General features: G+C 40.6%; 3 protein-coding genes across 14 annotated transcripts in view; all 3 read left to right on the forward strand.

The window, feature by feature from the left end:
- Positions 1 to 13,699: 13,699 nt before the first annotated feature.
- On the forward strand, positions 13,700 to 27,202 carry lrrn1 (leucine rich repeat neuronal 1). 2 transcript variants are annotated; one of them, XM_040003371.1, is made up of 2 exons: positions 13,700 to 14,157; positions 24,575 to 27,202. In XM_040003371.1, exon 2 carries the CDS (start codon positions 24,722 to 24,724, stop codon positions 26,873 to 26,875), a length of 2,154 nt encoding a protein of 717 aa, XP_039859305.1. In that variant the 5' UTR covers positions 13,700 to 14,157; positions 24,575 to 24,721; the 3' UTR covers positions 26,876 to 27,202. The 2 variants fall into 2 exon arrangements, with proteins under 2 accessions (XP_039859305.1, XP_039859306.1); XM_040003372.1 differs by lacking the exon at positions 13,700 to 14,157 and adding an exon at positions 14,164 to 14,888.
- A 13,366-nt stretch (positions 27,203 to 40,568) lies between these two features.
- setmar (SET domain and mariner transposase fusion gene) lies at positions 40,569 to 46,277 on the forward strand. Its single transcript, XM_040002949.1, has 3 exons — positions 40,569 to 40,639; positions 41,009 to 41,183; positions 43,225 to 46,277. Exons 1-3 carry the CDS (start codon positions 40,569 to 40,571, stop codon positions 44,014 to 44,016), a joined length of 1,038 nt encoding a protein of 345 aa, XP_039858883.1. The 3' UTR covers positions 44,017 to 46,277.
- Positions 46,278 to 53,927: 7,650 nt separating this feature from the next.
- Positions 53,928 to 72,089, forward strand: part of itpr1b (inositol 1,4,5-trisphosphate receptor, type 1b) — an 80,042-nt gene continuing 61,880 nt past the window's right edge. For all 11 annotated transcript variants that reach the window (XM_040003351.1, XM_040003354.1, XM_040003353.1 and 8 more), the window contains exons 1-7: positions 53,928 to 54,132; positions 55,166 to 55,279; positions 61,417 to 61,487; positions 68,923 to 69,038; positions 69,163 to 69,249; positions 69,725 to 69,883; positions 72,050 to 72,089. The exon at positions 72,050 to 72,089 is cut by the window's right edge and continues 59 nt beyond it. In XM_040003351.1, coding sequence (XP_039859285.1) covers positions 55,188 to 55,279; positions 61,417 to 61,487; positions 68,923 to 69,038; positions 69,163 to 69,249; positions 69,725 to 69,883; positions 72,050 to 72,089 — 565 coding nt within the window. In that variant the 5' untranslated portion in view covers positions 53,928 to 54,132; positions 55,166 to 55,187. The remainder of the gene's footprint in view (positions 54,133 to 55,165; positions 55,280 to 61,416; positions 61,488 to 68,922; positions 69,039 to 69,162; positions 69,250 to 69,724; positions 69,884 to 72,049) is intronic.

The following is a 72,089-nucleotide window of genomic DNA, read 5'->3' on the forward strand; positions in this document are numbered from 1 at the left end:
ACTAATATGACACGTCAGCACAGTTTATCTTACAGATCTTTACATTAATCCGATTTCAGCTGGCTTCATGTAAGATAAGTAAGGCCCTTGGTCTCTTTTCTTATTATTCTAATGTCACTAAATCAGACCAAGAAACATTTATGTATCACTGACGTTATTATAGTTAACTAAAACTAAACTAAAACAAAAAATAAAATAAAAACTAATAAGAGATAAAACCTCCCTTTGCTCTTGTGCCTCTGAGAACCTTAACCTGGTTATATACCTGGTAAGTTGTCTAAGGAGCTTGGAAAGAAAAGTGTCTGGACTTCTTTGAGTTGCTTAAAGACGTTTCACTTCTCATCCGAGAAGCCTCTTCAATGTTAAGGTCAAATGGTGGGGAGTCCCAGATTTAAGTCCTAGGGGGAGTGTCCCCCAAGAGGGTCATGAACCCCCTGTTTGTCCTCTACCTAATCACAGGTGTAGGTCACAATCAGCCAAGGTTTCGGGTGAACCTGCTGTGAAACCTAGCCCCACCCTATCATGTGATATCCTGAGGTCAAATGGCCCAGGATGTGAGTGGTCGTTAAGACGTCTGGGATCTCAAAACTGGATTATAGATGGCAGACAGTTGGTAGGGTAAACCACCGCCTCTGTTCAAAGATGGTCGTTCACAGTGGACATCGATGGCTTCTTTCACTCCTCTTTCAAACCGTCTGTCTTCTCTGTCCAAAATGTGAACGTTGGCATCCTCATCCAAAGGAATGACCTATGTCCTTAAATGCAGATGGGCTGCCGAGTCTTGTCCTGTCAAGGTAGCTGTTCTATGCTGTGCCTCGCGTTTATGAAGTGGCTGTTTGGTCTCTCCAATATGGAGGTCTGGTTTAGACCTCTAGGACTTAAATCTGGGACTCTCCACCATTTGACCTTAACACTGAAGAAGCTTCTCAGATGAGAGGTGAAACGTCTTCAAGCAAGTCAGAGAAGTCCCGACGCTTTTCTTTCAAAGCTCCTTAGACTACGATGACCTGGATGACTGAGAACCTTCACAGACATACCTGATAAGTTACACTCACTAATTAAGTTCTTCTTAAAGTCATTCTGTCTGTGGTTCAGTGTACTCCTTCTAATATACCAACATGTTACTGTCTCTTCATGTTGGAAGTGTAAATTCATTCCCCATGTCCCCCTGCTCTCGCCTCATGTGTGTAAGGCTGCACATGTACAGCTCTGCTAGTCTGAGTCACCACACAATTAGCAGTTAGCGTTTGGAGATATGTAACGAAAACATGTGCAACATTAAATTGTACCACGAAACTACGTGCTGCGCAGCAGGTGCTGCACATTTGTTGGCTGAACTCTTTGACGCCTCACACAGCATCATAACCCAGCTTGTATTTGCTGTCTCTTTATTCTGCTTACTTCAGCAACATTTTCAAGGAGACACACTCTGGTTCTCTCTCTCTCTCTCCAGAGAACTTCTCCCCTATACTCGCTGCCATGCAAACAGTCTCATTTTGGCGTGCATGCCCTCGTTTCCCCAACCAGCTCTCCTCTGCAGGAGGATTTCCGAGCAGAAATACTCTCTTCCTCCACATGGGAATCCCTCTGTTACAGTGACAAATGTGTTGTCAGTGTCTGAGCTGGGAATACTGACAAATAGGTGTGCTCAAAATAGTGATATACTGCAGCGGTTAAATAAAGTTAAGTGTATGAATCGGACGGGGAGCTTCTATGCTTTATGTTGCATCACTCTGAGGTAAGTTATAGGTCTTCATTAATCACCACAGAGCTCTGTAGTGATATAAGGAATATGTATAATCCTGATGGATAAGCAGGTTCATTGTGTGCTTATTTACCTTTTGCTGAGAGATACAGGTCTGGATTGGTCTAGGTAGTAAATCCTGGTTTCTCTTCATAATTTAAAACTTTACCCAGCTGCAAATTTACACAACATGAAATTTAGCCGGATGCAGTCACACAGGGACTGCAGCGACCAGCAGCTCTTTAATAATCCTGTAACTGTTGGGTAGCTAGCATATTTTCTATTCTGAATTCAAAACAAAAAGGCAAAATTAAATGGAAATTCAAACAAAATGAAAAAACAAAACAAAAACCACCGTGTGGAAGTGTCTGCCTTCCTTTTAATGACAAGCTTTCTTTCACGTTAATAATAGACCATTGAGTACATTTTGTGAATTGTAATAGTAACAAAGAAAGCTCATATGCTCGTAGGGCTAATGACTTGCCAATCACAAATCTGTCGCCTCTATGAGCGAGTGCTTTCACAGAGACGCCCCCCCTCCCTTCATAAAATCCAGTTTCAGCACAAAGATGGCATCGAGACAGTTATGACATTACAGTGGCTTCATTTAGTGAATAACTTGACGCTGAGTTGGAAGAAAGATGAACACAATTCATGTCGCGACACCAGGTGCGTCAGTTCCATGTTTCCGGGATGTTAATGTTTTGTCATCAGCTGACACGTTTCGATAGATATCATTAATTTCTCTGGCGTGTCGTTACAAAATGGCATGTCATTGTGTTTCCATCTGTTTTTTTATGCAAAGGTCACCTACATTGGCATTCTGAGGCAGAATTAAATTCCCATCACTGAGAGAGAGAAATCAGTTTTCGCACAAGGGACCAAACAGGGCCAAGACGGCCCTGTGAAAAGTTCATTTAAATTATGGATTGCAGTCATTCCTGTAGCATTTTTCAACATAATTGTTTTGAGTTTCCCTGGAACAGAGTAAAGGTTAATTGTATAATTAAATAGCTGTTACTGCCATTGCTATTGTCAGTATACCAAATGGGAAAGCACTGCATCGGTGTTCGATTTCAAATAAATGATGATGGAAGAGATATGAACCTACATCACATTTTTCCACCTATTAAAATATTTGCAGTTACATTTGGACGAACTTGTCGGTTTAACAATTATTGGGGACTTCTAGGGACATCCTTTTGAGAAAAGCCAAAAAAAGTGTTGTTGTTTTTTTTGTTTTTTCCCCAGCGTTCACCCCTCTCTGAAAGCCGTTCTCTTTTCCAAGGCATCTGCCTGAGATACAGAAGTGTCTTTGTGACATTTTCACATGTCTCCTCCTCCCATACATCATTTACTAACATTGCATGCACCAAGGCAGGTGTTGGGGAGAGGATAGGCATTCCTTCATAGGCTCAGGCCCAGCCTGGAATACTGGAGTCACTTTTCCCACCCAAGGAATAAAGCCTTGCCATCGCAGCTCAGACTGGTCCCATTCTCTTCCATTGAGTCTCAAGGTCACAATCCCATAGCAAGGGGTCAAGGTGATAGGCTGGCAGCCGTATGCCTCATGCATATGGATGGCAGATGCTCCATCTGCTCTGCTGGAGAATGCAAATTTGCAAGCCTCTTTCTCTGCTCTCTTTTTCTGCCTCAAAGGGCAACCCTGCCAGACCTTACATGGCATCAGTTCCACTTGTTGGTCGCAGAGTGACGATTTATGCAAAACTGTAATAGAAATGCAAGTCATCGCCCCACACCAAGTCCTCCAACCCTCCCACTATAGCTCCTTCGCAGGCAACTCTTATTCATTTCTTCCCGACAGTGTGTATTGTCGCTTCAGAAAATTAAATCTAGGTTCTTTTATTCTATTGCTGCACTTATTCTGGGGGAAAAGAAAAGACTGTTGTTCAGTAACAGTCATCTGATATTGATTTGTAGTCTGGGCATGAATCAGACATATTAGAAAGAATAATGTTTCTCTTTGCCTTGACATATTCTAGCAAGGAACATTAATCACAGCGTTTGACCCTGGTGTGCTAGATCTGTTCTTCTTTGTGTTTTAAAGAATGAGATGGAGAATTAGAACAAGCACCCTTTGTCAGGAATACTCTGCTGTTTACACTTTCACATTTAGAAACTCCCAAGGTCAAAAGTACTTTTCTCTGGTTTCTACCTCATACCTAAACTGGACTAGTTAGAGGTTAAGTGGCTTCCTCTCTGATGAAACTGTGGCTGCTTACGGGGAACTCTGAACAAGTATCTGCTGAAGAACATAAAGAAATAAAATGCAGAAAAAGCAGCATCATGTTTTGTGCAGTCAGGTTATTTCTAAAACAATCCATAGCAGCACTTTTGAGCTCCAGATGGGAATGAGCATGCTCAGAGCTGAGCTTTGTGGGCACAGTGTTCTGTGGCTTTGTCACTAAAGCAGCTGATTGGTGCACCATTTGACCGATTGTCTTCAAGGCGTCAATACTGTGATTATTTCCATGCAAAGCTCATTGCGGACTATGGGCACAGGGCAGCGGTTCAAAGGTGATATCTAGAGGTCACTGCGTGTTGAGGCCTTTGTTCAGGCTGCCCTCGTGCCACACGAGCGCTCGTGGACAAAAACGTCACAAGAAGTGGGGCGTGTGTCTTTAAAATGCAATACGTCAATAACCAAGATGGGCTTCAGTGGTGAGATGTCATGGTGTTAGCCAAGCTGCCACTTGGTCCACGGATTCTTGATCCCCATGTGGTTTGTCTTTAAGCTCCTTCTTACTGGGTGGATAGGGAGGGGGCGTGCTGAGGATTGGCTGGTGAGCATCGGCTCAATCCTCTTTTGCAGTTGTCACCCTGATGTGTTTAAGAGGACTGCATTGTCTCATTCCTACCAAAGGACAGCTGGTGTAGGCTTTTGTGAAGCATTTTCAGCAGAGCTTTGCTATTAATCTAATACAACATCCAAACTGAGACTTTCATGAATGCCTCCCTGTCTGCGTGTCTTCATAAAAGTTCGAGCAAGTAAATGCGTCTTCTGGTTTTTGTTTTCTTGTTCTGCTGGCTGTTGACGGGGAGGAGTCACGGGTAGGGATTTTATAAACAATCCCATCTTGTCTTTTCCAGAAACCCTCTCATCCAAGCTGATGTTCTGCGATGGCTGAGTGTACAAGCAAAATGTTCACTGGAGGGGAAAATGACAATAAAGATGACATGTTGACTCTAAATGAAAGTCATCTGCAGTCAGGTGATAATAATAGGCTCAGGACAGTGAGATCCAGGCCCTGCGAAGGACAAAAATCCCTGGAGTGAGGGTAGATAAAGGCAGATGAGAAGATAAAACGTCCTTTTCCCTTTGGTTTAGTAAGTGTTATTGAATATGTGAATATGCATGATCTTGAGAACATCTCAATATCACTTTGTAACTTTAGCCTGCTGAGGCAAAGTTGGTCAATTTCATGATGCAGACTATGTGTGCTACAGTGTGGCTAACACTCTGTTTTATCCCTCAGTCCTTTACTGTGGAGGCTCCATGCAATACTAAGGCCTTTTTAGTATCATACACTAATTTATATCATAAAGAGGTCTGACGGGGAGGTTCCTGGGTGGGCTTGAATCTTGCTGTGGAGAGTTTGCATGCTTTCCCTGTGCTTGTGTGGACCCTCACCAGGTAATCCGACAACCTCAAACAGTACAAGATGCACATTTGCGAATCTAAACTGATCATGGATGTGAGGTAGGTCAAGTGTTTGAAGTGTATAGAATAAAATACTGCATGAGGGTGTAGTTAAAATGTAACTTGTAGTTTAAAGCTCTTTGACAATAAAGACAACCAAAGAAAAAAAAGTGAGTACATTGATCTATTTATCTCGCCTACCTCACACTTAGTATGTCCACCAGTGAAAATGTGTCTGCAGAGGACTATTTCCTGTTGTTGGCCACGTTCGGTGAATGTCCTGTGTTAAAGTTGCTGTGTAGAATCCAATTTTTCCAGGGTCAATAGTCTAATATCTAAACCTAATATCTTTTGAGTGAGGCATATACCCCCACAATCTGAGTACAGAAGATAACAATTTCTGCCATTAGAGGTTCAACATACACATCTGTGGATTATGCATCAAATGTTTCTCTCTGTCTGTTTTAGCTCTGACAACCAATCCAGGCGCACCTTATGACAGTGGGATAGACTCCAGAATACCCATGACCTTTAAGTCATAAGCAACAAAGAAGATGGACGGACAGACGGAGAGAGGGATGGAGGGATGGAGGAGGGATGATTATAGCAGATACTTCACTCTTGATCGAATAATTTACATGAGTACAGGAGATTCAATACATATTATTGAGCACTAAAGCTGAAATAGATTAGACTTGAATTCACCTTTAAACTTTGACTTTGCTGAATCATATTTTCATTAACTACCCTGTTTTTTCTTTTAAAACAGCCACAGGTAGATGAATAATACAGTATGTGCACACAATAACAGCACATGACTCTGCCAGAAGTTATAACATGCACTAACATCAAACAAAGCAACACTTACAACTGGAGTCTCGAGAGAAGCTGATGAGATTATGTGGATTAAGGGCATGCTGGTGGGACATTTGTATGCAAACACTATGACTGAAGCATGTATAAACACTGAAGACTATTTTTGCCTGAGAATCCATCTAGGGGTTTTTTTTTCTCCCAGAAAGAACCCCAAGAGAATAAAATGTGAGAAGTTTGAGAGTCAGAAAGAAAGATGGCTGTCATGTCTAGCATGAAGGTTACACAGGCAAGCTGTTTTGAGTGGGAACACTTTTCAAGCTGGGAAGAGTTCCTCATGGATTTTTTATTTTTTTTGTCTCTAAACCAGCAACTGAAATCACCTCCGAGCTCTCGGGCTGCTGGAACCTGATTATGAATCTTCACAGTGATTCCCGGCAGAGTGTCCCAGGAAATGAATCCATCCATTCGCAAATCAGTTTCACTCCCAGCTTTACCCTGCAGGTGCTCAGTGGCCACAGGAGGTTATCCACCACTGTACTTACCAAGAAATGGCAGAGAAGGCGAGAGCAGATTTTTGATCCGTCTTTGATGTCGCCCTACCCACATCCCCAAACTCTCCACCTCTCAGTGTTCCCGCCATAAATCCTTCCATTTGACTGAACGGCTGACCTCTCTCTCAAACTTGGGCAAAAGCTGCAGAGGATTCCACGGAGAGCTCATGCTTGGTTACTAGGCAGATATCATTAATATTTAAAGACTGTGTTCTTGTGCATGTTGTGGTGTAAATTCATTTCTTTAGTGGTGCAAAAGCTACACGCTCTCTTGGGATAAAATAGGGAGACTCCTCGGGATGTGAGATTGCTCCGCTGAAATTGTCACACACAGCTGACAGAATACAGAGGAACCCACTTACTCTGTGTTTGCTTATTCATATCCTGAAGCCAAAAACCTTTGAGCACATACACAAAGACACTCTGCAGCCTGTGGAAGGAATGTTTCTCAGCTGTTGTATGTGTGCTAGAAGTCTGAATTTAGTGCATACAGGTAGACTTAAAAAAGGCTGATAGGCATGTGTCCTATTGTTGGGATGCATGACTGAAGACGGTGAAGGAAGAGCGAGCGTAATGAAACACCTCTTAAATCTGTTACATTGGAAGAAGGCAGCTAGACGGGGAGAGAAGGAGGTGGAAAAAAGAAAAAGAACATGTGAGAAAGTGATCAGGGTGTGTGAGCAAGAAAATGCTGCCAAATCTGCCCAGCAACCACTTTTAGTTTAGCAACCACCAGCTGACTGACTAAGAGCTTTGTTGCTCCATTTGACCTTTTCAACCTGTAATGTCAGTGTTGCTGGTAAAAGCTGAGCTGCTGCATTAGCTCCAGGAGCTGACTGTAGACTGTCATGTCTCACACACACACACACACACACACACACACACACACAAATATATGTATATCTCTATGTAAATATACACGCACACTGTCATAACAGGCTGTCAGAAGGAAGAAAGCGTCAAAGGAGCACTGAATGATGAGCAATTACTGTCACTGTAGTAAGAGAGAAAACTACACTACAGCATCAGACTGTACATTGCTACACTGCCTGACAGGACAGGGAAAACAAAAAGGGAATATATATTTTCCTTATAATTTGAGATCTGGAATAATATTCCACCTGTAATGAAAAACTCCATTGATGAAAAGTAGCCTTTTTGGCTAATTACGCAGCCATGGATTGTTTTGTCTTCTGCTCTTAAACAAAGATTTCCCCATATTTAGCTACTCTGCAGATTAGTTTTCTATAATCTGTTTCTTGTTTTTTGGCCACTAACTTGGGCTACACCCGTGTCTAATAGCCAAAAATGAAGCTTTATTAAAGTTTCTTCTGTGTTATCAACGGGAGATGAAAGTAAAACTGATTTGCAGCAGCACCACAGCCCTCAGGTGACATGTTAGAAGACAGATTGGTCCCTGCATCCTTTAGTGGCTCAGCCTTCTTGTGCTGGACAATGCTCCCTCACTCAAACAAATGGATAGTTCGCTTTGTGGGAGGAAAGAGGGACGTGAGATCTGAGACTAACAGGAAATAAACAAAAGTAGGGAAGGAGGAAGGGCAGGGCAGACTGCGTGAAAGGCGGGGCAAAAGATGGAGAACCCGTCCTCTAGAGGCAGATGGTTTATAAAAAGAATTCAGTTCTGGGAGCACGATTTGGCAAAAGGTTTGATGCAGCGCTGAACTGTGCTGGAAAAAACACACCTTGGATTAAAAACCTCACCTTTTTGCTTTATCAGCTGGGTGCAAAGTGGGCTTACGAATCTGTTTTCTTCATCATAGCAGGCGACTCGCACTTTAACGAGAGTTGGGAGTTTGGTTCGCAGTGGCTCTGGCCAGCCAGCGCCTCGGCCTGCTCCCCGCAGCATCACTTGGCTCGTGCTCAGCTGACTGTCAGTTGTCCTGACAGCCTGACCTCCCGGAGGCTCACACAGCCAAATGCCACATCACACCAGGCTCGGCTCCGGCCCTCAATCATTTTCACACACACACTCCCCCAACCCCTGCTATTGACAATACCTGGAAATGAGAGCTATTTGATTGTTTATCTCTGTTTCTGCAGTGTACAGAGAGTAGAAAGAATAAAATGTTATCATTACACACACTGCCTCCACCGGGAGATCATAAGTATTTGTTCTATAAATCTAAAGCACTCCTACAGCTGCACATTCCTATGACAAGAGCTAATTTCAGTGATGCTTACTTGTCTCTAATTCTCTGTACAACTGATCTGTCATTTGATTACACCTGGCAGTCTTCAGAGCAAAACTTTTTTTTGTTCCGTCCAGCTGCTGAGACATTAAAGTTTGGGTTTGTTGCTTTACCTCGCAGCCTGTTTTGAAGCTGGTTATGTTATCTAGAGCTCAGCAGACGCAGTGTTTCATTCTGTGATGAGATGAAAAGCCCTGATAAACTGCAGTGTTTACTGCACAAGTTAACAGAGCCAATCAATAGCAGCACTCGATACCTTGAATACAGAACGGCTGAAGTAAGAGTATATCATCACCTGGGGTAATGAGAAGAAACGGAGGTCTTTATAGAATACATTATTATGATAAACAAGAAAAAAAGAAAGAAAACAAAGGCTTTTCATTAAACTTTTTTTCTCCATCAAGTGCTATGATCTTAATAGGTTACTACTGGAATCAGACCAGGAGCACAAATGATACAAAAAGAGGGACAAGGACATGAAGGCAGGACATGATGTGGTAAAAAAAAAACACACAATAAGGAAAAAAGCATGAACAGAAGCATCAACTAGTTCAGGCCATCAACCCAAGGTAAATTGTATCACACAGAGGTGACATGCCTCAGTCACCTCAAGTCATGTGCAAACACACGTTCACAATTTGGAGATCTATTTAAGCAACAAAACCTCTCATCTCTTCCTCTAACATGCCAGCACAGCTGCTGCCCAGGACCCTCAGCCCACCTGCAGGCTCTGGGGAGATATTTACTCACACTTACCCTTCCATAGTTTTATATGCAATATATTTGGTGAGAATGAAGGATAGTTCACCGCTCTATCACATTGCTAATGTGGAAAAGCAGAGAGTTCCCAGGGCATAAAACATGAGGTATCCAAAAACAAAACAAAAAAACAACTGCCAATGCCAAAGTGGAGATTTGATTTTGGATAATAGCGAAATGTGATGGACATCTATATGTTTTTATACTATTTCTATCATGTACTTTCTATTTTGAATATAATAACCATTCTATTATTTTGAAGTGCACTTTACACAGCGTCCCAGCTGTTTTTTTGCCACAGACAAAAATAAGCGCAGACAGATGTGGCACAGACAGAATGTGTTTTTTTGCTGCTGCACTTGGAACCCTTCACACCTCTGTCATGATATAAGTGTGGATTCCAGCACAACCTTTTGGGGGCTTAATGGAGTCGAGTGCATTAGGTACAAGTGCAGTATCAAGGCTTCTAAAAAACTTGGGCCAGTGCAGGAGGACTTTTTGGCACTCTGGAGTTGCAATATGAGCACTTGAGGAGCAGATCAAACATGAGGAGGAGTGAGAAAAGATGAAGCAGTGTTTGGTGGACTTCCAGGATGCAGGCCTTGGAGTCTGTGTACTGTAGCCTGGATGCAGCGTTTGATAGAGCTGATTAGCATGAATTTAAGAAAGCAGAGTGAAATATTTTCCAATGAGTGAATTATTCTCTTGTCACGGTAAATCCAAACAAACATGTCACTTTAAGCATGCCAGTGCTTTCAGTATATCTGTCTCATCTTTGGCTCTTGGCCCATAAGAGGGAAATCAAATTCTTTACAAGCCGGTCCTGTTTTTGTTTTGATTTTTTAAAGCTAGATGTGTCGTTTTTATCAAGCGGGAGAAATGAGGCATCTATATTTAACTTTGGAGAGCTATTGAGCAGGATGGTGCATGCGGGACTGACTCAAAATAAACTAGAATGACTGTGTTTGTGCCAGAGGAGGAACGTGTCACACTGTGCAACAGTATTTCTCATTAATGCGTTTTTAATAGCTTTTGGAAACAATGCACTTTTGCTTCCAAAAGCCACAATGTGGGAGGATTCCAGGCTGCAGTGGTCACATTTTTCAACACATTGTTTTACATATGCAAACCGAAGCTTTACAGAGAGACATAAACAAAGGCTACGCACTCATCGGATTAACCATGATTTTAAAAAAAGGTGAGGGATTTCATTGTAAGTCTACTGTTGGAGAGCCACTGTCTGTGAGCTCTCTGTGGCACTGAAGTCACTGCTGCTCAATAAAGAAACTTTGATCTGTAGATACTTGGAGGTCCTGGTTTCATTTAGGACCTAACACACGTTTAAACAACTATTTATTTATTTAGTTATATATTTATTTTAAATGGTAGAGTGGTACATTGAGCCTTTTAGAAGTGCAGAGGTTTTCTTTGGCTGCAATGACCTGACTCATGAAGATAACTTAAATCAGATGATCTGACGCCTTAGAGTAGAAAGTATCAAAAACCCACTTTTTCTTGTGCGCATCCAATATGCAGACATCCTTGTATTTCCCTCCTCCTTCATTAAGCGACTTGGAGTGTGTAGGTCCAGCAACACAACCCATCTGTCTCCATCTGTCTATGAGGACCAGAAAAGACATATAGACCTGCAGATAAGCCCTCTTCTTCCTACCTGCCTATCTACCTCCTAATTTTCTCTTCATGTCACCAAAGGTGGCTTTGATGATAGACGCTCCTGCTCAGCCTGCAGCACAGTATGAGTCCTGGTAGACATCTACAGCTGCTTTGAAAATCAAACTAACAAGGTGCTTGTGCAGCTCCTTATGTGCTTTGCGCTCATGTGATTTCTACCTTGTTGGAAATTAGCATTTGGCTAATGTGTCGTGTAATGTATGAACAGATCTCACGTTTTCTTGCCTTTATCGCCACATAAGTCACATCTAGAATAAGTGTAAAAATTAGTGCCTAGCATGAGTGCTTGCACTTGCCTCCCAGGCACCCTGCTCTCTCGTGTGAAGCCCTGCATTAAGATGTTGGCGCTTCAAAGTGAAGGACACTCGTGGAGCAAATTGATTTTAGAGTACAGTGCTCGAAGCCTTCCAACAAAGACTTTTCCAACTAGTGAAAGCAAGCAATCGCTAGGAATGTGCTTTGAACGCACATGTTTAGGGCATATTTAATCGCAGATTGCGACACTATTGCGGTGGATTTAAGGGAAACTTGAGGTGTTACCACTCTATGCGCGAAGCCTTGTGGAAAGTAACCATTTTTCATTTAGGGTCTCCTCTTCAACCCCTTTACATCTCTCTCTGGTTTTTTTTTCTTTGATGCAGTTGCCATGCACTCTGAGACGTGACAACAGGCCTGAGAAGGAGCGGGAGCAGCACGCTGAGCTGCTGCGCGTAACGTTGGCTACATAATCTCCTTGTCTTGCTGCAACCGTGAGCAAATGGATTCTGGAAATGCTAATGCTTCATCATACACGGTCGCACAGATGCTAATGGAGCCAATGTGCTTTCCAGCCTGCAAGCCAGTTTAATGATTCTGCATCCAGCTAAATTTATATTTAAAGGTCGCAGCATGAGATTACTCCTGCCCTGTGCACATTCTTCCTGTGTGTTCTCGATGTCATTATTTCACATGGGTGATGTAGGGTCGGTTTGGAATATTGCATCAATTAGGCCCCAGTGACCGGTAATTGTTAAAGAAGAGCATGGTGCCAGTGTGGTGATATTTGGTGATTTTGTTTTCAGTTTTCTCTTATCTTGTACTTTTAGAGCACTGGCTGGAACTGATTGTCTTATAGAATTCTCTTAATGGAGGTGTGGAAAGCTTGGAAGAAGAGCAAGTGTCAACGTTATTAAGAGTCTGAAAGGGAAAACTGGCAAAGTACTGTCAAAGCAAGCAAGAGAAGCAGACCCATCTGCTTCTGAACAAGTTATCTACCTGATAACTATGACCAAAACCTTTAATGCTAAGAGTACTACAGGGTCCGGTGGCTGTAATAAGATGCTATTATCAGCTGTGTAAATGCACCAATGACAGGACAATTACAAAGACAGGTTCATCTCTAAAGCCAGAAAAAGACCATGAGTGACTTTCAGTGCTGCGTGCTCCTTACTGAAACTATTGGACCATTCCTTTTTCTTACGATCATGCATTTCATCCACAAAAACTTGTTTTGTTTTGTTTTTTGTTTTAATGAAGGGATAGTGGGTTATATATAATTGATACATGATTGTAACAATGGAAACATCCATTGCATTTGGGTTACTACCTCCCTATAACCAAGCCTGTATGACGTCCACTTGTGCCAAGAGAGTAGTGCAGATTATAGTGAGGTTAAAGCAAACCAGTTGGCATCATGTGTGCTTCATTGTTTAGTTGTTTAGGTTTTTTTTATGGTATCATGGATTGCCCAATTTGCTTATTCTTCGTGGAACTCTTTCATTGCCATCTTACTATCTCAGAATGAACAAAAATAGTTTTATCAGCACTGTTTGTCTATATCACAGTATGCTTTACAGTATGTTTTGCAAGCCACGACGACATTTTTTATGATGACGAGGCTCCCATCTTAATTTCTTCCATCCACTAAAATTGAAATATTCCTGAGTTTTCATTAATATCTGTATCATAACTTATTTTAGGAACTTTAGAATCCTTTTTAGAATCGAACATTCAACTCAGGAGTCGATGTTCGGATTTAGAACATAATAATAATAATAATAATAATAATAATAATAATTCTCCCGTGTCCAGTAACACATTATATTGTCTTCGAGGTTTGCATCTAAAGGAGGCTAAAAGGGGAAGTTGTAGGTCCACCACTTCACCCCCAAACCCCCAACCCACACACATCCTCCCCCCATGCCCCACGCCCCATGCTCCGCCACCCCGCCGCCCTCTCCTGCCTTTGTTCTCATCACAAGCCCGGAGCAGATGGTGCTCTGCTTTGCTTTGGCCGGCGGTGACAGACAGGCGCTCTCAGCCAATAGCCTGCTGGGTAATCAGCTGAGCGGTCTGGACAGCGCCAGGTGTTTTTATAATTTTTCTTCTCCCATCCGTAGGAGGAGGAGGTGCAGGCTGTGGCGGTGGTGATAGTGGTTGTGGCAGAGCGGAGGAATATCGGAGCGACAACGCAGTCGGTGGCGGGTTGCAGCAGGTTCAAGATCTCTGTGCAGACCACACCATGCCTCTCTCCGAGGCGCCCTGGGACTGATCGGATACTCGGAGCGACAAATCGCTGTAAACAGCCGCCAGCTGAACCCACCGGGATACCGGAATATGTGTTAGGACGCTGTTTGATGAGCCCCGTTCACTTGGCACCGGTGGCGTTTATTGTTGTGTGCTGACGCGTGTGTCTGGATAAAGGACCCCGTGCGCTCGGGAACATCAGACTGGAATGCCAACAAGGTGAGACCCGACAGGAGGAGGGGAAGGAGAGCTTCCCTCTGCTTTATCGCGTTAGTTTCCTCTCATGAACTGTAATTTCTATAAGAAAGAAATGAAAACGAAGATGCCAGAAAGAGATTAGTGATGTTTGATGTGTGTAGTGATTCACAGAGTGTGGATATCCGTCTCCCCCTGCAAGAGACACGCAACGAGTTTGGGTATATTTAGGATGCAGACGCACTCAAGGGCATTTTTTTATGCATGCAGTCTGGTTTCAGCCCATCAGTTCAGGTTTGCAGTCTTCTCTGAACACACGTGAGAGCGTTTAACCTTACAGTGCACGACACGTTTCGACTCTTATTACGCCTCGAATCTTATTCCACCGAAAACAAACTTTGATCTCGTTGCGGCACTTGCCGTGCCAGCGGGGGCTACGTGCGGCGTGCTCGGCGATGCGCGTGGATGTGATTTGCATATTAATGTTAAAGTGTATCGGCAGATGTCTCGATCCCTCCGGTTTAAGCGAGAAAAAAAATAGTCGCCAGAGTCTCCTTATGAGGGAGGGGAGGGGGCCCACTGCGAAAGATGCTGTGCTGAGAATGGGGTTGCATTAGCGGGGGGTCCATTGTGGCTCACAAACGCTGCTTGTGTCGCTGCAGCTGTTGCGCTTTTGTGACGGGAGACTGCTGCCGCTTCCTTGCATCACTCAACGAAACTTCAGGCAGACGTGGGGTTCGCTGTAGAGAGTTCAGGTTTGTTTTTGAGTGTTTTAATGCGTGGAGTCTTGCGTAATCGCCTCACTTTTTCTTTATTTTTATTATTATTTATATTTCTGCTGTCTATGGCCTCTTCCCGAACCCAAAGCGCCCAGAGTCGTGTTTCCTCGCAGAGAGCTGTGGGTCAAATTAAAGTGCCGCCTCAGCAATTTAACATTAGAGGCTTCTCTGTGCAGTTTTTTTAGTAGAGTTAATAGTGTTTAAAGGTTGGACATTCGCTTGGCCATCTTCAGTTGATTCTTTCACTCAGATTTGCAAAGCAAACAGAAGGTCAAATCGTTCATCACAACCGAGTGAGCTGGATGAGGCAGGATCACCTGATTGATTTTCTTTTTCATGCCAAGGGAGCATCTGGTCTCACATGGACAAAGTGCGCACACACCACCAGGCTCTCTTTTTCACACACACACACACACACACACACACACACACACACACACACACACACACACACACACACACACACACACACACACACTCTCTCTGTCTCCTACTGTGCATATGTTGCAGGTGTCTTTCTCTACATCTATCTCTGTGTAGGGTTTTTAGGAGACATCAGAACTCATGGGAGGGAGGTTAAAGGCCCCACCACCACCACCACCACCACCGACAGTTAGGTCCCGAGGGTATAAATCAGGGTGGAGAGGAGGGAGCTGGGTTACTCACTATTATTCCTGTAAGAAGGGCTGAGGCGTTGAAGCTTTGTCTTCCACAGACACTTTGGTAAAGACATTAGTATACAGGCTGCGTGCATAGTATGGTGGGAGGGCTTAAGTGCTAGGTGGTAGTGTGTTATTAAAGTCCCAGTGTGGAGAACAGACGAGTGATAACAGAAGTTGGTTGGAGTGAATGGAAACTGAGTGCTAATCACAGTGAAAATCTGCGACAGCTGTTTTTGGTCTTCAGTGTCTCTCTTTCTTTTTTTAAACTTGTTTTGTCCTGTTGTTGTTCCTTTTCTTCCAGCACTCCTCTCCGACCCGTCAGGGGCTTGACAGGAAAGAGTCTATTTGCTTACATAACACACTTAACTGTCATTCAACTAACATCATCTTTTGAAATAATTTAACTCCAAGTGCTGCAGGTTAGGTGTCACAGGTGCAGTTTAAGCTTTTAACTAGGCAGATTTACCAGCTTGGTGAAAGTAGGATCGTCATAGCAGGAAGCTCTGGGATTGCTTTCCAAATTCTAAAATAGCTTTGCTGGAGAGCTTCTGTAAAATTAACAAAAGCATAAAAGGTTGTATTTACTAGAATATCTGCCTTGCACCCAGTGCAGTTAAGGGAATTGGTGTAAAAAATGATGGCAGAAAATGACTCTTCTGTTGACCTTCAGTCTCAGTTTCATGTGAATCAGCGCTTAAACCACAGCATCCTGCTTTTCCCAGAATGTAGCTTGAGATCAGGGATTTTTTTGTGTATGTAAGTGTTCAAAAGCATGTTTCAGAGTTACAAAATATATTGTTTGCCACATTTCCCCAGCTAAGTAAAGCTTTTTGTGTCCATAAACTGAAGTCCATGTGTAAAATTTATGGTGCGCACCTTTAATCAGCTTTGTAACTATAAAACATATTTTATATTTGCACGCTTTGATCATTTATGCTCTTATCACTTCCTCTTTGACCAGATAAATGTATTTATGTATTCCCACATGTAAGAGTTTAATAAAACATTTGTGCATCTGGTGTGATCACAGTTGAAGAAGAAGTCTTTAGGATCATAGAGGAAGACCTGAAAAAAAAAAGCTTTGACAAAACAAAGTATGAAAAAGGTAAAAAAAAAAAAAAAAAAGAGAGAAAAAGTTCTTCTCCCCCCAAAAAACCCTGGAATTTTTCAGGACAGTCAGGCTTTGATGTTATCCACTGATTTCCTTTATAAAACGTAGAACACAGCAGTAAGCAGCCCGCAACAGACGTGTGTAGTTTTGGCAAAGTTGACAGGAGTTGCCAGGCTAGAGCGTGCAGAAGGCAGCAATCCAACATCACACAGTCTTCGTACCAGGGACTTGGCTGATTAAAAGCTGATCCAACAGCACTGGACACTGTGTTCTCTCATACACCTGTCGGGTGATATTTAGAACATTTGTAGGAAGGTGTGTCACTGTGACTTTTGTGGAAATTAAATGAAAAGTACAGTCCTTTTTGACTTTTTTCAGTCAGCACTTTGAGATCTTTAACAAACACATTGCTGCTGCTGCAGTAGCTTATAGGAACATCATCCAGTTATAACAGGTCATCAGTCATTGGTGAATTGCTTTTAGTCTTCCCATAAATAGATACATATGTAGAGGTGAGAAAAAAGTAGACAAAAGTGACATCAGTAACTGAACAAAGATCATCATTAAAAATAATTATCAGCACTAATGTCCTTGCAGCTTTACTGTCACTCTTTACTGCTTCAAAGTTGATATCTGTCATTCTCTTTGCTATTAAAAAGCCCATAAACAGGCTCAAGTTTAATTCGGTCCATGGAGACGTTTTATTTTAAAAAAATTTCTTCCCTATTATTTTTCTCATCGGCTGTTTTAAAAGTCAGGGGAAAAGCTGGTTTAAAAAGTGGCAATTATCGTTTTCCATCCTCAGAGGTGACATTGCTGATAATCCCATTTTCAGAAGACACTCCAAAACCCAAATATATTCAGTTAGCTAAGATTTAAATCATCACTTTGGAGACAGTTTCTGGTTAATTTTCTTTTGATTGACTATTCATTTGACTGTTTAGTCGTTTCAGCTTTTGTCTGGGTAATTTATCCTGTACTGGGGTTTTTTTTGGGGGGGGGGGGTTCAGTGGCAAGTTCAAATGGCCTGTTTTGTGCCATTTCAACGTCTGCATGTCCCGCTTACTGTAAGATCTCACTCACTGTTGTTCCTCCGAGACTCTGTTGTGTAATTCAGACTTGCAGTATGCATCAAATGCACTAAATGCAGATTTCTACACACTGGAAATCGTGGGCTTTCTGGCTGAAGGTGAAACAATTTTAAGAAGTGCAGAAATGAAGCTGTTGTAAAATAAATAATGCGTACATTCCTGGTGATGAAGTAGCCCTGTCATTTCCAGCCAGGGAAACCCTAAAGTGAGTCATCTGCTATGAAATCACTTGAGCCTTCACACTTGCTCATATGTTAATATATGGCAGAAATCCAGCATGGTGACTAATTTGTCACAGTGCTCTCCAAAAATACATGAACGTGTACGTAACACCGGCTATTTGAGACCCTGCAAGGAAGGCAAGTGAAAAGTGCGGATGACCTCATCATCCTAATAATAATAATAATAATAATAATAATAATAATAATAATAAAAAGTTTACATTGCAAGAGCCGCCGAGGAAGGTTTAACCATTATTATTATTACATTATAGAATATTATTATAATATATAATTATCATTATTTTGTTAACTGACATTTAGGTAGATTATATTTTTCACTTCGATCTCTTGTTGTGTTATTTGTAGAACATATCGCTTCCCGTCACTCAGGTTCTCTCATCTAATTCAGGAGTGTTTTTGTCACCTCACTTTGGTTCCCTTTGTGTCATGATGTGTTTATAGCCACCCTGGAGTTGTTTATCTCACCTGCTCCGCCTGTAATTTGTTTTCCCTCATTTCTGTTTTATCTGTTTTTTTGTTTTGTTTTGTCTTTTTAATCCGTGCACACTAATAAAGTAAAACTTAAAAGGTGAACCTGGACCAGAAGGGAGAGTTCTATTTCAGGCTCCCGAGAGAGCCCTAATGCAAAACTCTTGTTATCCGTTTATTAAATCTCCTTTTCATATTTCGCATGTTACGCTCAGTTGATGTTACATTTAAGGGGAAAAATGCAATCAGACAGACATCATAATTTAGAAGCTTGAACGTTTTCAGAGAGAGACCTTTTGTACTTTATGACAGCGGTCCCCAAACCCCGGGCCTCGGACCGGTACCGGTCCGTGAGTCATTTGGTACCGGGCCGCGAGAGTTGAGGCTCAGGTGTGAAACGTATGGTTTTCAGGGTTTTTATCGGTTTTCAGCGTTATTTTGTTATCGTTTTTATCGTTAACTCGGTTTTCCTGGGTCTTTTCTCGTGTGTTATGAATAAATCTTCTTTTTTTCGGTACCGGTACTAGTTTTATTTTGTTGTATTTATCCGCGACACCTTAAAGGCCGGTCCGTGAAAATAATGTCGGGCATAAACCGGTCCATGGCGCAAAAAAGGTTGGGGACCGCTGGTTTATGACATATTCCACTGCACACACAGGAACCACGATTAAGTGCTCATCACAGACATGTTCTACAGATATTGATGCAGGGAAACTGGATGCATTATCAAACACAGTATTAGCATATTAGCCAGGTCATGACCTGTGGCTCACCAGTTCCTGCAGACAAATGTGATATTTTTAGGGATATGTGAGGTCAGATGTAAATGCCATGTGTCCCGGTTCCCATTAGAGTGTGAAATTTCAGTATTGCATCAAAAGTTTCTAAACTGACCGGGGTCGGCTTTTACAGCATGACAGACTCTGTTGTACTGACAGACTCTGTACCTGCCGCTATCCATGCTAAGTGGATGAGCTTCGAAGTTAGCCAAATAAATGGGACCCATCATAATAACAATGGGGAAATTACTTGTTAAAATATTTTTGAGTTAGAACATATGAAAAAATTAAGTGCACATTTGTATTTACTTTTTTCCTTTTGCCCCTCTCTCATCCCTTTTCAAAAAATTAATAAATTGCCTGTTGGTTTCAGCTTTTCTTTTGTATGTTTTTTTTAATCTTTGAGAGCTTTTATTGAAGCACACATGTGCAGCTGGTGAAAACGAGCTGTAAGTGTTTTTTTCTTTCTTTTTTCAGATTTATTTTTGTCTTTTGCCTTTATTAAAAAGTGACAAGACAGGAAAGAAGACAGGAAGGTGAGGAAACAGAGTTACAAAAAAGCATGATTTGGCGCCTGCGTGTACTTATTAATTTAATTATGCATGTAACAATTTGAACAAATGTTATAAAAGCCTCTTTTTTCACATTCTATGTAATCTACATGTGAGCTATGCGCCTTGTTGTGATGCTTGAGTATCCACTGAGGTATCAGTGGATTGAGGGCTAACTAAACGGCGGGGTCAGCTCACTCTTTTTGAAAGGAGGATGCTGAGTAACCGTGAGATACTGTGATGCAAAAGATGGATGTGCTTTGCATTAGACACAGCTTAAATAACCAACAAATGCCTAAATTTCATCTTAATAATGTCTTGTCTTTGTGATGTGTCTCACCAGAGCATTGCACAGCAGAAATCAAGTCTTCCATAGATAATGTGCAGCTGTTTTCACAGGTGTCCGTTTGTGCCCACCCGGGGTAATTAAGTTAATTTCTTTTGGCACTATGAAAAAGTTCTGCCCTACCACGAGATGAGCTTAATGCATTTTGTCAAATCCCAGGAAATGAATCATTAAAGGACACTGCCAAGATCTGAAATTTAGAAAGCAAGCCACAATCCCCCATTAGCGTTAATAGGTGCATCTGGCTTCACTCTAAGGGCTGCTGTGATTACCATAAGATCACTTTGCTAACTGCGTAGATATTGTATTAATAGACTTAACCCACTAATGATGAAGGTGGCAGAGAAAATCATTCAGTTTCCTGTGGAAGGAATTGTGAAACTGATCTTTTCTTTCTTTTTTGCAGTCATTGCATTGAAACCTATCTGAAGTGTGCCTGTGTGGGTAAAATGTGTAATTATACAGTAAAGGTAGTCATGAGAGCTGAAATGAAAAAGAGTCAAGCAGACTAATGAAAAATAAATGTGTGTCTGTCGAAGAGTTGAGAAGTTTTGCAGTTCAGGTTACCGATGCATTTCTGTGAGCTGTGATGTTAAAACACCTACCCATCGGTGTGATGAGAAGGTGACACAAAACACTTCATAACAAACTGCTATTAATGTCTGAGGTGACAGAGCTGAAATCTCAAGCTGTGGCGTTTGGTTCAAGTGTCCCATTCACAGGTTCAGAGGTACCTGCGGTTAAAACCTGGTTTTTCCTCTTTCCTGCCTTTGCTGTTGTGTTGTTGATTTTTCCTCCACCTCCTGGGTTCTTTAAGCTTTCCTGTGTATTTGTGCTCACAATTGACTTGTGCAACCTTTATCAGTTTTGGCCCCAGACATCTTTCACCCTGTGTTTGGGGAAAAAAAATCAGGATTCTGATATTTATGTAATTTTCACCTTTTACGTGGTTGTAGATATATCAAAACAGCATTTAAAGTATGAGTTGTGTTTTATGTACAGTACCAAAAGGGATAATAAACTTCTTAATCTTACATTGTATAAAGAGGACAAAGCTGACAAAGTTGTCAGCATTCAGCAGGCGGGGAGAATTTAAGATTATCTCCATTTGTGTTAAATACAGGAGGGCAGACAATAATATATTCCTACATCTGCCTTATAATGTTGATGTGTGGCATATTTTAAACATGTTTTGCAGTCGTATGTCGTGGATATGGATTTAAACACTGCTTTGAAACACGTCATTTCATTAGGATGACACTGATCTAACAGTGTCAGAATGGACCTTTATCATTAATTGTGCTCTTTTATGCAAAATAATTTCAATATTTACAGAACAAGTTTAAAAAGTTTACATATACTGTCATCATCTTTATCCATGTTTCTGAAGATATTCCCATGAACTCAGCTAAATCATTTTAAATACTGTATAACAACAGAACATTTAGTCATTGACCAAGTGACAAACAAGCACTTAAACAATTGTTTCTGTAACGAGATTATCCGTGCATTAACGCTGCTCTCGCGCTCTCTAGTCTTAGATTCCACTGATGTTCTGCTATTAATTAAAGTGCCAAGTGACCTGTTTCTCTCCTCTGGGTCTGATTCCAGTACACTACACCCAGCTAATCTGCACTTCATCATCTCCATCTGCCAAACCCCGACTGCGTACGCAGCAATCGTCACAAAATACCAGCCTTTAGCTTAAAAACAAGATCTGTCTCACCAATGCTCCGCCCTGTCCAAGGGGAATCCCTGGTATAGGCGGAACAGAGTCGCGTTGCTGTCTCCTTGGTGCTGTTGCCAGGCAGTTTGCATTCAGATGTATTACTCAGCTTTCTTGCTCGAAAGCCTCTTAAGCGGTATCTTCTTAAGCTGGTGTTGACCACAAAGAAGGTGGAACCATTGTGAAGGCTGCTGTGTGGCTCTACACTGGGTGGGTGGAGTCCTAAATAGACCTAATTAACTGAGGGGATAGCTTAAGTGTCTCTGTGGTTTACTGAAAAGCCACTGAGGACAACCTAATATTACTAATTAGCATTAGTAAAGATACAGCAGTGACAATAGTTATTAAGTGGGAGAAATGCATGTGTGCTGTAAAGATGTAAACAAATCGAAAATAGAAGAAAGGATGTTGAATGTAAAGCTGCGCAGCATCGCTTTAAGCCAAGTGCTAAAGTTAATGTGCTTACATTAATAACAGAGACAATGATAATGTAGTATTATCATAGCTATCATATTGGTAAGCCTTCCCATATCTTAGTTTAGCTTTTAAGTATGTTAGCATTTGCTAACAGGCAGTAAGCACAGCTGAAGCTGATGGGAATTTCTTTACCTTTGTATCTGATTTTGAGAGAAAATACTCGACAAATAAATGAATAAAAAACAGCGTTGGATTTTAAAAAGTTTTGGCTCCACAAAAAATCTTACATTTCATCTCCAGAGGCAAAAGGGCAAGTTAGATATATTTTATTGGCAGTGCATCCAATGATTATTGAGACAATTCACTCAAAACAGCAACCGTGGGTGCACTAAAAGAACTGCCTGGAGCATCACCAACATAATCTGAATTCATCCAGTGGAAAAGTCAAGGAGTCAGAGTAAAGTTTCTGTACGGTAGCTACAATATTGAAGTCCACACCAAAGTCAGCATTATCAGTCCTAGATAAAAATGTAATGACTGTATTTCACTTGCTGTCATACACAATGAGGGGTCTAAAACGTGGCAGTGCTTTCAAGTAAAAGCTGCCAGATTTAATGCTCTATCTTCCAACTCCGTGAAGTAGGTGTTACTGCCATATGGGCTAGCAGATGCCCATCACACCACTTAAAGCTCCTACTCCTTAAACAAAGTGACTGCATGGCCAGATCAAGGTTTCTCTTCTTCTCACAACTAACAACCCACTCCTTGAACTTGTAGTCTTAAGCCTTGTTAGAGCTGAACAAATAAACTTTTGACATTCTTCTTTCTATATTCAGCTATTTGTGAAAAAAAAAAAAATCCTAGGCCCGCTGAAATCTTTTTTTTTCATGTTTGCCCCAAATTCTGAATGCTGAAGACACTGCATTAAAAATTAAGCAGTGCATCTTTTTTTTTGTTTTCTTTGAGGCTTGGCATGTACCAATATCTCACAGGGTGTAATGATGTTCGGAGAAGCTAATGATCGAGTCCTTATGGGCCTGTTGGAGAGATGAAAGCCCTCGATGGAATATGAGCTGTTTCCAAGTTCAGAGCAGTGTTTTGTGCATGCATTGTAATGAGCTGAAATTGCATTTTCTCAAAACTGTTGATGCTGCACATAACGACAAGTCTCACAAGGATAGTGGAGAGGCAGTTGTTCTTACTTAATCTTCTGTCTTGTGTAATTGCTGCATTTACGAGAGACATTAACGATTTTTGATATTTCATTAATTCCTACAGATAACAAGATTAAGCAGAGGATACATCCATGTCGGGGTAACTGTGAGGTGTACTGTGACACAGTAGCGCTTTGACCTAAATGCTAATATCAGCATACTAACACGCCCACGGCAGCAACAATACTGATCTTTAGCGGGTATAATCTTTACCATGTACCATGTTATAATATAGACTCACTTAAGTTTTAACATAAATTTCTGTATCATGTTTCATCCAATAGTGAGTGAGATATACAAAAAGAACAGTCAGAGAGGCACAAAAGTCATTAAGGATATACTAGGCTGGTCTCAGTTGCACCTGTACCTTGCCCAAGCACAATTGCTACCCCCTCCTCCCATCCCCCCACTGGTAAGTGCTCACACTGCACCTAATGATTCTGGCCTGAGCACACTTCATGTTATCTCAGCATTTCAACCCATTCTCTCCCACGCACATTCACGCTTTTGAGAAGTGCTCTTGCAGAGCTTAAGGAAGTTTCTGATTTTCTTATAACATTTTGTGGCTTAATTGAGTCCATATTTGGAAGCAGTGACACACTGTCCTCTCACATGCCTTATAGATTTGTTAATTACTTCATTTTTACAAGGGCAGCTGTCATTGAGGAAGGATTTAGGTTCTGTGTTTGGTTGCTCAGTAATCACACTACGTGTATACTATGCTCAAGTCCAACTGAGCATCATCTGGGCCAACATCTTCAAGAACTCTGAAGTGCAGTACAAAGATCAGAGGTGCTCGGACACAGTATCCATAGTGGGGATACACCCTAAGATCCATTTTCGGGGCAACAAAGATATTTGTAAAGCTTGAATTAGCACCAGTGTCTGGATATGGAAATAGTTGCTATTCCAGTCTGGACAACAAACCGGTACTGGTATCAAATCTTAGGGCCAAGATAACAAGCTAGCTAAAAACTATCAACCCTTTATATTCTAAAAATGAGATGGAGATTATTTTCAGTATAATGACATACATGTTTTCTTCTTCTTTTCAGGTTATCCTGAAACTCAAAGATCCTGCTGTGAATTTCCTGAGCATTTGATTTCATGGACTTAAGGACATAATCTGTGGAAAGTCTGGTTGATGACTGTAACACACTGTTTTCCCAAGTCATTGGACCCACCTGCTGTCCCTCTCCATCATGGCTAGATGGAGGTTAGACTGCCTTTTTCTGGGCCAGGTGTTTATTGGCCTGATCCTGGTATCAGCAGGGTTATCTTTTGTCCAAAGCAATGAGTGCCCCCAGCTGTGCGTGTGTGAGATCCGACCCTGGTTTACCCCCCAGTCCACGTACAGAGAAGCCATCACGGTAGACTGCAATGATCTTCGTCTGACACGCATTCCAGGAAATCTTTCCAGTGACACTCAGGTTCTCCTCTTACAGAGCAACTATATTGCCAGGACCAGTGAGGAGCTAGAGCAGCTGTTTAACCTAACTGAGTTGGACCTATCCCAGAACAATTTCAGTAGCATTCGAGATGTTGGTCTTACCAATATGTCCCAGCTCACCACACTTCACCTGGAGGAGAACCAGATCACTGAAATGCCCGATTACTGTCTGCAGGATCTCAGCAACCTGCAGGAACTCTACATCAACCATAATCAGATCAACACAATCTCTGCCAATGCCTTCTCTGGGCTCCATAATCTGCTCAGGCTTCACCTCAACTCCAACAAACTCAAGACCATCAACAGCCAGTGGTTTGAATCTACACCCAATCTAGAGATCCTAATGATTGGGGAGAATCCTGTTGTTGGAATAATGGACTTTAATTTCAAACCACTGGGCAACCTGAGAAGCCTGGTATTGGCTGGAATGGATTTGACAGACATTCCTGGAAATGCTTTAGTAGGACTTGACAATCTTGAGAGTCTCTCGTTCTATGATAACAAGCTTGTCCGAGTTCCTCAGAGAGCACTTCAGAAACTACCTAACCTTAAGTTCTTGGATTTGAACAAAAACCCAGTGCACAAGATCCAAGAAGGAGATTTCAAGAACATGCTGAGACTGAAGGAGCTTGGTATAAACAACATGGGAGAGCTAGTTTCAATTGACCGTTATGCTTTGGATAATCTTCCTGAACTCACTAAGTTGGAGGCTACAAACAACCCTAAATTCTCTTACATCCACCGCCAGGCCTTTCGTGATGTTCCAGCTTTGGAGAGCCTTATGCTGAACAATAACGCTCTGAATGCCCTCTATCAGTCCACAGTGGACTCACTGCCCAACTTACGAGAGATCAGCATCCATAGCAACCCTCTGCGCTGTGACTGTGTCATCCAGTGGATGAGCTCCAACAAAACAACAGTCCGCTTTATGGAACCTCTTTCCATGTTTTGTGCCATGCCAACAGAGTTCAGGGGTATGCATGTGCGTGAAGTTTTGCAGAATAACTTAGCAAACCAGTGCTTGCCCATGATTTCTCACGATACCTTCCCCAGCCACCAAAATTTGGACATTGGAGTGACCGTGGACTTGGACTGCAGAGCCATGTCCCAGCCAGAGCCTGAAATCTACTGGGTGACGCCCATGGGAAACAAGATATCCATCGACACCATATCTGACAAGTACAGCCTCAGTAGTGAAGGTACACTGAGAATTTCTCATATCCAAGTAGAAGACTCTGGCAGATATACCTGTGTGGCCGAAAACTCAGAGGGAGCTGACACTAGAGTGACTGCCATAAGGGTGAACGGCACCCTGTTAGACAGCACGCAGCTTATGAAGATCAATGTCAAACAGACCGAATCTCACTCAATTCTCGTTGCCTGGAAAATAAACTCCAATGTAATGACCTCTAACCTCAAGTGGTCATCTGCAACCATGAAAATAGACAACCCACATATTACTTACACTGCCAGAGTACCCGTGGATGTTCATGAATACAACCTGACACATTTACAGCCAGCAACGGAGTATGAGGTGTGCCTCACTGTCTCAAACATCCACCAGCAAACGCAAAAGTCATGCGTTAATGTGACGACAAAGCAGGCTACCTTCGCCGTTGAAATGTCGGACCAAGGGACCAACACTGCTCTTGCAGCAGTCATGGGATCAATGTTTGCAGTCATCAGCCTGGCCTCCCTGGGCGTCTACATTGCCAAGAGGTGGAAGAGGAAAAACTATCACCATTCCCTGAAAAAGTATATGCAGAAAACCTCATCAATACCACTAAATGAGCTGTACCCCCCCCTTATCAATCTTTGGGAGGCAGACAGTGAGAAGGACAAAGAGGGTTCTTCTGAGACCAAACCCAGCCAGGTGGACACCACACGCAGTTATTACATGTGGTGAGAGCAGCTTTGCAAGCGGGACACTGTTTTAGGAGCACAAATATACATATTTGCTTCTTTGTGTAAAAGTGAACTGAGCATTTTTTTTTCCTTTTCCTTTTTTTGTTTCTTGATTTATTTATTTTTTGTTCTCTCAGACTGAAGCGGGCGATGAACCGCCATTTTCAAATCTCTAGTTTAGCATACTGCCTTTTTACCCAGTTTGACACACAACACGGCAGCTTTGTTTAGCTTCCTGGACTTAGTAGTCACTGTGCTTTACTTTTAGTACTCGTTTTGATGAACACAGCATGAGCATCGTCACGGATTCGGTACGCGTGAGCAAAGGAAAAAAAACTGAAATCCAAGATGTTTTTGATTCGTTTCTCTGGCAAAACTGTTAGAGACTGTAATCTTTCTTTCTCTTGTAAAACAGTTTCACCGTTGACTGTTGTGCACTGAAATATATATATATATACTAATTTGTCTATCAACTCAAATATAAGCTGACAAAGTATGTTTAGACTTGATATACTGTCTATTGAATAATGTTAGAAATTCTTCCGTAACGTTGTATCAGCTATGATTTAAGTTTCTTTTTGTCCGTTAAAATAACCATATGTTTAATTTAGAGTTTAAGTTTGCAGAGCCACTGCTGTAAGCCAGCAATAGAAATATGAATGTTATAAACTAGGTAAATAGATGTAAGGCTTTTTAACTTTCTTAAATACTTTGTTTCTTATTTTGCTATAATATGTCTACAATCACTGGTTTTGTTGTGGTTTACACACACCAACATGTTGTTTGTTGAGGAACAAGTTAAATAAAATCTTTTTTCCTCACATTTTCTAAACCATGATTTCAACACCAAGCCTCTTTTTTTTTATTGCAATACCATTCATTTACCATTGTGTGGTGCATGCAGCCATCGATTAATCGATGAATGACAGACTGAAGCAAAGGTTTAACAGCCGAAATTATTCTTAAAGGGGAAAACTCATCATCTATTAATATCCTATGTTGGGTTTGATTAATATCAGTATGATGAGAATAGCTGTAGGTGTTAGGCTGTAACCCAAGTCTGTCAACACTTAGACTTGGGCTGTGGTCTAAGTGTTGATGGAAAGAAAATTGAAGATGTAGTTGTCATAGAACAATTTAAATTCTTCTCTGAGAAGACTATAATTACTGCACAATATGCCTTGGAGTAGGTACAGTAACTTGAAAAACCAAGAATTTAGTCAATCAAACCCAAGACAGTGGATGTTTTTGTTGCCATAGCATTCCCAAGTCCATAATAGAAAGAAAACACCCCAGGAAGTATAACATAATCGAGACAAACCAAAGGAAATGGGGACTGTGGATAATCAACAATTACAGTAAAGGCTGCAGCACTGTTTTCCACCAGGCAACCGTTCTAATAATTACCCAACTGTCTCATATTCTCATTTTGCATGTTGTGCTTCATAAATTATACATCATTTCTCAGGCTGAAAATTATTAATCAGTGTGCCATGTTGGATTTTCATTCGCTGGAATATTATTAGCATCATCTCTGCTTCTCCGTCAGTAAAATTATGCAGTGCCCTTTCTGCAAAAACAAAACAAAACAGAGAAATTCATGTTGAGTAATGTGCAGCCCAGCACTGTCCTAGCGAGGTCCAGAACTACATCGCAATGCAAATCTGAAATGCGATGGCTCTGTGTCTAGAAAAAGTGTCTCTCCGGTGGGAGTCCTGAAGCTCTGTTTGTTTCTGATGTTGACTGACAGCTCTGGGCCTTGTGGTGCAATCAGACGATCTCCGTTTAGTCTCCCCTGACAACGTGTTCATTCTCCTGCGTGCTCTCTCCGCCCCTTTTCGCCTCAATTATTGCTGCAATGGAGACAAATCTCCTACGCTGCAGGGGGAAAAACAATGGACAGTTCATCAGCCATTCATTACTTTATGTGTAGCAGCTGTTTCTCTGTCATCAATTATAGTTTTCAATGAACAGATATCGCTGCTTTAACAACGGTATAGAGTTTAAGGATTCTGCATTGATTTAATAGCAGGGAAAACCGTCACAGTTTGGTAAGTTGTCTTTATTAGAAAAGATGTGATGTTGTGTGAATGCTAAATAGCAGGTGTAATGATTCGACAGGATGTGATACTATTCACAACAAAATAGTCTGGGCAGAAACTCACAGGACACTTACACAATCATTATAGATTGTGCAAGAAAATATCAGGAATGTTGTTCATGTTGCAAGAAGAAGACACCTCATGAGTGGTCGGGCATTTGTAAAACCTGAGCATTGAAAGTGCTACTTTGAAACATCCGCTGCAGTCCTTTAATCTGCAGGAAATGGGCGAGCCTTTATACAGACTCAGCGGGTAGCCTAGTAACAGACCGGAAATCAGCTCATTGGGACAGCTATCAATGAAAGCTTTTCAAAGCGTGCGGCGGAGCCTGCACCGTGTCCCATCCCAGTGGCCGGTTTCCATGACAACTCCTCCCTTCATCCACCTGCAGGCTCTGGCAGCCAAGTGAGAGAAGTCCCCGGAGCCTGAAATACCACTGACAAGGTCAACACCCTGCAGGTGGGAAACCACTAAAACATCATGTACGCTTTCAAAGGTGCAGAGTGAGAGAAGCTCAGTCTTTGCGCTGAAGGTGAAGCAAAATGACACAGGGGAGTCTATGGCTTCCTTTTTCTTTTGTTACACTCGAGGTGAACGATGTAAAACTCCAGCTGAAGTGGATGAATACTGTATGAGAACCACAATGTCAGTGTGCAAATATTTGTGCAGGTTCTAATTCTTTTGGGGGCCATTGGATGATCTCTTTTTCTTTGCTTGAAGAGGTTTTGTCTAATTTATTTTCCATATTACGTCAAGTATTGTAAATGAGTCTATCTTAAAGCAATGCACAGAAGTGAGCTTAGCTTTTGTTAGACATTTACAGACACTGTGATTTCACATTCAAGATGAGAAGAAACACCATTTTTGATGTCTACTAACCAATGTGTTTGGAAAATGTTGAACATATTTCACAGCATATACTAGCTGTGATAAATGATGGCATTGGGGATACATATACTTACAACTGAAGACATATGTTTTTCTTATGTGAAATCTTATGCTAAATAGAAATCGCCACTCTACATGACTCCTGCTCACCTGGCAAATTAGATATGTTAGCATCATCCAGTAATGACCAAGTTTAACCCCAACGAAGGCCACTGTTGAAAGCAAAGTACTAGCATATATTGAGAGCCCTTAAGATAAGTGCAGTAAGAGTTCTCACAACCCAGGCTTCTCTCTGCCTGTATTTGAACGAAGTGATGAGCTCACAGGCATACATAACCACCATGGCTCCATGTTGGACGTTCTGGGGAGATTTTGGGTGTGACTTCACACCTCCTCTGGAAAGTGAGTGGCTCTCCTGCAGAGACAGCACCTGTGAGGGTTTTTTACTGCTATCCCCAAACTCTCAGACATGAAATTTTCACTACCAGTAAAGTGCTCCTTGCCTAGATTGTATATGGCGAACAATGCTATCCAGCTGATAGAATGAAGCTAAGCAAATTAACAAAAACACATCTTTTATCCCATATTACGACAGAACACTGGAGAGACGCTAATGGCAGTGAATTTAGGAGAGCTGAGGCAGGATTTGTAACAGTGGGGATGCAGACATTTAAAATGCATGTAGCTTGATAGTTAAACTGCGATTTCTTTCATATACTAGATGCTGAGTACATACACCTTGTATCTCACATTCAGTATTGGGGCAAGTATTGGGGTTCAGTATATTGCCCAAGGATAATTTGAGACATGCACAGGAGAAGCTGGGGACTGATGGCCCACTCTACCACCTGAGCCACAGCTAATTACCCTGGGAGTTTTTAATATTAAAATGAATGCACTAAACTACGGTAAAGACACACACAGAACCTTAAGATCTCAGAACCTTTATAGAAGCCTATGATAGAAAAAAAAATCACACCTTGCCCCTCAAGGATGACTGAACACAGCTAACTGCAATGGTTAAAAAATAGTTAATTTATCTTGTGTTCAATAGTTGTTCTTTGAAATTAATCTACTGTGTGACAGTAAGGGGTTTCTTGCCATGGACTTAATTAGTCATTCATTCCATCTGGATGTTTACTGTGTCATTCCTCCAGTCCTCCGCTCCCCCATTTTCCTCCTCCTGCACATAAACTGAAATCTGCTGATTGTAGCGCAAATACACAAGAAAAAAGAAACATGTTTGATTGTTTTTTTCTTTCTTTCCACCTGCCACGAAGATAACAGAAGAACAGAAAAACGTAGTGTAGCAAATTACTTTGTAACATAACACACCGGTGAACACTGTAGTTATGAACCCCTCACTGATATGAGAGTGTGTTATAAAGCCCTTTATGTTGAAGGGCTTTATAACACACTCCCAATTAAACCTTACAGGTTTTAGGGTGCTGGTTTAGCTCAGACGGATGCGCAGGCAACCATATGCCACATGGCCAGAGTTCGAGTCCAACCTGTGGCCCTTTGCCGCATGACTTTCCTGGCGATCTTTACTGTATCTATCCAATAAAGCCAGTTAAAAGGCCAAAAGATATATTTGGCCTTTTAACTGGCTTTATAGACCACATCAGCTGTTCTTTGTCCTTGTTTCTCTTGGTGCTAACATTAGCATGCTAACTGTATAGTGGTAAACATAGCTGATGAACTTCAGCATGTTCACAATGTCCTTGCAAATTCATAGCATACATGCTCAGTATTATAGTTTCATCATTGGTGCACACCATTAAATCAACATACTCTAAATTTCTATTTCTTTCTTCTACATTGAGTCACACAAAGCCTTTCCTTGTTAGGTAAACTCCAAAGAACATCCAGATCTATGTTTTCAATGCAGCTTCTATTAGTTTTTTCTATCAGGATGCAAATGGCCACGAACGGTCGCCGAACAGCAGAAATGAAAAACTGAAATTATGGTAAACAAATGCTGTCTCTGAAGTACTGGGGCAATGAGGCAATGAGCTCCACCAGTGCCAACACAATATCAATTTGCTCGTTGAATAGTGGTGAGAACATCGCTTCGCAGTCCGTACACTGATGTCACCGTGTGATGTTAAACAAACTGAAATTCATAATGCGGAATACAATCAACAAGAAAGAAAGTGATTTGCTTCACTTGCTCTTGTTGTGTACTTGTTGGACTCGACTGTGATGAGATTATTACTTCTGTAGTGTCTGAATGATGGCACACAAAAACACAATAACAGCGTGGAACCATAATGTATTTCAGTAATGTTAATCATCTGTTAAATGCATAATGAATTGTTGGATGGATTGTTCCGCTGTTTTCTCTGAGGGCCCAATTAAAGAGCTACGCTTTTTGCCTGCAGCCTACTGTGAGCGTGAATGTGTGTTAAGTCTCGGGGCTCACACAGAGGATTCAAGCTCATTTCCATCTTCTTAGATGTAGCTCCTACTATTACAGTTGTGTCTTAATTCAAACAGGCTCGGCAATGAAAGTCAGCATCCATGTGAAAAATAGCCCAAAATAAGCAAATAACGAAAGCGGAGACAGATGAAACTTTGAGGGTCATGAAGGTGAAACAATGTGTATGTCATCAATGTACTGATTGCTTTGTTAAAACAATGCGAAATGTACTCATACTCATATTAACTGGTGTGTGGGAGTGGCCATTTTTATCTGTGTATTAAAGTTAAACTAAAACAAAAAGCAGTGGATTTCCACCTTGGTTTACATCTGACCTTACGCTGCTTCTGACTTTTCCTCCAGCACAACTCTGACATTAGAAAGCAGGTTGGAAAAGGTCAGCCATCTGTTGACTAACACAAACCCAAATGGGTCTCACCTTTATGAAGCTCCTCCTTTACTTCAAATCCTGAATGGTAAAGGGTAAAGGAGGTGGGGGTTTGTTACTTTATCAGGGCGGCAGTTTCAAGTTCTCCTGTACAATGACTAGAGGTTTACTTTTTATTGATAGGCATTTCTGTGCAAAGATTTATGAACACATCGGTCAGGCCTGATTATGTTGATGCTTACCTGACTAGTCCCTCAGGAATGAAAAGTGCGAAACAAACAGCAGTTCCTCTAGTGGCCATTTGAAGCTCATCCCAAAACGTTAAAATGCCCAATTTTGCAATAAAATTAGCAAATGTATCATCTGGTATCAAAAAGGAATTTAGTAATCTTTTTTGGTAACACTTTATAACACCACCTGTGAATAATGCCTCTTTTTTAAATAACTCATCATGTGATCCGACACAGGCAGCTGTATCCTCTGTTACCTGTGCCACAGTTTTGGTAGGCAGGGGTACCTGTGTTTGTGGGATAGTTTGCCAACAAAGCTGGCCGGTGTTAAAACTTCAATCCTTCATCCAAATATGGGCACGTTTGGATTAAAAAATATGGCAGCAGCCAAAAATGCTAAGCTAAGCTTGGTAAGAAAAAAGAAATAGATGGGCCGTCTTTGTTTATATTATAATCTGTGGAGCCATTAGCACTGGTGGTGCAGCAGGATTAACATCACATATGAAGTAATCTAACAGCTAAATTCAGTAATTACATGACACTGACAATTATATTGCTGCTTGCTTAAAAGCAGGGGGGCTTCAGTTATCTGCACCGTGAGCGGGTTAAAAGAGAAAAACTGAGCACAATGAACAGATTTCAGTTTGTGCGCAGGAGGTAAATAACAGAGTGGCCTACAGTGGCATATAAAAATTACTTTAAACCAACAAGAGCAGGGTGGTGAAATCCAAACTGCATCCAGGACTGTAGCCTACGATTTATGTTGCTAACCAGAAATTATAGGACAGTTCAGTTCAACTCAATTTTACTTGCCATATAGTGCCAAATCACAATAACTGTCGCTTTTATATCCTGTTGTAGTGCATTTTGGATCGTTTCAGTGAATAACAAAAAATTATTGTAACAATCAGTGTGATAAATGACTTTCTCAGGGTAAGTAATTAAATAATAATGTACTGCTGTTATAAAAAAGATTAACCTTTTTTTTTTGAGCAATGGCCATCAGCAGGTGAAAGTCTCTGACTATTATGACTATATCAAAAATCTTTGTATAGTCACAGTTTCCAAGTGACACAGCATGATGGCCTCATGATTCACTGATTTCTTATTTATTTATTTTCATTGTATATAAGAGGTTGGCAGCCATGGTTTTCACTCAAATTAAAATTAAGAACTTTCCTCCAGGTCGAGAATCAGTTGGAAATGCTCTCATACCAGCATGTTTATATACACAGTAAATAATACACCTGGGAGATATACAATGAAGCATGTTTGACATAGACAAGCTTAAAACTTGAGCTTTGGATTAACAGTTATCACGATGGTGTTTGCCAGCTTTCATTTCGGACACACGCTTTCTGCTCCAGGTTATCTGCACTCTCACATAAAAGGGGGCATTTGACGTGTCATTTGACAGTTCTGCTGTACAAAATGGATTGATTGAGCACTCCTTACTCCAGTCAGAGACATTACCAGAGGAACAGCTGATAGAGATCTATAAAAAATGCAACCGTCAAATACAACACTATAAATAAAACAGCAGCGCAGACCTAATATTGCAGAAACTCAGCTTCATTGGCGATTTGACCATCAAAAGTGTGCACAGAGGTAAAATAAATATATTGATATCTTTATAGTAGTGCTCACTGTGCTTTTAGTGCTGCTTTTTATTTCTAAGATGAAAGCTGCACATTAAAGCTGTGAAACTTTAAAAGGCATATACTTGAAAGGTAAAGGTTAGTCTGTGTGTTCAGCTCTGATACCGCCCCGCTGTCTCTAAAGGAGACACGGAAATCACTTTAGTCTGTCGCCAGCTCAAAGTTGAATGAATTTTATTGATTGAATAGGTATTCTTATTGGTGACAGCCTACAAATGTAATTGATCAGTTTAGTAATCTGGGTTCTAATAGCTGAAATTCCAGCAGTGTAACAAGAAAAGTGTTGGCAGCAGATTTGAACCAAAAGAACGTAAATTTTTTATTTAAAAAAAATACATTTTCTGCATCACAATCTGAATGTGAACAAATGCAAATTCCAGTGACAAAGTGAAACACAGTTTATGCAGTAGTAGTTTTTAGTTTTGTAGTTTTTAACCTCAACAGGTTGCACCTACAATACATTTCTTCAACAGAGAATCTACATTGCTCTATATTAATAAACCTGTCTCTTCCAGCTGATTTAAACTCTGAGCATAGCCTGCTTAAGATCAGGTAATATCTGCAGTATATGGAAAAGATATATATAAATCTTATAAAGTTTGTATCTGTCTTGTGTGAAACTTGTATGAAAAGCATACAAGAGTGAAAACAGATATAAGATCCCTTGAAAAATTATATAATGAAACTTGTATGTTTTGGATACTTACTAAAACAATATATGAAAGGAATGAGAAAGTGGCCACTTTCATGAGTAAATCATATAAGTTTTTTACTATTTCTTTTCCATATGGGTTACTTTGGTGCTGAACACATGAAAAGAGAGCCTTTTCGTAGTGGCCAACGCTCACAGTTAGCATTTAGCTTACATCATCATTCCACTTAAGAACAGCTTTGCAGACATCGGCATGGCTCGAGAGAGGCGTGCAGTCATTCGGCACTTTAAGTTTTAACATCAAATTCAATTTTACCAGCAAATATTTGCCGAGAATCATATAACCTAGCTTCTTTTTTATTCAAGGAAACAAGGCTAGTTTGCAACAGTTTTTTTCACTTGCTGTGATAATAACACACCATTAAAAAATATTCACTGCTGAGTATTGGATTCATTCTCTGCAAGCTGACATCTCACAGACAGCCCATTTCATGCCCGTGTGCATGCAAAGACAGCATGCATATGGCTTTCAGAAATATGGAGCCCGTTTGGCTGCATGATAGTTACTGATGAAGGACTGAACATCAGCAGTGAACAGTGAGCGCACCCACTGTTTTATACTCTGACAGTTACAATTTACAAGGCAGAAGCTGGAGAAACGCAACATGTGCATAGACACGAGCTAATGTGAAATCTGTGCCATGGTATTGTTCTAATGATTTCTTTGAACTTAACACTGACACGTTCTAATTCCATGGACGTGAAGTGAACGGCTACGTTTAAGGGAACATGCTTTTAGACCCTTATTAATGTAGGTAACTACCTAAACTTTTGACCTGTCTGTCAAAGAAGGCTAAATGCAAACAAATCGTCTTCAGGGAGAAATTCTTTCTTTTCTCTCCAGAGTGGAAGAGGTCCTGCTGAGAAAGTGTCCACTGGTTATTACACCCATTTAAAACACAGGGACTGACCCCGTAGCAGGCTAAGTGGAAATTGACAAAGGGTATCGATTTGATTTAGAAGAATGGAACCTCTTGAGAGATTCAGCATCTTTACAGGGATCCTGCTTGGCTGAGTTCATTTGTGAAAGCTGTGCATTGATTGCAGTGCTCTTATTCCCATTTTTACTCTGTAAAACACCCAAACACTTTTGCTACTGCGTGTTATTCTTGAGAGTGACAGGAATTTAATTATAGTAACTAAATGTGACTACAATACAGATCTGAGTTCATTATAATCATACATAAAAGTCAGATTTCACTCTTTTACCATCTTAGCAATGTATTATTTTTCCATTTCTTTTTCTGGTGTAATTATTGTTATTATTGCCTCCTGTTACCTTTGTAATCATATCTTACGTGATACTTTTGCTGGTCTGCTCAAACCAACATTGCACAGGATTAGAAAATGAAGAAGAATCATAAAGAATTAAAATAAAATAAAAATTGTATGTCAATATACTGATACAGACTGGTGCAAAAGTCTTGAGTCAACCCTAGTTTCTTTATAGTTCCCTATCTGAAAGTCTTAAAGCTTTTCTTTGGCTGCTTTTTCACTCATTTTAGTCCAATCTTTGTACCTGAGCCAAAGTCATCTAACACTGACCTATCAATCATTCAATTATAAAAAAAAAGACACCTCACTCAAACTTATTCAAGAAGTGTAGGATCATCTTGAAATCTCAAATGCTCTTCATGAAACCTGGGGAACTATTCTTGAAGACTACCTATAGAAACAACAAGAAAGTCCGGGCTGTGATGATGAATAAAGGCGGTCATACCAAATATTCACTCTTAAAAACTCTGTTTTACCCTATATATTTTATTTCCACGTATGTTTGCACGTTTCAATAATTCACGGCATCGGTTTCTAATCGTTCTAACAAAATATAAAGAAATGAGGGTTGGCATGAGATTTTAGGACATTACTTTTTCACTTTTTCATTACTTTACTAGGCCGACACATCTGGGATCACTTTGACTTTTATGTGAATGAACTAGAACAAGTTTGACACCACTGCCTCATTAACAGGTCCAGTATTCTGTAAACAGAGAAAAAGTATTCAGTATTTAACTTAGACCAAGATTTTCTCTTATTTAATGCTGACAGTATTGAGGGTTTTAGTAAAGGCCAATTTTATTTACTTATTAACTAGTTTTAATCATTTTGGCCTGCGACATTCTTAATATAGCAGGTCTTGACTGTAATTTAGGGTGACAGGAGCATCTTGTTTGTGCGTCTTTCAGATGCCTGCAAAAACAAAAAAGTTTCAATCAAAATCTGGAGCTCTGTCTAACTTATTGTCTTCTTGCAAACTTCTCACTAACTTTATTCATTCTTCAAACTCGGAGTGAAGAGCTAAATATGAAGCTTGCCTCAGGAGGCTGATGAACCCCTCTGACTCCTTGCTTAATTGGTTTTGCAAAATCTTGCCATTTGAGTGAAACACATTGTAACTGCTGTTGCCTGGCAGCAGAGAAAGGCACATCGAAGTCTCGTGGGATTACAGCTAAAAGGTGCGTGAATGCGACCCGAAGTTACCTGTTTTCAACCACCCAAATCCGAAAACACAAACACGACTCTCCCAACTGCCTCTGCGACTGATCCAAACACGCCGCTTTCCCTGTTTGCTTCACTGCCTTTGATGGCCTCTGAGTAACTTGGAGGAGCAGTTGGAAGAAGCCCCTTTGAAACCTCTCGGGTCAGCTTGTCATAATCACGCCTTCTCGCGCTGACACAGACAGATGAGGAAAACCTTTGAAAATTTCTTTGTTCTCCACTGTCAGAGTCGACAACAGGGCATCCAGCAGGCCAGGCCACGGCACAGCTTTCCTCGCAATCTGGAAGAAGGATCGCGGCCAATTTGAGGCCAAGTCAATCAGCACAGTATCAGAGGGAGTGCCTCACCGTGGTTGATAATCTCCCTGGAGAACATGCTCTTTTCATGCCTTTGGTTCATTAACTCTCGAACCAGTTGCGGTCCAGCCTCGGCTCCTTTGTGTTGGGACGCGTGTGTGTTCTCATTAAAATCAAAGGATCCCGAACAATGACGCCCACCACGGACCCCCATCAACCTGCCTCATCTGGAACAAGTGAAGCTGTTTCACTCCTTTATAAACCAGCACAAGTACAACCACAATGCCAAGTCATATTATGTCCTCTGGATGTGAGAGAGAAAAAAAATACCACATTATTTAAAAGCAACATTTTTTCAAATGTAAGCTTGGAGATATACAGCTTGTTGTTTAATTAGGGCATCAGACTATGTGCCCTATATACACTGCTCAAAAAAAAATTAAAAGGGACATTTTGAGAACACAAGAAAAAAAAAAATCATGCTGATATCTGTACTGGTTAGGACTGGGTAGTGCGTTAGGAATGAATGAATGCCACAGTGTGTAAGCAGAGTTGAAAACTATCAGCCTACAAAGTGAGAAAAAAAAGCAAAAGTGATCACATAATTCGATCATCATTGATGCTGACAGCAGCCAAATGAAAAAGTGGTGGAATACAGTCAAAAAGTTCCTCAGAGGATGAATTATGAGTTTGTAATTCCCTGATTTTCACCATTTAGTCAAACGTTTTTTCTTGGCCTTTGCGTTATTTAAACAGCAACAAGCTAACAGTTGTGCCACTTAAAATTAATTGTAAGAGCGTTTTCATCACAGCCTTGAGCTTTTATTTAGAACATTAGATTAATACTGTCTGACTTTTATTATAAATCTTACTGTTGTGATTTTTTTTTTAAATTTTTATTTAATTTTAATTTTAATTTTTTTATTTATTTTATTTATTTATTTATTTTATTTTATTTTATTTTATTTTATTTTATTTAGTCTGAGTGAACCGTACAAGAATTCTAATATATGACTGTGCCTGTGCAAATGGTACCTAAGTCTCCTCAATCCCTAAATCAAAGTACCTGTAAAACTTTAACCCACCTTATACTGGCCACATCCCCTCTAACCTCCCAGCACTGCTCTGATCCACTGCACTGTGGCCTGTTCAGCATCTCTTTTAGTGTCAAACACAAAGGTGTTTGTAGCAAATCCTATAAGTCCTGTAAGTTGCGAAGTGGGGTCTTTGTGGATCAAACTTGCTTTTCTAGCATATCCAAGCAGTGGGGAATATGGAGGATAATAAACAATCTTAGAGCTCTTAGTCATGTTCTTCAGACTATCCCAGAACAGCATCTGCAGTGCAGCCTAGCAGATTATCCTGCAGCAAGACACCCCTTCCATAAGACAGTAGCATTGACATGAGAGGCATTCATGGTCATGTAGACAGTAGGTATCAAGGTAATATACAAAATCTCCCAGCAGATTATTGCACTGAGCCTTATTCTTGAAATACACCCTGTTGTCACTGCTTTCATGTACTCCTGTTCTGTGGGCCTTTAACAATGGAAAGAGGTCAGTGTGGACACTTGACTAGTATTTGTCTGCAGTCCCAAATGCTTCAAGCTGCTCTGTTTTTACAACCTTTCCACAGGCTTGGCTTTCCTTGGACCGCATTTGGTACATCATACCAAAATAAGTGTTATATTACAGCATCTATCAGTGAGGGTTTTTTTAACCACAACCATTCATTTATACTCCACAATGTATGCTTGCCCACCACTGAAAATGCAAAAGGGCCTCTTTGGTTTGGTTTGTCTGTTCTTGGGTACTTGAGAAACACGGCAGTGCAACACAGTCGACTAAAAGAAGAGAACCTGTTCCCTCCTTAGAAAGAAAGGACTCGTTCTGAGGTAAGAGTAACACAGTGATTCTCATTCTCAGGTGATTACAAACTAATAAAAATTTAACTGAATATTAAATTAATTTTCTGCCAATATATTCTTCTAAATTCTGCACACTGGACCAAAATAGCACTTGCCATTGCATGACCTCATAGAGATCAAATGGATGAAAACTCATATATTTTGGATAATTAAGGGGAATTCTAAATCTGTTCAATAGAACTGATCAAATTGACAGATTTTACAATTTGCACAAATAAACAGATAAAGGAGATCTCATGGTACATGTTTCAAAAGCTTTTATATTTGTCAGTCCCTCATGTTGTCCACTTAGTCAATTTGTCAATTAGTTTATTGTCAAAAGCTTGCATTTCACTTCAGTTGATTGAATATGCAGTCCCAACTCTTGATGCAGGCTTACTGACAGCACTAATTTCGCCCAAGGACAAAGATGAAGGCTGGTTCTCAAAGGAAAATCCTCGGTCACTTGTGTGCACCATGGAAATGCCAGCTGACAATGTGACCTCCCTCCATCTGCTTCTGATAACCACCACAGAATAAAGCACTGCATATCAATTACACATGCCAGTGCAACACCACAGAAAGGTTAAACATGGAATCTGCATGGTTGAAGAGATGGAAGATGAGGATGCAGATGAAAAGTCCCATCGCAGAAAACAGAAGGTATAGCACATTAAGCACATAAGGTTGTTCAGCACTTTAAATGCACTTTAAAATGTTTGGCTTCTGTTAAAACAACTGCTTTCCTCTCTTGCAAATGTGTTGGAGACGAGGACTCAAAAGAGTCATACTAGTGCTTTCCTGATGAAATACTGCCATCTGCAGGCAATACTGGAAGCAACTGTGGGATGAAGTGCAAAGGAAGTTTTTTTTTCTTCTTCTCAGTAATAAGATTAAAAAATAATAATGTTATAAAACTGATTGATTTTGTTTTTGAACTCATCATTTTCACGTGGAAAAATAAGTGTCCTTGTCCAGCTGGTCAATAATGGCCATCAGGCTTTAATTGCTGTGGTGTAATGCCACCACTAGAGGGCGAAAGTTGCTAATGAAGCCACCGGAAGTTGGTTTGTTGACATCTGTAGCAGATTCGCTGTTTCAGGCAGCTACAGGAATGAATGTGACTGACGCGCACGGCGGTGATCTGAGTCGAGGTCTGGAGGAGGTTCCCGTTTTATTTGAAGGACTGGCATTTCATACTTTTCAGGTAACGATACTTTAACTCGCTTTTCTCTCTATTTGAACACGTTTGAGCATTTCAAAACACTGCACCGATATTTTAGCTGCTATGTTTAGCTAGCTTAGTGTAAGGGTGGTTAAAATAGAAGTAGTTCTTGCCTTTTTATTAATGTGGTGACACTAAAACTTTAACTAAACGTGTTGTAAGTTAAGACAAACAGCAACGATACAGGCCAATTACTATTTTTCCTAGTGGTGTTTAGATTAATCATGGGACATCGGAATTTTTAATTAAACTTGGTGGGAACACAAAAAACATAACATAAAAAGCTTTTTAAAACATCTCAGATTAACTGTCCTGTGGATATGTAACTATAAATAAGTAGTACGTAGCTGTACAATATATGGACAAAACCACTGGGCCAAAACCGCTTGGGCAACTTTTATACACTATGATCCTCAGCACTTAGTGACGTGGCCTGTCACTTAATGGCGTTAGTAAGTTCCTAAACACTTGCACTTTGCACCATCAACACTACTTACAGTTGGTCATGGAATATCTTTAAAAGAAGAAATTTCAAGAACTGACGTGTTGCAACGATGGTATCCTGTTGCAATACCACACCGGAATTTATTGAGGTCTTTACAAAGACCCATTCATTCACAAATGTTTTTAACAGCAGACAGCATGGCTAGAAGCATGATTTTTATACACCTGTGGTCATGAGATTCAGATATTAAGAGGTAGTGTCCAATACTTTGGTCCGTATAACGTATTTTGGATGAGACCCACACAAAAATATGCAAATATAATCAAAATGTGAGCACTAATATTCCCTCCATTTCTCAGAAACTCGTCCTTTTAGTTTTACGTCAATGCTCGAGCCTGTGCCAGCTGTCATAAAGGCACAGGTACAACATGAACGCATAAAATAGTGTTTTTAGTTTGCTGTAACAGGTAGCCACACACCTTTATCCAAAAGTAGTCATTAGCAATTCTAATCGCTAATGCTGCCATCAGCTGTTTACTGGGTGGTTAATATTTTAACACCTTGCAATTATAACACTTCATTTCAGTCTTGACACAAATGAAAAACTAATGTTACTGTCTGTGTGTCTTGTTTAAACCAGAACTGCTGGAACTACATATTTTTGATGTTCTAATCATCAGAAAGTTCACAAGATGCCCGAGTGAAGTGCCAATCACTGTATGTGTAGGTTGTTACATTGCACATTTATATAGTGTACATGCTTATTAGATGGAATTTGAATACATTTGTATTACACTGGAATTACTTCTACAATTCCCCTCCCCTAATATTGACTTTGTGGCTGTGGCCTCGATGACAGCACAAATTAAAACTGACATGTAGTGAGAGTGGACTTTGAATCACAGCTCCTCTCTCTACCTTCTGTTCATGCCCTGTGCAAACATGGACATAAAGTAGATGCATGCCAAAGAGGTGTATGGTGGTGCTGCTCCAGGTCACCAGTGTAACTCTCATTTATATGATTTTGAGCGTTGATACCAATGTTATGTTATTTTAGAGTTTCAAAAAAAGACTAATGCTGTGTAAACGGATCAGCCAAACAAACAGAAACAATGCTGTAATTCATTTATGCCATTTAAACGATGAGTATAAAAGTAACCGAGTGATCTAGAAAACCCTCAGTGTCAAAAACCTCCAAAAATCCTGGTGGTTTTTAACACTTTTAAATGCAACACATTGTTTTACCAACAGATGGCAGCAAATCATCACAGCCACATTACCAACACGCAGTACAAGAAATAACTGCCTCCTAAACTTCAACTCCTTACTCGTGATGCTCCAGAGGACATATTATGATTGTATGTGTGGATGTGGTTGTTAATGGAGGTTGACAGTTTTCAGATACTTAAAAGTCTTGTATGCTTTAACAAACTGTCCAAAAAAAACAAAAGAATTTGATTACTATCTGTGGATTGTCTTCTTCATCTGTATTGTTTTACACAATTTCCACAAGTTGTTGGTTTTTTGTTTTGTTTTTTTAAATTGCAACGCTCATTGTGTCTTTATGTTGTCTTTCAGTACTCTCCAGATAACGTTCAGGGGCCAGGATCCACTGTAGACCCCAGTGAAGTTACCCTTCCTGGATGCTCCTGCCTTTCCCACTCGTGCTGCATTGACAGCTGTTCCTGCCTGCATACCCATGGCCAGACGTATGACAGCACAGGCATGCTGCTCAACCTCAACAGAACAGACTCCGGTTTCTGCTCACCTGTATTTGAGTGTAATGCCCTTTGCACCTGCAGTGACGATTGCTCTAACCGGGTGGTGCAGAGAGGGCTGCGGTTTAGGTTGCAAGTGTACAAAACCCGGGACAGGGGCTGGGGAGCCCGGACACTAGAGAAAATCTCACACGGGGCATTTGTATGTGAGTATGCAGGGGAGGTGATCAGTTTTGAGGAGGCCAGGCGCCGACAGCTTGCCCAGAGGTCTGAAGAAAATAATTACATTATCGCTGTAAGGGAGCACGCGGGCACGGGCTCCGTCACTGAGACGTTTGTAGACCCAGCCCAGGTGGGAAACGTGGGTCGCTTTCTCAACCACTCCTGCATGCCTAATCTGGTCATGGTGCCAGTGCGTGTGCACTCTGTAATTCCCAGATTGGCGCTGTTTGCTGGACGGGACATTGAAGCTCAGGAGGAGCTGACATTCGACTACTCAGGAGGATACAGTAACCAGCGTCCTGCAGAGCTGCTGCCCATGCAAAGCGATGCACAGGCCAGGAGGACAGATGGACTCCAGAAGAAAGTGTGTCGCTGTGGTTCCAACAACTGCACACAATTCCTTCCTCTGGATTTATCCATTCTCAGCTGAAATTATCATGAACATTGGGGAAAGATTACTGTAAAACAAGAGACCTTCAGCTTTTCTTTTCTTTTGTTCTGATGCTTATTTATTCATGTCTTTGTGTTCTTAAAATCTTCATTAATTCAGCTGCTTGTTAGCACAAGACAACGCAGCATGTTGGTGGCTCCATGAACACAATGAGCTGGATGAGTCATGTCTGTGCCCATCTCTGCTTCCTTCCTGTTTGGTCCCCTGAGTGTCTGCTGACCTGCCACTGTCTTAATGCCGTCTCCCACTAACTGCGAGATGATGCAATGAAAACAAGAACAATTAGATTCTTGCTGACATTCTTATCTGTTCTTTCACTTGTATAATCTATTTCATGTATTAGGACAGGCTTGTTCCCAGGTGATTTACAGTCTTATAGTTATTGTCCTGTCCTGGCCCATTTCTCACACCATACATGATTCTGGAAGAAGTAGTGAAGTCATTTGCACTGGCAGGTGTGAAAGAATGATGTTTAATAGGTTTCCTTTTATAGTCACATAGGATCAAGATTGGAACCTCTGGTAGAGCTCAGTGCAAGTAAAGACGTGAGATGTTTTATTCCAAAAAGAAAAACTCACATAAAAGGTGATAATTGTCATATGTCTCCATCTGCTTGACATGTCTCTGTTGTCGTTGTGCTACACAGCCACCTTTCATAGATATCCTCAGCTTCTCATCGCACTCAAACCTCAAGAGAAGTGGGACCAATTAAAAAGAGCCACGGGGTATAGTTTATATAGAAACAGACCTTATTCCCCTGTCAGAGGGGGGGGCAAGGTGTCCCACTTAAGTGTGACCATTCTGAAATCAGAACCTTCTCTCAATCTGCCCCATTTCTAGTCTAGACCTGCTTTCATCTTATTAATATCCACATCTGGGTTAATTAGGATGGAGACCATGTTTCATCCAGAAATGGGACCAGTACTCCAGCCACAGTGGGGCTGAGAAAGACTAGCGGCAGTGGTGGTGGTGGTGGAAGGAGTGGCAGCCTTCTGTTAATTGGAGACCGCTGTCAAGTTGATTGGTTTTCGTGTCACCCAGTGGAGAAGCAAAGTGCTGTATCAACCTATATTCCTTCCTCTCTTAGGGTTACCTGGAATTCTTTCTGTTCGTTGAGCCTAATCTGATCCACGTTCAAACTTAAAGGAGTCATTTGGATTTCTAATATTTTTCTTCCAAAGAGTTGGATGAGAAGATCACTTGCATCGGTCTGGACATTTGAAAAACACCCCAGCTTTAAAGCATTTTTAAAATGTGCTAAATTAAACTTTGGGTATTATAAAAAAAAATACACAACATGTCTGACACCTCCCCTGTCTGACTCCAGTAACACAGTACAAATGTCCAGTGTTATACAGCAGATGCTAACATGTAGCATGTAGTCAGAAATAGCCAGGCAAATGCTGCTGCTGAGCCTGTGGCCTTGGACTCAACATTAACAGAGAAATGCAGAAAAGGAGTAATTGTGCATATGTAACATAAAAGAGAAGAGTGTATAAAGTTATACATCATATTATATATCATTTGTATAACTCGTGTGTGCAGCATCTGCTATGTCTTTAGTTTAAGGTCAAATCCTTAGAATTCTTCTGGTCTTTTCTTTGTTTTGCCTTTGTGAAAAATTAGATTCCACTGTCAGTGCAAACAAAAAAAGACAAAGAACAAAAAAAAAGAACCGAGTGTAAGAAGAAAAACAGTCGGTCTTCAAAATCATGACTCATGTCATTTTTTTTTTTTTTTGAGTCAATGTCCCTGGAATCCCCATGGCAACCGGCTGTGTGTACAGGCGGTGGTTTGGACAGCAGCGGTTGGTTCGGAGGTGCACGATGGATGAGCTCAAATCCTGGCTGCTACATGTATGGCTCCTTTCCAGGGTTGTCACCTAGCAACCAGCAGTTAATCACATGAGGTGAACTTCCCTACCAGACACCCTCCCAGCTCCCTCCACCAGTCGGGGAAAAAAAATAAGCCAAACAAGCTTTACAGTGCCATGTCACTGTGGGACTGGATTTTGACCGTAGACTGCGGTCATTGTTTCTGCATGTGTGTGGTAGCGGCTTGAATCAGTGTTCAGGACAAATCAAGAAACTGGAATGTCCAAAAAATTCCACAATAGGATGATGTGCTGTTTCATACCAGTGTGACTAAAATGTACTCTTTTGGATCTTTTTGAGAATTTTTGGTATTTATTTTATGAAATGTTACTTGGATATCTGCATAAAGAACTTCTGCTAACATAACTTCAAAGTGAGACTGTGCAGCCTTTGACAGTACACATTCTTTTTTGAAGGGGGTCATTCATAAATTAAATAGCTCTGAATACTAAAAACATGCACTACAGCTCTATACTGGGTTTCTATGTGGTGTCAGAATCCTAAATTGGGAAATTTAAGAACATGTCAAAATACAGCATTCAAGTTATTGCTGTGTAACTGAAATTAGTTAACCGACTCCAAGAATTTATTGCTGCGTTAGAATGGTGCAGATAAACATGTCATTGGTTATCGCTGAAGTAAAACAAAAAGCAAACACTGTAGCTGGGTAGATGGCATGTTTGTACCTTCCTGTTTATGATCTTTGTTATCTCAGAGTGCCTCAAGATGATGGATTTAGTAACTGTTAATTCATCATAGAAATAAGTTTCATGTCTTTTCTGTAGAAAGTTCAGTGACAATTTTAACACTGTCTCTTTTGCAAAGGGTAAACAAGCAGTTAGTCACCATACTTAGCATTAGGACAGAAAATGGCTTCCCGCAATGCACTATTTCTTCTTCACTCATCTCTTTGTCACTCTGTGTTTATACAAAACTCTGCTCAGAATCAGAAAGGGTTTTATTGCCAAATGTTGAGCAGGTTTACAACATTAGGAAATTGCTGCGGTACTTAGTGCAAACATACTGTCATATAACGCTTAAATAAACATAAAAATAAGAATTAAAAGTGCTAACTAGATAGATATATATACATGAGTGCAGGTGGTGATCAGTGCCAAACATGGAATGATGCAGTGAACACAGCGTAGGGTCATGTGTTAGTGGTGGGGACAGTCATACGGTTATTGTTCATGTGTCCAACAGCAGAGGGGAAGAAACTGTTCTTATGGCGAGAGGTTCTGGTGCGAATGGACCGGAGCCTCCTGCCTGAGGGTAGCAGGTCAAACAGACTGTGTCCAGGGTGAGAAGGGTCAGCTGAGATCCGAGCTGCACGCCCCAGTGTCCTGGAGGTGTACAGGTGCTGCAGAGATGGGAGTCTGCAGCCAATCACCTTCTCAGCAGAGCGCACAACACGCTGCAGTCTCTGTTTGTCCCTGATAGTGGCTCCAGCGTACCACACAGTGATGGAGGAGGTGAGGATGGACTCGATGATTGCAGTGTAGAATTGCATCATCGTCCGTGTTGGCAGGTTGAATTTCTTCAGCTGCCTCAGGAAGTACATCCTCTGCTGGGCTTTCTTGATGACGGAGGTGATGGTGGGCTCCCACTTCAGGTCCTGGGTGATGGTGGTATCCAGGAAGCGGAATGAGTCCACAGAGGTGATGAGGTTGTCAGTCAGGATGATGGGGGGGAGTGGGGCTGTGTGCTTCCTGAAGTCCACAATAATCTCCACTGTCTTCTGGGCATTCAGCACCAGGTTGTTGTGGCTGCACCAGGACACCAGACGTTCAACCTCCCTCCTGTAGGCAGACTCATCCCCGTCCGAGATGAGTCCAATAACGGTGGTGTCATCTGCAAACTTGATTAGCTTGACAGACTGGTGGGTGGAGGTGCAGCAGTTGGTGTACAGGGAGAAGGGAGAATCATTAGTTATGTTTAATTCTTCGCTCCCTTCTTCCACGAGTCTTTTGTCCTGTCTCTCTCCCCTCACCCCCAACCATTCCCAGCTGATGCCCCTCCCTGAGCCTGGTTCTGCTGGAGGTTTCTTCCTGTTAAAAGTGAGTTTTTCCTTCCCACTGCTGCCAAGTGCTTGCCCATAAGTTGGGGTTTTCTCTCTGTTATTGTAGGGTCTCTACTTTACAGAATAAAGCAGCTTGAGGTGACTCATGTTGCGATTTGGCGCTATATAAATAGACTAGAATTGAACTCAGAGATGAATAGAAGAGTACAGTGCTGTCAGAGCACTCAGTCTTCCTTTAAGAACAATTCTTCATTCTTCTATATAATATGTTTGTTTTCATCATGACACCTCTGCTTCACTGCCCCCACTTTGATTTGGCCTGATAGGCTTTACCTAAATGTCTTGCCTGGTGTAGCTCGAAAGGACAAAAGATAAGGTACACCTTGATCCTTATGTGAGCAATGCATCACATTGATAAAGGAGCGAGACACTATTTAAGGGTGAATGAACAGTGGAGAAATTACAACTGGCAGTCCATTTGTTCAGAAGTGGGGCACCTCTCTGATGAGGGAGCAGATGTCCTTGTCTTGAATCCCGCAGCCAAATCAAGGGGAAAAGAAAAAATGACAGATATCTGCGGGGCCTCATATGTCAAAGGCATTTCAAATTCCAGTTTGGGACACATTTTAAAACTCTTGACTTTGTTGTTTCAGTGTTAAGAGAAGACATATTTTAATCTGCAGTCTCTTTCAACAACACGTCATTAATTCTAATGTGTTTTAAAGAACTTGACAACACCTGACTAGCTGTGCTCTCTCAGGTTGTAGCAGAACACATAAAACATTGGCCTTTGTGCTGACATAACTGTCAAATGTGTGAAATAAGTTGTTTTTTGTTCTCATTGAAGCCATCAGAGCAAAGTATCTCAACGTTCAATAGAACTGCTGGCTGCTCTTCTAAGGAGTCACAGTAGTTTTTTTCCTTTCCTCCCCCTGTCGTGCTCTGATCTAGCGGAGTAAATTGCAATTTGCAGTTTCACTTCAGTGTTAAAGGAAGGTAGCGTTAAAGAGGGTTTTCAACGTGGCTCCTCCCTTCACAGATGTGAAGTTAAATTTGGCCCAGGGCACCTGCAGCAAGCTCAGCAGGAAGTTCTGGAGCCCAAGAAGCACCCGCCTCCACAGCTGCACTCAGTACTGATCAGAACACCACATATGTGCATTTTTTCTACTCTTACATACAACAAGTTGTTAACCAGACCTGTCCTTTGGAGTGTATTATTACTTTAGGAAATGCTTCAGTGAAACGTCACACCATTATTAGTGTGACTTAAATTGAAGGGCGACTCTTGAAAGGATGGATATCAGTTTTAGAGAACCTGAAAATAACCGGTTTAATCACAACCTCACTTATGCCAAGGATTTCCACTGATATAAGCACTGTCATTATTTCCCACTGCAATCACAAGCTTTGCTTAATGACCCGCTGTTTCACAGGTTTAAACGCTTGGTTGAGCAAGAGTGCGTATCGGCATAAGACAACTCATCTGCAGGCTATTACACTTAAGGATATTTAAATCATGTGCAGCAGCTCACGGAAAAATATAAGCCCCAGTTCCATTATTGGTCTTGTCATATCTTTCCACCATATAACAGAGACTAAGTTTAGTAAGCTGCTACTTTATAGCATGCAGTGAAAGTGAAGCTGGAGTCCTCCCATCCTCCTGATCCTAATGATTACCCGTCTTTAAAACAGCTTATGGAACATGTTCTCCAGGTTAAATAGGTGACTTCAGACCACTGTCTCCTCCTCCAGATATTGTTTCCCTCAGTGGGACTGGGTCACACAGGAAACTCTGCTAACGTCCACCTGTGCACATCAGACGCCTGGGAGACATATGGATACGGTGTGTCATATTGATTATGCCGTAACCAAGGTGACGTGGTGAAGTGATCCTCTGGTCTGTGCACATTGCTTTTGAAGAGGAGACTCATCGGCCATGAAATATCCAAAGCACACTTCTATCTAGATGCTATCAGACTCACTGTTACATTTTTTTTAGAGTGAGTGGGTTACATTTGCTATAAATTGAATATAGATCCAGCACAAAATGATTTTTCTTATATGAAAAAAAAATCACAAGGCCTAATTAGAAAATCTCTGCAGCTGGTCTAATCAGACTATTTCCATTGGGGATATGCAGGCCATTATACCAGCATAATTATCTGGTATTTTTAGGGAGGTAGATCTCTACTTTATGCCCCAGTGTCTTACTAATACCTGTTGTCTTACAGGCTATAAAATAGCTAGGATCTGTATTTCTTTACAGCTTTGAGATGAAAAAAAAATCTCTTATCTCCTTCTGGTTAATTATGTTCTCCTATTTCACTTCTTTTGCTGTCATTGGTCAACCACTAAGCACGTACAGGAAGCTTCCTCCGAGCAGCTTGCTTTCATGCATCGTTGGGGCTGCCAACTACCCTGCTTACCACTTGTCTGCATGTGGTTCTGTGTGTGCAATCTGATTAAAACTGAAGTACCATGTGTGGACTCGACTCCACGGGGGTGTGATGTCATTCACAGCCTGCATACGTCACGTACTGAAAAAGGCTGGGAGACCAGGAGAGGAAAGCAGATTGTTGTCTCTTTTCAGACTTTGCAAGAAGATCCTGTGCTCAGTTAGTGTGTTTTTACACCACATTTGTTTACGGCACATTTGTTTACGCCATCTGCCGCACAGTTGTGCATGTTGCATGCTGATATTGACTAAGCTTAGGGTTTAGGAAGTCCAATAAAAATAATTTCCGTTGGGATTCAGAAGTAGTATTAAAAAAGCACCAGGAGTCAGCCAACCTAAAACAGAAATGAGCCTTTATAAGCTGATGCAACAAACTGAGAAACACAAAGCAAGAACCTGGTACAGGAACACTAGAGAGGCTACACAAAACAGGGTAAAGAAGGGACTAGTACATGCACACACATACACACTAGGTGACTGGTGATTAGGCATAGGTGGGAAATAAATACGTGAAGCTAAGACAGTGGGACAGGCAGTCATGGAGGATGGAAAGGAAGAAATAGTATCACAACAGGACACATAATAAAACATGCCGTCAAAGTAAAAACAGGAAATAACTAACTTCACTTCTTAGTGTTAGAAAATACCACTGCAAGAGAATCTCGAAACAAAACCAAACAAAGAAGTATAACAGGAACCATGACAGTGAAGTTCTACCAGTATTCTACATTTAGCTTGAAATTGCTAATAAGTCATTATCTGTGGTTCTTGCTCCCAGTGGCTTCATGCCTTGAGTGGTTTCCTGTCCCAGATCCACAACACCAATAAGAGAGTGATAGGGTTACAGAGCCCTCCTTTCCTCCTTTTTTCAACACTGTAGAGCTGATGTGGACTTGGGAACTTAACGTTATAACAGTGAACACTGAACAGCTGTTGCCTTTTAATATATCTTTTCCTCAATTTCCCCTATTTTGCTTGTATACCATCATTTCTGATGAATGCGGGGCTTGGTTTCGCAAGCGTGGCCCACACAGGGCCTATCAGAGGCTCAGAAGAGAATACTACCAGCCATTGTGCCTACACATTGCTGCAAAGGGAAGGCCTGGAATCTGCATGAGAATACTCGCTGTAACACATGCACAATGATGAGTCTCACAATCTCTGCTCCCACACAGATGGTCGCTGCATTTTGTCATCCCACTGTCTCCTTTGCACTCCCAGCATGCAGATGTTGTATTTGCTAATTTGATAGTCATTTGTAAATTTAGTGCATCTCCCGTCAGCTACGAGATGAATCACCCGTCCTTCCAACCAATCTGGGTTCTTGTCCACGACCCTTAAATTACACGAGAGATCAAGCTGTCTCCACACCTATCCTGCCTCATATCTATCTATACCGCTGAGTCTGTTGTGTTCATGCATCCTATGTGTGAGTGTGTGTGTGTGTCTTCCTGGAGCACGTGACTTCTTCACGTTAAAGGAGGCTACTAGAATTAAAACGCTGACCAAAGGAACCCAGAGAATAAAGAGGGCACTGTGTTCACCAAGCTACAAATCAAGCCATTTCTGACATCGTTTTCTGCAATTCACAAAACACAGCAGCAGTTGTGTCCAGTTTTATATTTATAAACTTCCTCCCTAGCCAGTCGTCTGTACAGTGTATCCATGACAACTGAGTACTCAGTGATTTGTGTTCAACTTCACTTAATGTCAAATTCAACCAAAGCTTCTAAATATTTTAGAGTAAAGAAAGGTTAGTGTCTGATGTCGTGAAGTCCTGACAGCGATGCTGAGAGACAAGTCACCCCCCTCCCATCTGTCCCCCAATGATTCGGGCAGTCTGTTTTTACATTGTGGTTTTTAATGCTCTTTTGATCGAGATTGTTTCATAGTTGGGTAACGATGATGGATTGGACAGCCGTTAAGCTGGAAGAGCAATTCACTGTACAGAAAGTGACGTAACACGCGCAGTAATAATAAGTGGTTTTGTACAAGTAGACTGCGAGATGTGGTCAACACAAAGAATACAGAGCATCAGAGCATGAATATCAGAGGGGTTTTGGCCTTAGATAGCTCTACTACATAACAACATGCAGCCATTTACATCTGAAAGACCCCACTGTGTGTGTAAAAAGCAAATGTGGAATGTAGAAAGTGAAAAGAAGCACTTTTATGGTAATGGACACTTATCCAACCCCATTTAGTCCTCTTACAATCTCTCCACATCCGGTAGCTAAGAAACCAAATCAAGAGCTAATTGATGGGCTTGGTTAATACCACTGGGCCCATTTTTGGGATGAAAGTGCTCTTTCTCCTCGTACATCTCTTGCTTCCTCATTGAAATTGCAATTATGACTCATTATGAATTAATCAAGCTTTTAAGGATTTTCAGATATTCGTGTTTTGGAAGAATTGCTAGGATCACTTTAAGGACTTTCTCCTTCCTATTTTTTTTTATTAATCTTTGTAAATTTGGCATCTGGCAGTGCTTACAACTATTTCAGTGCACAGAAGAGTCTGTTCCAGTTCAGTAGCCTAAAATGACACACTGTGGTTTTACTGGGTCGCTGCAAAAAAAAAAAAATAGATCACTCAAAATTGACTGAGAGACTGAGGTTGTGAGGTTGCCAAAGCTTACCTTACAAATTTAAAAACTTGTTGGCAAGTAGGCAGGTCCATCTCTGTTTCTAGGATGCATAGACCATTTAATTTAATGGAAGCAAAGCAAATAAATACATTACAAACCCAGGAATCTGACTGCTTGCGACTGAATCAGTGTTCCTGACAGGAGGCTGCCCACACAATGGATGTCTTTATCTCGTGTCCTTTCACTTTGGCATGCACAGCATGACCCCCTCTTTACAAGGCAGTGTGGTTGCCTCTGTTTTTGACATCATATACGTAAAATAATGTAGACACTAAAAAATCAAACAAACAAAAAAACAAGTCACATGCATGTGACCCCCCCCCCTCCCCCCGAGATATGTTTACTAGTCCAGAACACGTGTCTATGGGTTTTATTTGTATGTGATATTACAGACGTTCTATCAGTGTTAGGTATGGGGTGGCTGTAGCTCAGGCAGTAGAGCAGGTCGTTTGCTTATCGGAAGGTTGTAAGTTCGATATCCTGATTGCTCCAGTCTACATGCCAAATGGGCAAGATACTAACCCTGAGTTGCTCTCTGATGCATCACTTGGAATATCAATGTTAGATAGAAAGAGTGCTTGTGTTAGGCAAGTTACATAATGTACTTTGAGTGCTCAGATAGAGTACCATTTATCTACAGAGTATTTAAAAGACACCATAGTTTCTTCATTCTTATGGCTAATTATACATTTTAAAAATATATACATATTTTACTTTTTTATTATTATGCCACTGGGCATGAATACATTGTATTTATTTACAATAATTAAGGTCACGTATTTCCGCTCCAGGTTGAAAATTGTTTCTGTTTTTGAGTTAAATGCCTAAAGAACTACATTACCCAAGAAGCACTGCCGTATTATAAATAGTAACGAAAGGGGCGTTCCTGCGGTGACATGTGGAGGAGGTAAGAAGAGGATTGTTGCCGAGGACGCATTCAGCTGTCAGAGATAACGTCGCTCAGGCTGCTCTTACCTGGAGTTTCACTGCCATGGACTTAACCGAGGATAGGACTGTGGAAATTATCCCGTGCTGACCCACTTCTTCCCGCGGTTCTCTCTGCCTCTATCCTTTGACGCCTTCATTTTAGTTCTGTCAGGTAAAGTCCTTGCCTGTGCGCGCTATTTTTTTTTTTCCAGGCTCGGGCTTTGTTCATTTTGTCACTGAGATGCAAGCATCCCTGTCAAGGAAGTAGCCCACGCGCTCGTTTGTTTCTGTTGTCTTGCTGCAGCTCGTGCGACCTGACATGTAATGTAGCTAGAATGCTCGTGCAACTCGGTTCAAATGTGCCACGAGACGTTTAAATTAGTTTACGTGCTTTGACACAGGGCTGTAGAGAAGGGAATAGAAAGTTTACATGTCTAGCGTGGATTGAGACTTCTGATTTCATTTTTTAAATTTTAATCTTTTATTATTTTTGTTAAATGTCTCTGTTCCTTCACAATCACATCCAGGACTATAAATATGTTTGCCCCTTAGTGATGTTTGATGCTACAGTGTTACAGACAATGAGCTTCTCAGTCTGAAATGATGGTGACATAGGTTTTGGGTGGTTCTTAGTAACTGCAAAAATCACAGATTATATAGACCACACAAGGTATAGCTGGTGGTCTTTCATTCGAGCTGAGGTCTCGTAGCCTGAAAACAAACAGGTCACCTAAATGCCAGACCTATTGCTTTCACCCAGCTATAACAGCACAATGCACATGAAGCTTTTTACTGTTTCATTTCTAACAAATCTATGAACGAATATTGCATAAATATGTACAAGCTGTACTGTTAGGCAGAACTGGCAACAAAATAAAGCCATACAAGGGGAATGGACGGCTTTGTAGTTCAGTTATTTGTGGTTAATGTTTATAATAGTAGTTTTTGTTATAGCCATTGGTGATTTTGCAGTAGGTGGTGCTCTGAGAATGGCCTAAAAAATCAAGTAGGTATACTATGGGTAGCAAAATCATAAAGGTAATAATAGTTTAAATAGGTGATCATAACCACTGCAGCTTACAGTATAGGTACACCTGAATTGTATTACTGCATGAAATGATTTAAATGTCTTAAATAAGTATGGCTTGCTTGTATTTGCTGTCTGTCATGATTCTTTAAATTCTCATGTTGTCAACTTTTTGCAGGTGTTATCACCACGGAGAAACCATGTCAGACAAAATGTCCAGTTTCCTCCATATCGGGGACATCTGTTCCCTGTATGCAGAAGGCTCCACCAGTGGATTTATCAGCACTTTAGGGTAAGCCTTCCTGTGTTTATCTTAATTTTCATGACTCCTCCACCATCTCCCTATTCCAACACACTGCAAAACGAACAAACTAACCCATGTAATGAATGAGTTGTTTCGAGCCAAGGCCAAAAGACCAAGTGTTGTTTTTCTTTAAGTATCTCACCCAATTTTCTTTCATAAGCTTCACTTATAATGTACAACATGAATGGCGATACCAATGTATATATTGGCCTCTAACAAATATCAGATTGGCCAGTCTTTAGTCAACATAAAAAAGGTGATAGTGAATAACTGATTTAACCAAAATTAATGAAAAAGAAAGATGAGGTTTTTTTCAGGTGTTTCCAGTTCAGTTGAGGTATTGCAGAGACTGGGATAGAAAAATATTTGGACTAGGCAGGAAAACGTAACAGGATTTGGTCCTTTGGAGGCTTTATTTTGCATACTGTTTAGCCTGTCTTGCAGATGGCCAGGCATCAATATTTTAGCTCAAATATTAGTACAGTAATGGGTAGAACTTGTTCGTTATGCTGCAGTTTTGTTGCTTGGTTTTACCAGCAGTGGCTGGTAAATGCTGTCTCTTAGTAAATTATTTAAAATAGAACACAGTATCTACCAGCTCTAGCAGCTTTTACAGAAGACGCTAATACACCTTGCTTGTAATCTTCAAATTTAAGGACATCTATGCTGTGTGTACCTGATGTGTTGCAACTTATTTCAGTCAAATGTGTAGCTTTTCTTATCTATGAATACACAGCAACATACCATGTCACTCTGGATAACTGTGTCAGTCCAGTGTTCTCTCTGAGAAGTGCTAGGTCCTGTAGTTGTAGCTTTGTTTATTTATTTTGTGTTTGCTTGCTGTTCTGTGCCTGAAATTACTCTCCCGGTACATGCTGAGTACCATGTTTTCAACTAGTTGACATCTCCACTCCTTCCTAATTATAGGCAGTGAGTTAAAAGTGCATCTCATTATGTGGAAATTGAGAAAGTCTTGACACACAACTGGCACACAGAGGAAAAACAGAAGGCTAAAAGAGGAACAGCGGGCGATCATTGATGTGAATGTTCCTGTCCAGCGTCTGGCATCTTAGGCTTCAGCACCCAGAATTAGCCTGTTTCTCTCCCTCCTGCTTCTTTCTGTTTGCTGTCCTGGGGAGTTTGTTTTTCTTCTCCTGAGGTGAAAATGGGCACAGCATCTGTATTGTCCTGTCCTCCCTCTCCCTTTTAAGAGCTGCAGTTTTTCTGCTCTTGCCTTGTCACTATTTCAGTTTGCCGTTTACCAGAGGATGAGTCGAGCCCTTCTCCTTGCCTTCAGACGCTATGCTCTTAAACAATTTTAGTGTTATGCGTCACCTACCATAGCAACAAATGTGAGCACAGCTTTGAAGGCTACCACCATGACGGAGCTTGTCAATTTTCCTATCTTGTGTTGTTATGCCAAGTAATCCCCCCTCCCAGCCCATCCGCTTCTGTGAGCGCTCTCTGTTAAAGGGAATAGCTTAGAGGACGTACCTATAAATAGATTTATTGTATTAAGTGTTGCACTCCTGAGAGACAGGTGCATTTACCTGGATCACGACTGGTGCGGGAAGACTGACAATCAATGATGGTGTAGCCCTGAAGGCCACTTTCTGCCCTTGGATTTCACTGACTCCTGAGTTTCATGTTTCTTTTGGAGCTCGGCCCATCGGTGCATCAGTGTGATCGAGGTGATCAGCTTTTCATTTCTGCAGCGAAGTTTCTCACGACATGTGACTTCTGCATCGTCACAGGGCTCCTGCAGTGTGCAAGTGTGTACAGAATGACCTATAAAAAGATGCACCTGAATCAACCTGCTCGTGCATCCTACACAAGTGTCCTCTTTGTGCTGATATACTGTCTTATAGTTATCCCAGGGGCTTCCCCTGAATTGTAATTATCGTACTACTGACTTTAAATTTGTGCTTTCACTGGAGGTTGATGATTTAGAAAACTATGATTCAAAGAGGAATAATGTTCCCAAAATAGAGGCCCTGAAAGACAGGAGAATTGCTTACAGCTTATAATTTTAAGCTACAGGAATGATTTCAGCAACTTCTCAAACCCCTTTGAAATGTGGTGGTTTACACTGTTTGGATTCTAAAAAAAGGCTTTCAGACACCTAATATCTGTCCAGTTCTTTGAACTCAGGTGTCACATCTGAACTTGGACAGATTTCTCTTTTGCAGCAAAGGGAGTGCTGACAGTAAGGCTGAAACTGTCAATGTACTGGTCAGTCTGTGTTCCCACCTTCACCTATGGTGATAAATTGTGGATGGTACCCCAAATGATACGATAAATAGATACAAAGCAGCAAAAATATCTGCAAAGATTACCTGGGCTCAGCCTTAGGTTGAGGAGCTTAGTTATTTGTGAGTGGGTAAGAATAGATTTGCTTCTCCTCTGCATCAGAAGAAATTTGAGGTAGCTAGGATGCCTCCAGGGACATCTTCTAGATGAGGTCATTAAGGTGAGTCCCACTGGAAGGAGACTCTGGGGCAGACCCAAGACATGCTGGAGAGATTGTGTGTCTTTGCTTGCTTGGGAACATTTTAGGGACATCATAAAAAAGATTTGTCATGACAATGAAACTTGTATTTCTTCTGACTGACAGAGCTGTGACAGAGCAGAATTAATATTGCATATACTGTTGTGTCAGATTAATTCATCTATGATTGTAGAAGCATGTAAAATACGGAGGAAAGTAGCAGTTAGTAATTAGTTTCAAGCAACCAATTTATTTATATAGCACTTTCAGACAACTCCCAGCTGAAAACAAAGTGCTGTACACTTTACACGCCAAAAAACAATACCTTGAATAAGTTAAAAAATTTGTATTAGTTACAAGCTACTAATGCTGGGATGGGGCTCCTCTGTTATATTTGAGCTGGCAAGACATTAAGTGTTTACACCTTGGACGTCTACTAGAGTTAACCTTGCTTCTCTATTCTGAACTGAGCAGTTGCTTTCACATTTCAGGTCTGCTTTCAGAACAGAATGATTGGGTGTGCATCAAAAGTCATAGTGAGAGCAACCTCTGCCTATATACACATTATTGCCAAAATTATTCTCCCACCCATCCAAATCATTGAATTCAGGTGTTCCAATCACATCCATGGTCACAGGTGCATTACATCAACCTAGTACCTAGGCATCAGCTCAGTGAATTCCAGCGTGGTACCGTGATAGGACGTCACCTGCGCAACATGTCCATTCATGACATTTCCTTGCTACTAAATATTCTACAGTCAGCTGTTAGTGGTAGTGGGAGTGATTGGGAACAACAACAACCCAGCCACTAACTTGTAGACCACGTAAAATCACAGACTAGGATCAGCAGATGTTGAGGAACATCATGTGTAGAGGTCACCAATTTTCTGCAGAGTGAGTTGCTATAGACCTGCAAACTTCATGTGGCCTTCAGATTACTTCAAGAACAGTGTGTAGAGAACTTTATGGAATTGGTTTCCATGGCTGAGCAGCTGCATCCAAGCCTTACATCACCATTGCAATGCAAAGTGTTGAATGCAGTGGTGTAAAGCATGTTGCCGCTGGACTCTAGAGCAGTGGAGAGATGTTCTCTGGAGTAATGAATCACAATTCTTCAACTGGCAATCTGATGGCCGAGTCTGGGTTTGCTGGTACGAGGATTGGTATAAGAATAATTTCAGACTGCATTGTGCCAAGTATAAAGTTTGGTGGAGGGTGGGTTTTTCAGGAGTTAGCCTCGGCCCCTTCTGTAAAAGAAACTCTTAATCCTTTGTCATTTAGAGACATTTTGTACAATTTCATGCTCCCAACTTTGTGGGATCAGTTTGGGGATGGCCCCTTCTTTTTACCACAACACTATTCACTAGTGCACAAAGCAAGGTCCATGAAGACATGGATGGGTGAGATTGGTGTAAAAGACTTCACTGGCCTGCACAGAGTCCTGACCTCAACCTTAGAACACATTTGGGATGAATTAGAGCGGACTCAGGCCTTCTTGTCCAACATCAGTGTCTAACCTCACAAATGTATTTCTGGAAGAGTGGTCAAAAATTCCCAGCAACCCACTCCTGAACCTTGTGGAACAGCTAAGGCTGATATAGCTGCAAAGGTCGGACTGACAACATATTAAGCCCTATGGATTAAGAATGGGATGTCACTCAAGTTCATATGGCTGTGAAGGCAGATGAGCGAATATTTTTGGCAATATAGTGTAGCTTACTGGAGCTACCATCTGGAATCTATTCTAATGGTCATCAAACAATCTTTATTGATAAATACTGAAGTGTTAAAACTCATCATTAAGGGTACAGTGGAGTCTAAAACAGTCTACGGTGAAGTTTGACCGGTCAGTGCAGTACCCCTAAGTTAAGTCAATTTCAGGGTTTTGTTTGTGTGTCTATTTTTCTTTTTTCTTTTTTTTCTTTTTGATGTTCTGCGCATTCGCACTGAGGTGATTAAAGTTGGTCAGCACATGCTTAAGTGTCCCACAAATCCAGGCCAGTGAGTCAACATTCATAATACCAGAACAGCACTCATAGATTCTGGATATTTGGTCGAGGGATGTACACTAGTAGTTAAGTCCATGTTTAAAAGTTGCTACCTTTGGGAGTTGGCACCAGAAATACTACAAATATAAACAAATTATTCTATAAATGCATAAAAGCATTAGAGCATTGGTTTTAAGATTTTATGATGCCACTGTCTCTATAAGGGGTTGCAGCCCTGACTGAAGGCTATGCCCCCTACCCTTTGTGTGAAGGGTTTAAACAAGCTAGGTGAAGAGTAAGTGCATGACACTTGTGTAAACCAGCACAGTTCTGCAGTACTTTAAATGAAGAAAATGAGAGCATCTATATAGGCTGTGTCAGGGTAAAGCGGCAATATGACCAGTCAACTAAAGCAATTTGTAACCACCTTTGATACAGCTATGTTGATGCTAGCATGCAAGAAAAGCGGGATACTGCTGCTAGCATTCCTTACATTTGCACACTTGGGGTGTGTGTGTGTTTGTGTGTGTGTGTGTGTGTGTGTGTGTGTGTGTGTGTGTGTGTGTGTGTGTGTGTGTGTGTGTGTGCCTGCACAATTCTGTGATTGCATAAACAGAAACATGTCAAAAGTGGCCTATATTCCATACATTTAAAGCATTAAATTTGATTATTAAAGTATGTCTCTTGAATACTCATGCACTGTTTGCATGGTCAGTATTTAACCTTTTCCGGTAGATTATGCTTTTCGGTATTTTGAGTGTTTTGCTGTTAGACTTCTTCTCCCTTTTTGGCTTGTTTAAACGATTTTTGAATTGTTAAGACATCAGAAAGCCTTTAATTGTCATTGTACTTGGCATTACAGTGAAGTTAGGTGTTCTGCTCTAATGTGGTGCTTTAAAATAAACACATACATAAAATATATTTAAAATACATAAAATGACATATGTTTAAGTGCACAGTATAAAACCGTTATGGAGCTATCTTTATTTGTTGGGAGCGATTACTGGATTTGGAAGCTGTGAGTGAATCTGGTACCTCTGGATTTCATGGATCAGTAACGCCTACAGAAGGCAGCAGTTCAAACAGATGGTGACCTGGGTGAGACGGCCTTTGATAATGTTTTGGGCTCTGCAGAGAATGTGGCTGTTCAAAATGCCTGTCCCAAGCAGCATCCCTAATTTTGACTATAAACTGTTAAGATACAGCCACAAGATTTGCATACCTCATTCCCATGAAACACCAACTTGTGGCCAGAAGTTATTGAGTTTGTAGCTATATGTTACTAGTTCAAGGCCACACAATAACCATTTTTGTCTCTACAGGGCTCCATAGAATATGCTACAGTGAACAAATAAAGTAAAAAGTGTTGGAAACACAATACTTTGCTTATTTAAGAAAAGCTTTTTTTTTGTTTGTTTTTGTATTCAGTCATATTTTGGGTACATGAGCTGCATGAATTAGAATAATCCAGATAGTAATGGGTTTTACCTGAATTATCGCCCTAATTTAATATGACTCTCTCATAATATCGTAATATCATTAGGAATGCTGTTATTCAAAAAGTTATTAAACCCTTCTGAGGATTAAAGCAAATTTCATTTGCATATGTCCTTATTGACTCACTCATAATGATGGCTGTCTGTGCAGGCTTGTGGATGATCGCTGTGTGGTACAACCAGATACAGGTGACCTCAACAACCCCCCTAAGAAATTCAGAGGTAAGGTCTAAAAATCACTCGCTTCTCTCTTGATGAACATTTCATGAAATGAGTCTGTGTTGCTGCCATTTTATGCTCACTGCTGCCTTACATTCAAACTGAAAGATGCCGTAGAAACATGCAGGAGAACGCATCAGTCTCACCTGTTACTCATGAGCAAATTGTTTTGTGGTCATTCGTGCCCATGCTCAGGATGGATTATATGCATACATTTTCTGCTTGGATCTTTTATTTAAAAAACTATTTAGAAAATGCAGAGTATAATACAACCCCAATAAGTTATATAAGCCCTGTTTGTTTTCAGAACAACTAACAATATATTTTAAATGGTTTGAAATAGTCTTTACTCTTTTTTTGGATATTAACCCTCACAACTAAAGGTGACTAACTTGGAAGCTGTGTGCACAACTCTTAAAGTTTTTTTGTGCTTGTGAAATGATTTCGAGATGGAAAGGGCAATGGTTATACTAGGATGTCGAGTAGGGAAAACCTAGAAGGACTGCGTTGCCATAATTACCTGAAGCAGTTGAGTACTGTTCAGATATGCTCTCTTGGCAGCAAAGGGAGTAAGAATACATTTGACATATCATTGTACAGCAAACCCTTTTTAGCTGTAATGGATTCATGAATTTTGCTGTTCATATTACAAATTCTGACCCTATTTTGAGTTGTTTTGCAACAGGTAATTCAAAGTGAAATGGCACAGCTGCCAAGGACACATCCACTGACTTGTAGCAGTGCTCCTTCCAAACAGATTAAATTGGTCTCATTAGACATGAGAAGCCTAGCAGGACTTCAAGTGTCCCTGTCATGTCTCAATTGATGATCTCTTATGTCAGGTCATCCCTGAGTGATGATATCCAGGAGGAGAATAGTCTGTGCCCAGAGCCAAAAAGCCAAAGATAAACCTGCACATTATTTGACCAAAAGAAAAATCAAGAATGAATAAAAAGAAGTGTCATTTTGATGGTTGTCTTCATATAGTGTCAGTACCAGGCAGCCAGAAATGGCTGATCCTTTATATCTACTGGCCTAGGGTAAGCAGTTTCCCGACTAGTACGCTGATGGTTTCAGATTCAAGTCTTCTAGTCTAGCAAGTGTTGTTGTGTGGACATAATAGCTTTGTCTCTATCACGTGTGGTTGTGTTATTGTTCTTATATGTAGTTTCTTTCAGGCAGAATGCCAGGCAGCTGTAAACAAAAAGCTTGTCACAGGAACTTGCCGTCCCAGCTTAATAGCAGGGTCTAAACTGACAGCGTGAACACATGCACAGATTAACTAGGAGGCATGTGTCTAAAAATACAATAAGACTGTGTTTTGCTTTTGAACACCAAGTATAGTTCTGCTTTTGATTGTATGCCAACGCTATCAAAGAGGATTTATACATCACCTTCCTCATTCATTGAGATCAGACTGGCTTTGTTAAGAGCTGCGTGAGCTCCAACAGTGTTTACAAAATATAACCAAAGCCTTTATGATGTGCATTCACGGGCCAACCTATTGTTAGGTACAACAAAAGACTTTCAGTCTTATCATATTTCTTTTTTTTTTTATGCAGATGGTGTTCAGTGTACCTCTCGGATGTAGATAATTTGTGTCACATGCTCTGAATCACTGAGTTTAGCTTCTTCTAGCTTCTCTTTCAGTTTTCATACACATTCTTTAATCGCTGACTTTATTTCTGTGTTTCCTGAAATTAGTCTTAATTCATAACTAAGATTTTTTTAAAAAGCACAGAATATTTTCACTTTAGTGCTTAGAACTCGTCCTGTTCTTCCTTCTAAAACCTGTGAATACCTGATTCAAACTAATTTAGTTCTTTAAATCATTTCTTTTGAAAATGCATTATGCTTTTCATCAGTGTAGCTGTATTGTCTGTTTGGCACTGTGTAGGAAAACACCACACACCACATGCGTGAACCATTTCTTTGTTCAGTTATATTCATAGTTTAGCTATAATTGCTTTCCACATAGCATGCTAACCATAGACTGACCTGATTTACTGAAGCATCAGATTCAAAGTAGAACATTTGCAGCTGTGTGTGATGACATGGGGATCTGATTGAGTCACTATTGGGGGAGTGGAGCATTTTAGGTTTAATAAAATGGTGTAATTTTCATAACCACTTAGTGGGAGCAGTCAACCAGGAACTGCTCCAGCCACAATATAAAGTAAATTGTCCTTAGTGGGTCCTATTCATGTTTTTAACACTTCAGGAATCATGCAGATCTTTTGATTTCTTTACGACAACATTGCCCTCAGGCTACTGCAGTAAAAGTGGCCACAGTTCTGTGGTGGAAATGACAGCTTAGGTTCGGGAACACATTTTGTTTCTGTGAAGTTGGAAGTTAAAACTAGTACACAGAAAAAAATATCCAGAGACGCTGTCTTCTTCTCACAGTCTGAATTACTTTTGTCGTCAGCACACAGTTCAGACACACTACCCTTATGAGTCTTGCACATTTAAAGCCTTATATGCTGCTTTTCTGTACCAGGGAAAATTTGGATGAATAGCAGATAGGCAGCAGTCTTTTATGAGTTTAAACAAGGCCTGCTTTTCCAGCTGACGATGCAAAGAAATGTGTTCATGTCTGACTGACCTATTCAAATCATATTCAGAGATGTGGTTAATGAATACACTGCAGTAACTGCATAGGGGAACTGTATAAATGTACTTCTGGTATCATGCTAGGGTTCCTTTTATGACATAAACTTACATATATTATCCTAAATAAAATGGTATATTTAGATTACAGATCATTTTTATGAGTCAAGGAAGCAATAAAGAGATTTTTTTTGGGGGGGTGGGGGTGGTGGTATTGTGAAGTAATACATAATCCAGCCACAGACAGTGGTATCACCTCTTCTATTAAGGCGAGTGTTCAATAGAAACAGAGTGAAACCAGAGCTAAATCCTGACGTCTTGGTTTGGTAATAATAGAACCTGTAAGCTGTTTAAAAAGTCTTTATCTCAAGGATGTATGTAGGGAACCAGTTTTATTTTAAATCTACGTGGCTATGATATGTGTATGTCAGTCTATGTTCACATACAGGTTAACTCCATGATTGCATGTCATTTTACCTGTGCATATAAAACTTTGTGGGTACAGGAAAGCTTGGCGCTCAGCTCTGCTCACTCGTCCTCTCGTGCACAATATTATGGCTGTTTTTGTTGTTAGAAACACAAAATCCAGAAAACTGATAAATATTATATAATTTGAGATGCCATCCAAGCTGCACTTTGCATATAATTAGTAAAAACTGGAATGTGTTGTTGGACTCATTTGTTATTTACCTGAGAAAGAACAGGTAGCAAGATGCTCTAAGGGGAAAAAGGCAAGAGCAAAAAGCCATGGTTAGCAGGGGAAACGTTTGGTTTTGGCATTTATGTGAATTCTATGCTTCAGACCGCATACTGCATGGGATGTTTTAAAAATGTAAATATACCTGCCCTGCCACGCTGTAAGAAACTGTTCATGACTGCTTTGGGAATTGATGTGATTTAGCATCAGCTGTCTGTGGCATGTGTTGGACAAGCAAGTCAAATCCCTGGAGGCCTCATCTTCTTCTTAACCACCGGACACCTTCAGAGCTCGTTGAGAAGTCTACAATGCAGTGGATCAGAGCTGTTTTGGTGCCCAAAATGTACGTCATGCACCAAATGTGCAAGTAAAATATTTGAAATAAATGTCCCCATTTCTGTTCTACCTGCTGTTTTAAATACATCCAAACATTAACTAATGTGTAAGAAAACCCACAAAGAGGTTTTGGCCTTTTAGAATTTCATTTATTACCCTGACTTCTTTCACTTTACTGCCATTTTTTTTTTTTTTTATTAATTTACCATCAAGTCAGTTAACTTTTGAGATATTTAACGGTACAGTTAAGTAGGAGAGGGGGTTTTAATCAGTTTCAGCTGCTTTGGTGTTAATGAAATTAACAGGTGCACTAGAGGGGCAACACTGAGACAACACCCAAAATGGTTTTAGAGCTGACATTTTTCCTCCTCATCTTCTTTGACTGTTTTTGCTAGTTTGCATTTGGCTAGGGTCGCTGTTGCTGCTACATTTCTATCAAAAAATGTGGTATCTTTTAATTCCTAACACATTACTCAGTCCCTATCAGGATACGGGAGTTTTTTCCCCCCATTGAGATGTTTTGAAAATTTTCCCTTTAATTTTTTTCAAGAATGTATGTATACCAATCTTACGTATGTTTTTTTTTTTTTCCAGGCTCAGAGTAAACATATTATTTCTTCACAAGTATTTTCAGTAGGGCTTGAGTGCGCATGAGGAATGAAAAATGTGAATTTAAACCATTTAAATTAATGAAAAAGGTTGTTATTTATGACAGCTTTCAGTTGGGAATTAGGAAACCAAAGTCATGAAATCAAGCAAGAGATTGAATTAGAGATGTTTAAGAACCATCACTCAGGCACTGACATCTCCTTTTGAAGTTTGTCATGATTAGCTTGTTAAAGAAACAGGAAATGTTAAGTAATCAGTTGGGAAAACACTTACTCTGAGGGTTTAGTTTTGCTCTGTTACATTAGGATGCCTGGGGGAACTACACTGGTAGGCTTAACAGAGCTAAGGCAGAGAGACAGGGACCAATAAAAGAGAAAGAAGCAGTGGTCTTTATGAGTGGAAAAATTACTCACTTGTCCTCATGTTAGCGTAAAAGGGTAATGCATAGGTATTGTACTGGATGCATTGTGTAAGGCCTTCATTTTTTGAAAATATGATTCTCTGTAGAAGTCTCTGTAGCTTCGTCTTACTTCCTAAACCCAGATAAAATTCGCAGTTATTACTATGAATCAGGGATCAGGGTTGCCTCACTTCACTCTGTTGGAGCAAATTGCGAGCTTTAAATCAGAGGCCAAATGTGAAATTCATTTTCTACAATGCAGTATTTCTAAAACAGGAAATACTGCTTTACCTATTTTTTTTTTCTTTCATTATTCACTGATGTTACAGAGTAGAATGACGCTACCATTCAGTAAAATGGATCCACTTGTAGTTTTCTGCTATGACAACTCGTGATGCTCTCTAAAATGCCAATGATGACAGGAAAGTGTATATAAATGTCTTTATTTTGTTATTTCAGTCATTTTCCCTTAAAAACCTACATACTTATTGCTCTTTGCATATTAATTGGTTAAGTGTGCAAAAGGTGTGCTTTAGAGTTTTATTGTTCAAAGATTGGATTTGGAGCAGTTAAAAATTTGAATTTTTAACTGCTCTAAAAGAAAGGACTCAATTTCGTTGCTCGTTAGCGATTGTAATGTGTTAGTTTCTTACTTCCATCTCTTTTTGTTTTTCTTTCGCTTTTGGTTGAGCCTAATTGTGGTAAATGCTGTAAAAAATGTAGTCTTTTAGGTAAATTACACTATTTTCTCATGTTATTATCGTTCCTTCAAGCAAATACTTCTCTGCCCGTAATATTTAGGTTCTTCCCAGTCTATTTTTGTCTTTTCCTGGCTGCCTACCCCATCAGACAGATGTTTTTGCCACAGCCCACTTTTCTCTGTTGGTCCTTGGCCTCCTGTCATCCTGTCCTCCCTCTTCTACCCATGCCACATGATAGATAACTCTGGGACGCTCCTGCAGTGGCTGCATTTCCAACAGCAGCATCCACTCGGGCTTTAAAAAAACTGTACCACATTTATAGCTCACTGGGTCTCCTGTTCCACTTAGCATATACAGTACGGTGTCTACAGTATACTATAAAGAATTGAGCATGTTTGCTTCTAGTGGGTAATTCAGTCTGACCAGATAAAAGACGATTAATTTACTTCATGTTGCAAACATTATCTATAAATACCTGCAACACAAGTAAATTTTATTTTGTTCTACTGTTATAATCATTACTATTTGTGGATTTAGTAGTTCACTGTTTTGAGGTGTTGTTTTTGAGAGACTGGCAATTTATCCTTAATCTTGACATGAACAGCTAAATGTGAAGATGCTCAGGTCGTCAGTGTCACAGTGAAATCAACCACTGGTTCTTAGATTTAGCAATTTGCAAGCTTCTGTGTTAGCATTTTGTCCATCACTGTGTTACTTGGAGCCACAATTTACCATGTTTGGATGAAATGTTGGATAAGTCATCAGCCAATACTAGCAGCCTGTCCATGTACCGCACAGTCACACATAGCTGATTATTATTGCTATGTAACACTCTAAAAATATTTGTTTCGCCTATTAAATGTTATTGCATGTACCTCACAGTTAGCCAGCTGAATCTGCCCATATTCCTAACTCTCACATTCTTTAGGAAGTAGGTGTCCATAAAATTCAAAGCTTTTTATACCCAAAGCTTTAAACATGTTTAATGTTGTAAACTTTGAGGGCACTTTAGTGTGTACGTCTGTAGGGATTAACTCTGTTATGGAGCCAAACTGTTTTGGCAATCGGGCCAATCAGCTGACCAGCATTCATTGTGACAGTGGGTGAAATTTATGTTCATACTTGTATCTTACATCAACCTATTGAGTTCCTGTTTCTTTATTCTTTGCTCCCTTTTAACCATTCACATTTTAAACTGTTCTGTTATTTCTGCTAATCTTTTGTTGCTCATAACTTTTATAGTTTTTAAAATATTAAGCTTTTTAACATTTCAACTCGTCATATCTCTTAAACTCCAGAGACATGAGCCATGTGCCAGTATAGCTTCAGACACTACTGACACTGAAAGAACTTTTTTGATACCGTTTACCGTTTTTCCATGAATTACGTTTGTTTCAGGATAGGAAATCTGTCCTTCTCTCAGATTTCAAACTCTGGATTTGAAGCAGTTTTTTCTCTCGTCATATTTCTCTCTGGGATGAGTGCGGGTTTGCCTCATTGGGACGAGCAGGCACCCAGAGAGCGGGCGGTGCAGGTTCGAATCCTACCTGCATGTTTTCCCCGCTCTTGCTCCCTCTGCTTTCTTGACACTCTTCAGTGTACCCTTTCAAATAAAGCCATCTTCAGCAGGCAGTTCAGCTTCTTCAGCTGTTTTCGGGACATGATTTCTGCTACACGGCATTTTAGCAGGAAACGCAACTTTTTCTAGTATGATATTGTATTAAGGTTATATCTTGTAAAACGAATGCAGGGTAAAGTACTATATAGTATTGAATATCTTGCACAAACTCTGGAGAGGAGTGTCCTGTGCCATTTGTGTTGACAAAACAACTTCTTTTTTTTTTTTCAAAATTAAACTCAGGAGCGTACAGTGTTTGGTGCGACTCAGTAAGACTTCTAGTCTTTCAACATTTAAAACTATCAAATTAAATTGCACACAGGTCATCATTTTCAGTTCCACAGTGTGCCAAAACCTTGCTTTGTTCTACTGATACATTCCTCTGTTTGCTGAGGTCAAGCAGACCATTGCTGATATGAAAAGATGAAGTGTAACTTTTCACCTTCCTCTTCTTATTTCCCCCCTAGATTGCCTTTTCAAACTGTGTCCTATGAACAGATACTCGGCACAGAAACAGTTCTGGAAGGCAGCAAAACCTGGAGGCAACAGCACTACTGACACAGTCCTCCTCACTAAACTTCATGTAAGTCTGACATCACCATTCCAACATCTTGCAGTGCTGTGTAACTTTGTGCTGTTGTGTAGAAAATGTGCACAGACAAAAATGCTGCATGTTTCCATCTCTGTACCTCTGTTCTGTGCATTAGCATGCTGCTGATCTTGAGAAGAAGCAGAATGAGTCTGAAAACCGAAAGCTGCTGGGGACAGTTATCCAGTATGGAAATGTCATTCAGGTGCGTTTAAGGCCCAGTGAGATAAGGTTCTTTGCTTAACAGAAAAGCTGCAGTATTTAAGATTGAAGATAACTCTATTTAATGAAAGAGGCGTTTTAAATAACTGCTACAGCACAAAGATGTGCTGTAAAGTTATCTGTTGCAGGCTCTCTTATCTTTACACATTACAAAGGAATGTTTTGCACTCGAGTATGAGGTCATCGGTAACTAGAAATGTAGTCTATGACACCCACAAGGACTACAGTATATACAGTAGGTCATGGATAAATAGCTATACAGTGTATATGTTAGTATGTCAGTGACTTGTTGGTTAACTGGTTTCAGGGGAGATCATTTTAAAAATATTAATAAATAAAAGGCTTTTGTATCAGTCAGCTTATATGATCCATGCTCTGTAATTCTTTCCACTGTCTCATTATGATAGTAGCTGTGGGGGTTGTGACCGTATGATTCTGTTTTTTCTTTTTGCCAACAGTTGCTGCACTTGAAAAGCAATAAATACCTGACAGTGAACAAGCGCTTACCTGCACTGTTGGAGAAGAATGCCATGAGAGTGACGCTGGACTCTGCAGGAAACGAGGGATCCTGGTTCTACATCCAGCCTTTCTACAAGCTCAGATCCCTGGGAGACAGTGTGGGTAGAGCAGGGTGTGGGAGTCAAGTTAATTATGCTCAGCAAGAGAAATCAAGGATATATTTTTAGACTTTTAAAGAGGTTTGAAAACAGGAGTTACGTAGACTGATGTGTAGCGCAGAAAATTGGAACGCCAGAATAGGTTTACATTTAGCAATTGTACACTCACCTGCTGACTACTAAACTACTGATAAACTTTTTCGAGTCTTCCCAGTTTGTTTCTGGGTTCTTGCAGCTGTTTTTGCAGTATCCAAAAAAACAAACAAACAAACAAACAAACATTCAGCAACCTGCTTTAGACGGCTCAGGTTTATTTATTTACTTATTTATTTATTTTTAATGTATAGCCCCAAATTATGTCAGTACTGTAAACATTTGCTTCAGTTTTACTAGTTTACAATGATAATGTTAAATACTGGAGGAATTCAGGGGAAAGCCATGTATTTATATGAAAGCCAGTTCTTGTTAAATATATAACTACATAGTAATAAATTATTATATCCACTCACTGGACACTTTATTAGGTATCAGGCTGAACCCTGTTCCCCTTTGACCTACCGTAATTAATTGGGGCAGATATTCAGCCTGGTGAGGGACATTTCTTAGAGATTTTGGTCCTTATTGACATGATGGCATCACAAAGTTGCTGCAGATTTGTCTCCTTCTGCCACATCTTAAAGGTGCTTTAATGATTTAAGCCAAGATTGGTGCACTGTGCTCCTAAAGCTCATGGTCAGCAGCAATACTCAGGTTAGATGTGACAATGTTTATGCCAAATTCTGACCCCACTGTGCAAATGTTGCAGCAGATATTAAGACTCAGATCAAGCAACATTTTTCCAATATTCTGCAGTCCAATCCTGATGAGCGCTCGTTAAATGTAGCGTCAGTTTCCTGTTCTAGGCTGACTAGAATTTGGTCTTTTACTGCTGTAGCCCATCTGCGTGCTGCGTATTCAGCGATGTCCTGTTGTCTTCCTGTCAGCTCGAAGTTGAATGGTTTGAACATCAACAGGCTGTGCTGTCCATGTCCATTGACTTGAGTTGCTGACATTTGATTGGCTGGTTAGCATTGTATTAGTGATTAGTATTACAGTTAAAATGGTATACCTAACAAAGTGACCAGTGAGTGCATATCAGTTAATGTCCTTCTGTGAAGTGTCTTTAAGTGGATTTAATGGAAAACTATAGATTTTATTGTTTTTGTATTTGTGTTTGGGAGTTTTAGGTGCAAGAAATCTGAAATATTAAAATAAAAAATATTCATGTAACTGCACTCAACCTCTTAAGAAGTCTGCAAGTTTAGGTGTGTGCAGTTAAATAGAAGTGGATTTACCTTACATACTTTAACTATTAGTAGTGTAGTTATGTTGTGGATATTGTTTGTGCCAGGTTTTGACCTGGAAAGTAAGATGCGGTGATATGGAAAGAGCACACACTACACTGACATAACCTCTAATCCTCGGCTCCTTTTTCTACTCCTGGTGGATGGAAGCTAATAGAGTTAAGACGACTGATCAGCTAATGAAGTTGCATTTTATTAATCCTCTTGGACCAGTTTTTCTTCTGCATATGATTCATCCTCCCTACACAGGAACAGGGGCTGCTCCAGTGCAGAACTTATACATTCCACCAGCGCCACCAGTGGAAATGACAGGAGAGGCTAAAGGCTTTAACTATTCTGTTTGAATATGAAGGTTTTTCTTTGAGGGACAAATGTCTCATACTTGTCAGCTGGACTGGTTGCAGAAAGTAGAAGTTTTTCTATTAAAGTTGATCTGGTTCCTTGCCTGAAAGGCAGAGATTTCAAACTTGTTGTGAGACTGTTTTTTAAATTACTTCACCTAATTCAGATTTCTTTTAATGTTCAGATTGTCTGCAGCAAAAACGAATCAGCTGTTGATCAAAAGATGTTTGTTAGACTGAAGTTTCTTTTTATTATTTTCTAATACCTGCTCTTATTCATATGCGGTGAATATGTAATGTTAGAGACAAGGGCTACAATTTCATTATTTTCCTCAGGCTCTTTCCCACACAGTATGGTCTACAGCACCACCTAGTGGTTGACTGGAAGCTTGTTTCAGTATTGCAAAATAATATACAGTAGTTATCCCAACCATCCTCCATTTAACGCACCATTTTCTTTGTTTCTCTTGTTGCTCCTGCAGGTGGTGATTGGAGATAAAGTAGTCCTTAACCCCGTCAATG

Source organism: Simochromis diagramma, unplaced genomic scaffold (assembly GCF_900408965.1).
Source record: "Simochromis diagramma unplaced genomic scaffold, fSimDia1.1 OVJJ01000646.1, whole genome shotgun sequence".
NCBI lineage: Eukaryota > Metazoa > Chordata > Actinopteri > Cichliformes > Cichlidae > Simochromis > Simochromis diagramma.

Coding starts and splice junctions, on each gene's coding strand:
- lrrn1 (XM_040003371.1), top strand. CDS start 24,722: ATGGCTAGATGGAGGTTAGACTGCCTTTTTCTGGGCCAGGTGTTTATT.
- setmar (XM_040002949.1), top strand. CDS start 40,569: ATGGAATCTGCATGGTTGAAGAGATGGAAGATGAGGATGCAGATGAAA. Junction 40,640..41,008: donor CCCATCGCAGAAAACAGAAG/GTATAGCACATT, acceptor TGCCACCACTAG/AGGGCGAAAGTTGCTAATGA. Junction 41,184..43,224: donor TGGCATTTCATACTTTTCAG/GTAACGATACTT, acceptor GTTGTCTTTCAG/TACTCTCCAGATAACGTTCA.